Here is a 72,089-nt window from a genome sequence, read left to right as displayed (position 1 = left end):
TCAAAATTGAAGCTTTTGAGTAAGCAAAACTCTGTAAAAATGGCAATTTTCGTCACAGTGAGGGTTTAAAAAGAGGTTATTTAACATGAGGAACGATCCAATTGACATTTTTAATGATTTTTGGTACAGTCCAAAAAATCAATTTTCTGATGAAAAACGATGACCCCCGGACCAGTCGAACTTTCCTAAAATGGTCAATTTGGATGAAATTTTAACATTTAATCTTTTGACTGTAAATTACTGTTGGATGTGAATTAGTACTTTTTCCACTAAAATAATTGGGTTTAAAGTCATTTCTGTGCCTGAAATTGGTCAAAATTAAAGCTTCTGAGTAAGCAAATCTTTGTAAAAATGGCAATTTTGGTCACTGTGAGGGTTTAAAAAGTGGTTATTCAACATGAGGCACGATCCAAATAACATTTTGAATCATTTTAAGTACAATCCAAAAAATAAATTTTCTGATGAAAAACGATGACCCCCGGACCAGTCGAACTTTCCTAAAATGGTCAATTTGGATGAAATTTTAACATTTAATCTTTTGACTGTTAATTATTGTTGGATGTGAATTATTACTTTTTCAACTAAAATCAGTGTGTTTAAAGTCATTTCTGAGCCTGAAATTGGTCAAAATTGAAGCTTTTGAGTAAGCAAAACTCTGTAAAAATGGCAATTTCTGTCACTGTGAGAGTTTAAAAAGTGGTTATTTAACATGAGGCACGATCCAATTGACATTTTGAATCATTTTTGGTACTGTCCAAAAAATCAATTTTCTGATGAAAAACGATGACCCCAGACCAGTCGAACGTTCCTAAAATGGTCAATTTTGATGAGATTTTGACATTTAATCTTTTGACTGTTAATTACTGTTGGATGTGAATTATTACTTTTTCAACTAAAATCAGTGTGGTTAAAGTAATTTCTGTGCCTGAAATTGGTCAAATTGAAGCTTCTGAGTAAGCAAAACTCTGTAAAAATGGCAATTTTGGTCACTTTGAGGGTTTAAAAAGTGGTTATTCAACATGAGGCACGATCCAAATGACATTTTGAATCATTTTTGGTACAGTCCAAAAAATCAATTTTCTGATGAAAAACGATGACCAGTCGAACGTTCCTAAAATGGTAAATTTTGATGACATTTTAACATTTAATCTTTTGACTGTAAATTACTGTTGGATGTGAATTATTACTTTTTCAAATAAAATAATTGTGTTTAAAGTCATTTCTGTGCCTGAAATTGGTCAAAATTGAAGCTTCTGAGTAAGCAAAACTCTGTAAAAATGGCAATTTTGTTCACTGTGAGGGTTTAAAAAGTGGTTATTTAACATGAGGCACGATCCAATTGAAATTTTGAATCATTTTTGGTACAGTCCAAAAAATCAATTTTCTGATTAAAAACGATGATCCCGGACCAGTCGAACGTTCCTAAAATGGTCAATTTTGATGACATTTTAACATTGAATCTTTTGACTGTTAATTACTGTTGGATGTGAATTATTACTTTTTCAACTAAAATCAGTGTGTTTAAAGTCACTTCTGTGCCTGAAATTGGTCAAAATTGAAGCTTTTGAGTAAGCAAAACTCTGTAAAAATGGCAATTTTGGTCACTTTGAGGGTTTAAAAAGTGTTTATTCAACATGAGGCACGATCCAAATGACATTTTGAATCATTTTTGGTACAGTCCAAAAAATCAATTTTCTGATGAAAAACGATGAGCCTGGACCAGTCGAACGTTCCTAAAATGGTCAATTTTGATGACATTTTAACATTTAATCTTTTGACTGTAAATTACTGTTGGATGGGAATTATTACTTTTTCAACTAAAATAATTGTGTTTAGAGTCAATTCTGTGCCTGAAATTTGTCAAAATTGAAGCTTCTGAGTAAGCAAAACTCTGTAAAAATGGCAATTTTGGTCACTGTGAGGGTTTAAAAAGTGGTTATTCAACATGAAGCACGATCCAAATGACATTTTGAATCATTTTTGGTACAGTCCAAAAAATCAATTTTCTTATGAAAAACAATGACCCCGGACCAGTCGAACGTTCCTAAAATGGTCAATTTTGATGAAATTTTAAAATGTAATCTTTTGACTGTAAATTACTGTTGGATGGGAATTATTACTTTTTCAACTAAAATAATTGTGTTTAGAGTCATTTCTGTGCCTGAAATTGGTCAAAAATGAAGCTTCTGAGTAAGCAAAACTCTGTAAAAATGGCAATTTTGGTCACTGTGAGGGTTTAAAAAGTGGTTATTTAACATGAGGCACGATCCAATTGACATTTTGAATCATTTTTGGTACAGTTCAAAAAATCTATTTTCTGATTAAAAACGATGACCCCGGACCAGTCGAACGTTCCTAAAATGGTCAATTTTGATGACATTTTAACATTTAATCTTTTGACTGTTAATTACTGTTGGATGTGAATTATTACTTTTTCAACTAAAATCAGTGTGTTTAAAGTCACTTCTGTGCCTGAAATTGGTCAAAATTGAAGCTTTTGAGTTAGCAAAACTCTGCAAAAATGGCAATTTTCGTCACAGTGAGGGTTTAAAAAGAGGTTATTTAACATGAGGAACGATCCAATTGACATTTTGAATGATTTTTGGTACAGTCCAAAAAATCTATTTTTTGATTAAAAACGATGACCCCCGGACCAGTCGAACGTTCCTAAAATGGTCAATTTTGATGACATTTTAACATTTAATCTTTTGACTGTTAATTACTGTTGGATGTGAATTATTACTTTTTCAACTAAAATCAGTGTGTTTAAAGTCACTTCTGTGCCTGAAATTGGTCAAAATTGAAGCTTTTGAGTAAGCAAAACTCTGTAAAAATGGCAATTTTCGTCACAGTGAGGGTTTAAAAAGAGGTTATTTAACATGAGGAACGATCCAATTGACATTTTGAATGATTTTTGGTACAGTCCAAAAAATCAATTTTCTGATGAAAAACGATGACCCCCGGACCAGTCGAACTTTCCTAAAATGGTCAATTTGGATGAAATTTTAACATTTAATCTTTTGACTGTAAATTACTGTTGGATGTGAATTAGTACTTTTTCAACTAAAATAATTGTGTTTAAAGTCATTTCTGTGCCTGAAATTGGTCAAAATTAAAGCTTCTGAGTAAGCAAATCTTTGTAAAAATGGCAATTTTGGTCACTGTGAGGGTTTAAAAAGTGGTTATTCAACATGAGGCACGATCCAAATTACATTTTGAATCATTTTAAGTACAATCCAAAAAATAAATTTTCTGATGAAAAACGATGACCCCCGGACCAGTCGAACTTTCCTAAAATGGTCAATTTGGATGAAATTTTAACATTTAATCTTTTGACTGTTAATTATTGTTGGATGTGAATTATTACTTTTTCAACTAAAATCAGTGTGTTTAAAGTCATTTCTGAGCCTGAAATTGGTCAAAATTGAAGCTTTTGAGTAAGCAAAACTCTGTAAAAATGGCAATTTCTGTCACTGTGAGAGTTTAAAAAGTGGTTATTTAACATGAGGCACGATCCAATTTACATTTTGAATAATTTTTGGTACAGTCCAAAAAATCAATTTTCTGATGAAAAACGATGACCCCAGACCAGTCGAACGTTCCTAAAATGGTCAATTTTGATGAGATTTTGACATTTAATCTTTTGACTGTTAATTACTGTTGGATGTGAATTATTACTTTTTCAACTAAAATCAGTGTGGTTAAAGTCATTTCTGTGCCTGAAATTGGTCAAATTGAAGCTTCTGAGTAAGCAAAACTCTGTAAAAATGGCAATTTTGGTCACTTTGAGGGTTTAAAAAGTGGTTATTCAACATGAGGCACGATCCAAATGACATTTTGAATCATTTTTGGTACAGTCCAAAAAATCAATTTTCTGATGAAAAACGATGACCAGTCGAACGTTCCTAAAATGGTAAATTTTGATGACATTTTAACATTTAATCTTTTGACTGTAAATTACTGTTGGATGTGAATTATTACTTTTTCAAATAAAATAATTGTGTTTAGAGTCATTTCTGTGCCTGAAATTGGTCAAAAATGAAGCTTCTGAGTAAGCAAAACTCTGTAAAAATGGCAATTTTGGTCACTGTGAGGGTTTAAAAAGTGGTTATTTAACATGAGGCACGATCCAATTGACATTTTGAATCATTTTTGGTACAGTTCAAAAAATCTATTTTCTGATTAAAAACGATGACCCCGGACCAGTCGAACGTTCCTAAAATGGTCAATTTTGATGACATTTTAACATTTAATCTTTTGACTGTTAATTACTGTTGGATGTGAATTATTACTTTTTCAACTAAAATCAGTGTGTTTAAAGTCACTTCTGTGCCTGAAATTGGTCAACATTGAAGCTTTTGAGTTAGCAAAACTCTGCAAAAATGGCAATTTTCGTCACAGTGAGGGTTTAAAAAGAGGTTATTTAACATGAGGAACGATCCAATTGACATTTTGAATGATTTTTGGTACAGTCCAAAAAATCTATTTTCTGATTAAAAACGATGACCCCCGGACCAGTCGAACGTTCCTAAAATGGTCAATTTTGATGACATTTTAACATTTAATCTTTTGACTGTTAATTACTGTTGGATGTGAATTATTACTTTTTCAACTAAAATCAGTGTGTTTAAAGTCACTTCTGTGCCTGAAATTGGTCAAAATTGAAGCTTTTGAGTAAGCAAAACTCTGTAAAAATGGCAATTTTCGTCACAGTGAGGGTTTAAAAAGAGGTTATTTAACATGAGGAACGATCCAATTGACATTTTGAATGATTTTTGGTACAGTCCAAAAAATCAATTTTCTGATGAAAAACGATGACCCCCGGACCAGTCGAACTTTCCTAAAATGGTCAATTTGGATGAAATTTTAACATTTAATCTTTTGACTGTAAATTACTGTTGGATGTGAATTAGTACTTTTTCAACTAAAATAATTGTGTTTAAAGTCATTTCTGTGCCTGAAATTGGTCAAAATTAAAGCTTCTGAGTAAGCAAATCTTTGTAAAAATGGCAATTTTGGTCACTGTGAGGGTTTAAAAAGTGGTTATTCAACATGAGGCACGATCCAAATTACATTTTGAATCATTTTAAGTACAATCCAAAAAATAAATTTTCTGATGAAAAACGATGACCCCCGGACCAGTCGAACTTTCCTAAAATGGTCAATTTGGATGAAATTTTAACATTTAATCTTTTGACTGTTAATTATTGTTGGATGTGAATTATTACTTTTTCAACTAAAATCAGTGTGTTTAAAGTCATTTCTGAGCCTGAAATTGGTCAAAATTGAAGCTTTTGAGTAAGCAAAACTCTGTAAAAATGGCAATTTCTGTCACTGTGAGAGTTTAAAAAGTGGTTATTTAACATGAGGCACGATCCAATTTACATTTTGAATAATTTTTGGTACAGTCCAAAAAATCAATTTTCTGATGAAAAACGATGACCCCAGACCAGTCGAACGTTCCTAAAATGGTCAATTTTGATGACATTTTAACATTTAATCTTTTGACTGTTAATTATTGTTGGATGTGAATTATTACTTTTTCAACTAAAATCAGTGTGTTTAAAGTCATTTCTGTGCCTGAAATTGGTCAAATTGAAGCTTCTGAGTAAGCACAACTCTGTAAAAATGGCAATTTTGGTCACTTTGAGGGTTTAAAAAGTGGTTATTCAACATGAGGCACGATCCAAATGACATTTTGAATCATTTTTGGTACAGTCCAAAAAATCAATTTTCTGATGAAAAACGATGACCAGTCGAACGTTCCTAAAATGGTAAATTTTGATGACATTTTAACATTTAATCTTTTGACTGTAAATTACTGTTGGATGTGAATTATTACTTTTTCAAATAAAATAATTGTGTTTAAAGTCATTTCTGTGCCTGAAATTGGTCAAAATTGAAGCTTCTGAGTAAGCAAAACTCTGTAAAAATGGCAATTTTGGTCACTGTGAGGGTTTAAAAAGTGGTTATTTAACATGAGGCACGATCCAATTGAAATTTTGAATCATTTTTGGTACAGTCCAAAAAATCAATTTTCTGATTAAAAACGATGATCCCGGACCAGTCGAACGTTCCTAAAATGGTCAATTTTGATGACATTTTATACATTTAATCTTTTGACTGTTAATTACTGTTGGATGTGAATTATTACTTTTTCAACTAAAATCAGTGTGTTTAAAGTCACTTCTGTGCCTGAAATTGGTCAAAATTGAAGCTTTTGAGTAAGCAAAACTCTGTAAAAATGGCAATTTTGGTCACTTTGAGGGTTTAAAAAGTGTTTATTCAACATGAGGCACGATCCAAATGACATTTTGAATCATTTTTGGTACAGTCCAAAAAATCAATTTTCTGATGAAAAACGATGAGCCTGGACCAGTCGAACGTTCGTAAAATGGTCAATTTTGATTAGATTTTAACATTTAATCTTTTGACTGTAAATTACTGTTGGATGTGAATTATTACTTTTTCAACTAAAATAATTGTGTTTAAAGTAATTTCTGTGCCTGAAATTTGTCAAAATTGAAGCTTCTGAGCAAGCAAAACGCTGTAAAAATGTCAATTTTGGTCACTTTGAGGGTTTAAAAGTGTTTATTCAACATGAGGCACGAGCCAAATGACATTTTGAATAATTTTTGGTACACTCCAAAAAATCAATTTTCTGATGAAAACTGATGACCCCAGACCAGTCGAACGTTCCTAAAATTGTCAATTTTGATGAGATTTTGACATTTAATCTTTTGACTGTTAATTACTGTTGGATGTGAATTATTCCTTTTTCAACTAAAATCAGTGTGTTTAAAGTCATTTCTGTGCCTGAAATTGGTCAAATTGAAGCTTCTGAGTAAGCAAAACTCTGTAAAAATGGCAATTTTGGTCACTTTGAGGGTTTAAAAAGTGGTTATTCAACATGAGGCAGGACCAAAATGACATTTTGAATCCTTTTTGGTACAGTCCAAAAAATCAATTTTCTTATGAAAAACGATGTTTTTCATAAGAAAACGAACGTTCCTAAAATGGTCAATTTTGATGACATTTTAACATTTAATCTTTTGACTGTAAATTACTGTTGGATGGGAATTATTACTTTTTCAACTAAAATAATTGTGTTTAGAGTCAATTCTGTGCCTGAAATTGGTCAAAATTGAAGCTTCTGAGTAAGCAAAACTCTGTAAAAATGGCAATTTTGGTCACTGTGAGGGTTTAAAAAGTGGTTATTTAACATGAGGCACGATCCAATTGACATTTTGAATACTTTTTGGTACAGTTCAAAAAATCAATTTTCTGATTAAAAACGATGACCCCGGACCAGTCGAACGTTCCTAAAATGGTCAATTTTGATGACATTTTAACATTTAATCTTTTGACTGTTAATTACTGTTGGATGTGAATTATTACTTTTTCAACTAAAATCTGTGTGTTTAAAGTCACTTCTGTGCCTGAAATTGGTAAAAATTGAAGCTTTTGAGTAAGCAAAACTCTGTAAAAATTGCAATTTTCGTCACTGTGAGGGTTTAAAAAGAGGTTATTTAACATGAGGAACGATCCAATTGACATTTTGAATGATTTTTGGTACAGTCCAAAAAATCAATTTTCTGATGAAAAACGATGACCCCCGGACCAGTCGAACTTTCCTAAAATGGTCAATTTGGATGAAATTTTAACATTTAATCTTTTGACTGTAAATTACTGTTGGATGTGAATTATTACTTTTTCAACTAAAATAATTGTGTTTAAAGTCATTTCTGTGCCTGAAATTGGTCAAAATTAAAGCTTCTGAGTAAGCAAAACTTTGTAAAAATGGCAATTTTGGTCACTGTGAGGGTTTAAAAAGTGGTTATTCAACATGAGGCACGATCCAAATTACATTTTGAATCATTTTTGGTACAATCCAAAAAATAAATTTTCTGATGAAAAACGATGACCAGTCGAACGTTCCTAAAATGGTCAATTTTGATGACACTTTAAAATTTAATCTTTTGACTGTTAATTATTGTTGGATGTGAATTATTACTTTTTCAACTAAAATCAGTGTGTTTAAAGTCATTTCTGAGCCTGAAATTGGTCAAAATTGAAGCTTCTGAGCAAGCAAAACTCTGTAAAAATTGCAATTTTGGTCACTTTGAGGGTTTAAAAAGTGGTTATTCAACATGAGGCACGATCCAAATGACGTTTTGAATCATTTTTGGTACAGTCCAAAAAATCAATTTTCAGATGAAAAACGATGACCCCGGACCAGTCGAACTTTCCTAAAATGGTCAATTTGGATGAAATTTTAACATTTAATCTTTTGACTGTAAATTACTGTTGGATGGGAATTATTACTTTTTCAACTAAAATAATTGTGTTTAAAGTCATTTCTGTGCCTGAAATTGGTCAAAATTGAAGCTTTTGAGTAAGCAAAACTCTGTAAAAATGGCAATTTCTGTCACTGTGAGGGTTTAAAAAGTGGTTATTTAACATGAGGCACGATCCAATTGACATTTTGAATCATTTTTGGTACAGTCCAAAAAATCAATTTTCTGATGAAAAACGATGACCCCAGACCAGTCGAACGTTCCTAAAATGGTCAATTTTGATGAGATTTTGACATTTAATCTTTTGACTGTTAATTACTGTTGGATGTGAATTATTACTTTTTCAACTAAAATCAGTGTGGTTAAAGTCATTTCTGTGCCTGAAATTGGTCAAATTGAAGCTTCTGAGTAAGCAAAACTCTGTAAAAATGGCAATTTTGGTCACTTTGAGGGTTTAAAAAGTGGTTATTCAACATGAGGCACGATCCAAATGACATTTTGAATCATTTTTGGTACAGTCCAAAAAATCAATTTTCTGATGAAAAACGATGACCAGTCGAACGTTCCTAAAATGGTAAATTTTGATGACATTTTAACATTTAATCTTTTGACTGTAAATTACTGTTGGCTGTGAATTATTACTTTTTCAAATAAAATAATTGTGTTTAAAGTCATTTCTGTGCCTGAAATTGGTCAAAATTGAAGCTTCTGAGTAAGCAAAACTCTGTAAAAATGGCAATTTTGGTCACTGTGAGGGTTTAAAAAGTGGTTATTTAACATGAGGCACGATCCAATTGAAATTTTGAATCATTTTTGGTACAGTCCAAAAAATCAATTTTCTGATTAAAAACGATGATCCCGGACCAGTCGAACGTTCCTAAAATGGTCAATTTTGATGACATTTTAACATTTAATCTTTTGACTGTTAATTACTGTTGGATGTGAATTATTACTTTTTCAACTAAAATCAGTGTGTTTAAAGTCACTTCTGTGCCTGAAATTGGTCAAAATTGAAGCTTTTGAGTAAGCAAAACTCTGTAAAAATGGCAATTTTGGTCACTTTGAGGGTTTAAAAAGTGTTTATTCAACATGAGGCACGATCCAAATGACATTTTGAATCATTTTTGGTACAGTCCAAAAAATCAATTTTCTGATGAAAAACGATGAGCCTGGACCAGTCGAACGTTCGTAAAATGGTCAATTTTGATTAGATTTTAACATTTAATCTTTTGACTGTAAATTACTGTTGGATGTGAATTATTACTTTTTCAACTAAAATAATTGTGTTTAAAGTAATTTCTGTGCCTGAAATTTGTCAAAATTGAAGCTTCTGAGCAAGCAAAACGCTGTAAAAATGTCAATTTTGGTCACTTTGAGGGTTTAAAAGTGTTTATTCAACATGAGGCACGAGCCAAATGACATTTTGAATAATTTTTGGTACACTCCAAAAAATCAATTTTCTGATGAAAACTGATGACCCCAGACCAGTCGAACGTTCCTAAAATTGTCAATTTTGATGAGATTTTGACATTTAATCTTTTGACTGTTAATTACTGTTGGATGTGAATTATTACTTTTTCAACTAAAATCAGTGTGTTTAAAGTCATTTCTGTGCCTGAAATTGGTCAAATTGAAGCTTCTGAGTAAGCAAAACTCTGTAAAAATGGCAATTTTGGTCACTTTGAGGGTTTAAAAAGTGGTTATTCAACATGAGGCAGGACCAAAATGACATTTTGAATCCTTTTTGGTACAGTCCAAAAAATCAATTTTCTTATGAAAAACGATGTTTTTCATAAGAAAACGTACGTTCCTAAAATGGTCAATTTTGATGACATTTTAACATTTAATCTTTTGACTGTAAATTACTGTTGGATGGGAATTATTACTTTTTCAACTAAAATAATTGTGTTTAGAGTCAGTTCTGTGCCTGAAATTGGTCAAAATTAAAGCTTCTGAGTAAGCAAAACTCTGTAAAAATGGCAATTTTGGTCACTGTGAGGGTTTAAAAAGTGGTTATTTAACATGAGGCACGATCCAATTGACATTTTGAATACTTTTTGGTACAGTTCAAAAAATCAATTTTCTGATTAAAAACGATGACCCCGGACCAGTCGAACGTTCCTAAAATGGTCAATTTGGATGAAATTTTAACATTTAATCTTTTGACTGTAAATTACTGTTGGATGTGAATTATTACTTTTTCAACTAAAATAATTATGTTTAAAGTCATTTCTGTGCCTGAAATTGGTCAAAATTAAAGCTTCTGAGTAAGCAAAACTTTGTAAAAATGGCAATTTTGGTCACTGTGAGGGTTTAAAAAGTGGTTATTCAACATGAGGCACGATCCAAATTACATTTTGAATCATTTTTGGTACAATCCAAAAAATAAATTTTCTGATGAAAAACGATGACCAGTCGAACGTTCCTAAAATGGTCAATTTTGATGACACTTTAAAATTTCATCTTTTGACTGTTAATTATTGTTGGATGTGAATTATTACTTTTTCAACTAAAATCAGTGTGTTTAAAGTCATTTCTGAGCCTGAAATTGGTCAAAATTGAAGCTTCTGAGCAAGCAAAACTCTGTAAAAATTGCAATTTTGGTCACTTTGAGGGTTTAAAAAGTGGTTATTCAACATGAGGCACGATCCAAATGACGTTTTGAATCATTTTTGGTACAGTCCAAAAAATCAATTTTCTGATGAAAAACGATGACCCCGGACCAGTCGAACTTTCCTAAAATGGTCAATTTGGATGAAATTTTAACATTTAATCTTTTGACTGTAAATTACTGTTGGATGGGAATTATTACTTTTTCAACTAAAATAATTGTGTTTAAAGTCATTTCTGTGCCTGAAATTGGTCAAAATTGAAGCTTTTGAGTAAGCAAAACTCTGTAAAAATGGCAATTTCTGTCACTGTGAGGGTTTAAAAAGTGGTTATTTAACATGAGGCACGATCCAATTGACATTTTGAATCATTTTTGGTACAGTCCAAAAAATCAATTTTCTGATGAAAAACGATGACCCCAGTCCAGTCGAACGTTCCTAAAATGGTCAATTTTGATGAGATTTTGACATTTAATCTTTTGACTGTTAATTACTGTTGGATGTGAATTATTACTTTTTCAACTAAAATCAGTGTGGTTAAAGTCATTTCTGTGCCTGAAATTGGTCAAATTGAAGCTTCTGAGTAAGCAAAACTCTGTAAAAATGGCAATTTTGGTCACTTTGAGGGTTTAAAAAGTGGTTATTCAACATGAGGCACGATCCAAATGACATTTTGAATCATTTTTGGTACAGTCCAAAAAATCAATTTTCTGATGAAAAACGATGACCAGTCGAACGTTCCTAAAATGGTCAATTTTGATGACATTTTAACATTTAATCTTTTGACTGTAAATTACTGTTGGATGGGAATTATTACTTTTTCAACTAAAATAATTTGTTTAAAGTCATTTCTGTGCCTGAAATTGGTCAAAATTGAAGCTTCTGAGTAAGCAAAATTCTGTAAAAATGGCAATTTTGGTCACTGTGAGGGTTTAAAAAGTGGTTATTTAACATGAGGCACGATCCAATTGACATTTTGAATCATTTTTGGTACAGTCCAAAAAATAAATTTTCTGATTAAAAACGATGACCCCGGACCAGTCGAACGTTCCTAAAATGGTCAATTTTGATGACATTTTAACATTTAATCTTTTGACTGTTAATTACTGTTGGATGTGAATTATTACTTTTTCAACTAAAATAATTGTGTTTAAAGTCATTTCTGTGCCTGAAATTGGTCAAAATTGAAGCTTCTGAGTAAGCAAAATTCTGTAAAAATGGCAATTTTGGTCACAGTGAGGGTTTAAAAAGTGGTTATTTAACATGAGGCAAGATCCAATTGACATTTTGAATCATTTTTGGTACACTCCAAAAAATCAATTTTCTGATGAAAACTGATGACCCCAGACCAGTCGAACGTTCCTAAAATTGTCAATTTTGATGAGATTTTGACATTTAATCTTTTGACTGTTAATTACTGTTGGATGTGAATTATTACTTTTTCAACTAAAATCAGTGTGTTTAAAGTCATTTCTGTGCCTGAAATTGGTCAAATTGAAGCTTCTGAGTAAGCAAAACTCTGTAAAAATGGCAATTTTGGTCACTTTGAGGGTTTAAAAAGTGGTTATTCAACATGAGGCACGATCCAAATGACATTTTGAATCATTTTTGGTACAGTCCAAAAAATCAATTTTCTGATGAAAAACGATGACCAGTCGAACGTTCCTAAAATGGTCAATTTTGATGACACTTTAAAATTGAATCTTTTGACTGTTAATTATTGTTGGATGTGAATTATTACTTTTTCAACTAAAATCAGTGTGTTTAAAGTCATTTCTGAGCCTGAAATTAGTCAAAATTGAAGTTTCTGAGCAAGCAAAACTCTGTAAAAATGGCAATTTTGGTCACTTTGAGGGTTTAAAAAGTGGGTATTCAACATGAGGCACGATCCAAATGACATTTTGAATCATTTTTGGTACAGTCCAAAAAATCAATTTTCTTATGAAAAACGATGACCCCGGATCAGTCGAACGTTCCTAAAATGGTCAATTTTGATGACATTTTAAAATTTAATCTTTTGACTGTAAATTACTGTTGGATGGGAATTATTACTTTTTCAACTAAAATAATTGTGTTTAGAGTCATTTCTGTGCCTGAAATTGGTCATAATTGAAGCTTCTGAGTAAGCAAAACTCTGTAAAAATGGCAATTTTGGTCACTGTGAGGGTTTAAAAAGTGGTTATTTAACATGAGGCACGATCCAATTGACATTTTGAATCATTTTTGGTACAGTTCAAAAAATCAATTTTCTGATTAAAAACGATGACCCCGGACCAGTCGAACGTTCCTAAAATGGTCAATTTTGATGACATTTTAACATTTAATCTTTTGACTGTAAATTACTGTTGGATGTGAATTAGTACTTTTTCAACTAAAATAATTGTGTTTAAAGTCATTTCTGTGCCTGAAATTGGTCAAAATTAAAGCTTCTGAGTAAGCAAATCTTTGTAAAAATGGCAATTTTGGTCACTGTGAGGGTTTAAAAAGTGGTTATTCAACATGAGGCACGATCCAAATTACATTTTGAATCATTTTAAGTACAATCCAAAAAATAAATTTTCTGATGAAAAACGATGACCCCCGGACCAGTCGAACTTTCCTAAAATGGTCAATTTGGATGAAATTTTAACATTTAATCTTTTGACTGTTAAATATTGTTGGATGTGAATTATTACTTTTTCAACTAAAATCAGTGTGTTTAAAGTCATTTCTGAGCCTGAAATTGGTCAAAATTGAAGCTTCTGAGCAAGCAAAACTCTGTAAAAATTGCAATTTTGGTCACTTTGAGGGTTTAAAAAGTGGTTATTCAACATGAGGCACGATCCAAATGACGTTTTGAATAATTTTTGGTACAGTCCAAAAAATCAATTTTCTGATGAAAAACGATGACCCCGGACCAGTCGAACTTTCCTAAAATGGTCAATTTGGATGAAATTTTAACATTTAATCTTTTGACTGTAAATTACTGTTGGATGGAAATTATTACTTTTTCAACTAAAATAATTGTGTTTAAAGTCATTTCTGTGCCTGAAATTGGTCAAAATTGAAGCTTTTGAGTAAGCAAAACTCTGTAAAAATGGCAATTTCTGTCACTGTGAGAGTTTAAAAAGTGGTTATTTAACATGAGGCACGATCCAATTGACATTTTGAATCATTTTTGGTACAGTCCAAAAAATCAATTTTCTGATGAAAAACGATGACCCCAGACCAGTCGAACGTTCCTAAAATGGTCAATTTTGATGAGATTTTGACATTTAATCTTTTGACTGTTAATTACTGTTGGATGTGAATTATTACTTTTTCAACTAAAATCAGTGTGGTTAAAGTCATTTCTGTGCCTGAAATTGGTCAAATTGAAGCTTCTGAGTAAGCAAAACTCTGTAAAAATGGCAATTTTGGTCACTTTGAGGGTTTAAAAAGTGGTTATTCAACATGAGGCACGATCCAAATGACATTTTGAATCATTTTTGGTACAGTCCAAAAAATCAATTTTCTGATGAAAAACGATGACCAGTCGAACGTTCCTAAAATGGTAAATTTTGATGACATTTTAACATTTAATCTTTTGACTGTAAATTACTGTTGGATGTGAATTATTACTTTTTCAAATAAAATAATTGTGTTTAAAGTCATTTCTGTGCCTGAAATTGGTCAAAATTGAAGCTTCTGAGTAAGCAAAACTCTGTAAAAATGGCAATTTTGGTCACTGTGAGGGTTTAAAAAGTGGTTATTTAACATGAGGCACGATCCAATTGAAATTTTGAATCATTTTTGGTACAGTCCAAAAAATCAATTTTCTGATTAAAAACGATGATCCCGGACCAGTCGAACGTTCCTAAAATGGTCAATTTTGATGACATTTTAACATTTAATCTTTTGACTGTTAATTACTGTTGGATGTGAATTATTACTATTTCAACTAAAAGCAGTGTGTTTAAAGTCACTTCTGTGCCTGAAATTGGTCAAAATTGAAGCTTTTGAGTAAGCAAAACTCTGTAAAAATGGCAATTTTGGTCACTTTGAGGGTTTAAAAAGTGTTTATTCAACATGAGGCACGATCCAAATGACATTTTGAATTATTTTTGGTACAGTCCAAAAAATCAATTTTCTGATGAAAAACGATGAGCCTGGACCAGTCGAACGTTCGTAAAATGGTCAATTTTGATTAAATTTTAACATTTAATCTTTTGACTGTAAATTACTGTTGGATGTGAATTATTACTTTTTCAACTAAAATAATTGTGTTTAAAGTAATTTCTGTGCCTGAAATTTGTCAAAATTGAAGCTTCTGAGCAAGCAAAACGCTGTAAAAATGTCAATTTTGGTCACTTTGAGGGTTTAAAAGTGTTTATTCAACATGAGGCACGAGCCAAATGACATTTTGAATAATTTTTGGTACACTCCAAAAAATCAATTTTCTGATGAAAACTGATGACCCCAGACCAGTCGAACGTTCCTAAAATTGTCAATTTTGATGAGATTTTGACATTTAATCTTTTGACTGTTAATTACTGTTGGATGTGAATTATTACTTTTTCAACTAAAATCAGTGTGTTTAAAGTCATTTCTGTGCCTGAAATTGGTCAAATTGAAGCTTCTGAGTAAGCAAAACTCTGTAAAAATGGCAATTTTGGTCACTTTGAGGGTTTAAAAAGTGGTTATTCAACATGAGGCACGATCCAAATGACATTTTGAATCATTTTTGGTACAGTCCAAAAAATCAATTTTCTGATGAAAAACGATGACCAGTCGAACGTTCCTAAAATGGTAAATTTTGATGACATTTTAACATTTAATCTTTTGACTGTAAATTACTGTTGGATGTGAATTATTACTTTTTCAAATAAAATAATTGTGTTTAAAGTCATTTCTGTGCCTGAAATTGGTCAAAATTGAAGCTTCTGAGTAAGCAAAACTCTGTAAAAATGGCAATTTTGGTCACTGTGAGGGTTTAAAAAGTGGTTATTTAACATGAGGCACGATCCAATTGAAATTTTGAATCATTTTTGGTACAGTCCAAAAAATCAATTTTCTGATTAAAAACGATGATCCCGGACCAGTCGAACGTTCCTAAAATGGTCAATTTTGATGACATTTTATACATTTAATCTTTTGACTGTTAATTACTGTTGGATGTGAATTATTACTTTTTCAACTAAAATCAGTGTGTTTAAAGTCACTTCTGTGCCTGAAATTGGTCAAAATTGAAGCTTTTGAGTAAGCAAAACTCTGTAAAAATGGCAATTTTGGTCACTTTGAGGGTTTAAAAAGTGTTTATTCAACATGAGGCACGATCCAAATGACATTTTGAATCATTTTTGGTACAGTCCAAAAAATCAATTTTCTGATGAAAAACGATGAGCCTGGACCAGTCGAACGTTCGTAAAATGGTCAATTTTGATTAGATTTTAACATTTAATCTTTTGACTGTAAATTACTGTTGGATGTGAATTATTACTTTTTCAACTAAAATAATTGTGTTTAAAGTAATTTCTGTGCCTGAAATTTGTCAAAATTGAAGCTTCTGAGCAAGCAAAACGCTGTAAAAATGTCAATTTTGGTCACTTTGAGGGTTTAAAAGTGTTTATTCAACATGAGGCACGAGCCAAATGACATTTTGAATAATTTTTGGTACACTCCAAAAAATCAATTTTCTGATGAAAACTGATGACCCCAGACCAGTCGAACGTTCCTAAAATTGTCAATTTTGATGAGATTTTGACATTTAATCTTTTGACTGTTAATTACTGTTGGATGTGAATTATTCCTTTTTCAACTAAAATCAGTGTGTTTAAAGTCATTTCTGTGCCTGAAATTGGTCAAATTGAAGCTTCTGAGTAAGCAAAACTCTGTAAAAATGGCAATTTTGGTCACTTTGAGGGTTTAAAAAGTGGTTATTCAACATGAGGCAGGACCAAAATGACATTTTGAATCCTTTTTGGTACAGTCCAAAAAATCAATTTTCTTATGAAAAACGATGTTTTTCATAAGAAAACGAACGTTCCTAAAATGGTCAATTTTGATGACATTTTAACATTTAATCTTTTGACTGTAAATTACTGTTGGATGGGAATTATTACTTTTTCAACTAAAATAATTGTGTTTAGAGTCAATTCTGTGCCTGAAATTGGTCAAAATTGAAGCTTCTGAGTAAGCAAAACTCTGTAAAAATGGCAATTTTGGTCACTGTGAGGGTTTAAAAAGTGGTTATTTAACATGAGGCACGATCCAATTGACATTTTGAATACTTTTTGGTACAGTTCAAAAAATCAATTTTCTGATTAAAAACGATGACCCCGGACCAGTCGAACGTTCCTAAAATGGTCAATTTTGATGACATTTTAACATTTAATCTTTTGACTGTTAATTACTGTTGGATGTGAATTATTACTTTTTCAACTAAAATCAGTGTGTTTAAAGTCACTTCTGTGCCTGAAATTGGTAAAAATTGAAGCTTTTGAGTAAGCAAAACTCTGTAAAAATTGCAATTTTCGTCACTGTGAGGGTTTAAAAAGAGGTTATTTAACATGAGGAACGATCCAATTGACATTTTGAATGATTTTTGGTACAGTCCAAAAAATCAATTTTCTGATGAAAAACGATGACCCCCGGACCAGTCGAACTTTCCTAAAATGGTCAATTTGGATGAAATTTTAACATTTAATCTTTTGACTGTAAATTACTGTTGGATGTGAATTATTACTTTTTCAACTAAAATAATTGTGTTTAAAGTCATTTCTGTGCCTGAAATTGGTCAAAATTAAAGCTTCTGAGTAAGCAAAACTTTGTAAAAATGGCAATTTTGGTCACTGTGAGGGTTTAAAAAGTGGTTATTCAACATGAGGCACGATCCAAATTACATTTTGAATCATTTTTGGTACAATCCAAAAAATAAATTTTCTGATGAAAAACGATGACCAGTCGAACGTTCCTAAAATGGTCAATTTTGATGACACTTTAAAATTTAATCTTTTGACTGTTAATTATTGTTGGATGTGAATTATTACTTTTTCAACTAAAATCAGTGTGTTTAAAGTCATTTCTGAGCCTGAAATTGGTCAAAATTGAAGCTTCTGAGCAAGCAAAACTCTGTAAAAATTGCAATTTTGGTCACTTTGAGGGTTTAAAAAGTGGTTATTCAACATGAGGCACGATCCAAATGACGTTTTGAATCATTTTTGGTACAGTCCAAAAAATCAATTTTCAGATGAAAAACGATGACCCCGGACCAGTCGAACTTTCCTAAAATGGTCAATTTGGATGAAATTTTAACATTTAATCTTTTGACTGTAAATTACTGTTGGATGGGAATTATTACTTTTTCAACTAAAATAATTGTGTTTAAAGTCATTTCTGTGCCTGAAATTGGTCAAAATTGAAGCTTTTGAGTAAGCAAAACTCTGTAAAAATGGCAATTTCTGTCACTGTGAGGGTTTAAAAAGTGGTTATTTAACATGAGGCACGATCCAATTGACATTTTGAATCATTTTTGGTACAGTCCAAAAAATCAATTTTCTGATGAAAAACGATGACCCCAGACCAGTCGAACGTTCCTAAAATGGTCAATTTTGATGAGATTTTGACATTTAATCTTTTGACTGTTAATTACTGTTGGATGTGAATTATTACTTTTTCAACTAAAATCAGTGTGGTTAAAGTCATTTCTGTGCCTGAAATTGGTCAAATTGAAGCTTCTGAGTAAGCAAAACTCTGTAAAAATGGCAATTTTGGTCACTTTGAGGGTTTAAAAAGTGGTTATTCAACATGAGGCACGATCCAAATGACATTTTGAATCATTTTTGGTACAGTCCAAAAAATCAATTTTCTGATGAAAAACGATGACCAGTCGAACGTTCCTAAAATGGTAAATTTTGATGACATTTTAACATTTAATCTTTTGACTGTAAATTACTGTTGGATGTGAATTATTACTTTTTCAAATAAAATAATTGTGTTGAAAGTCATTTCTGTGCCTGAAATTGGTCAAAATTGAAGCTTCTGAGTAAGCAAAACTCTGTAAAAATGGCAATTTTGGTCACTGTGAGGGTTTAAAAAGTGGTTATTTAACATGAGGCACGATCCAATTGAAATTTTGAATCATTTTTGGTACAGTCCAAAAAATCAATTTTCTGATTAAAAACGATGATCCCGGACCAGTCGAACGTTCCTAAAATGGTCAATTTTGATGACATTTTAACATTTAATCTTTTGACTGTTAATTACTGTTGGATGTGAATTATTACTTTTTCAACTAAAATCAGTGTGTTTAAAGTCACTTCTGTGCCTGAAATTGGTCAAAATTGAAGCTTTTGAGTAAGCAAAACTCTGTAAAAATGGCAATTTTGGTCACTTTGAGGGTTTAAAAAGTGTTTATTCAACATGAGGCACGATCCAAATGACATTTTGAATCATTTTTGGTACAGTCCAAAAAATCAATTTTCTGATGAAAAACGATGAGCCTGGACCAGTCGAACGTTCGTAAAATGGTCAATTTTGATTAGATTTTAACATTTAATCTTTTGACTGTAAATTACTGTTGGATGTGAATTATTACTTTTTCAACTAAAATAATTGTGTTTAAAGTAATTTCTGTGCCTGAAATTTGTCAAAATTGAAGCTTCTGAGCAAGCAAAACGCTGTAAAAATTTCAATTTTGGTCACTTTGAGGGTTTAAAAGTTTTTATTCAACATGAGGCACGAGCCAAATGACATTTTGAATAATTTTTGGTACACTCCAAAAAATCAATTTTCTGATGAAAACTGATGACCCCAGACCAGTCGAACGTTCCTAAAATTGTCAATTTTGATGAGATTTTGACATTTAATCTTTTGACTGTTAATTACTGTTGGATGTGAATTATTACTTTTTCAACTAAAATCAGTGTGTTTAAAGTCATTTCTGTGCCTGAAATTGGTCAAATTGAAGCTTCTGAGTAAGCAAAACTCTGTAAAAATGGCAATTTTGGTCACTTTGAGGGTTTAAAAAGTGGTTATTCAACATGAGGCAGGACCAAAATGACATTTTGAATCCTTTTTGGTACAGTCCAAAAAATCAATTTTCTTATGAAAAACGATGTTTTTCATAAGAAAACGTACGTTCCTAAAATGGTCAATTTTGATGACATTTTAACATTTAATCTTTTGACTGTAAATTACTGTTGGATGGGAATTATTACTTTTTCAACTAAAATAATTGTGTTTAGAGTCAGTTCTGTGCCTGAAATTGGTCAAAATTAAAGCTTCTGAGTAAGCAAAACTCTGTAAAAATGGCAATTTTGGTCACTGTGAGGGTTTAAAAAGTGGTTATTTAACATGAGGCACGATCCAATTGACATTTTGAATACTTTTTGGTACAGTTCAAAAAATCAATTTTCTGATTAAAAACGATGACCCCGGACCAGTCGAACGTTCCTAAAATGGTCAATTTTGATGACATTTTAACATTTAATCTTTTGACTGTTAATTACTGTTGGATGTGAATTATTACTTTTTCAACTAAAATCAGTGTGTTTAAAGTCACTTCTGTGCCTGAAATTGGTAAAAATTGAAGCTTTTGAGTAAGCAAAACTCTGTAAAAATTGCAATTTTCGTCACTGTGAGGGTTTAAAAAGAGGTTATTTAACATGAGGAACGATCCAATTGACATTTTGAATGATTTTTGGTACAGTCCAAAAAATCAATTTTCTGATGAAAAACGATGACCCCCGGACCAGTCGAACTTTCCTAAAATGGTCAATTTGGATGAAATTTTAACATTTAATCTTTTGACTGTAAATTACTGTTGGATGTGAATTATTACTTTTTCAACTAAAATAATTGTGTTTAAAGTCATTTCTGTGCCTGAAATTGGTCAAAATTAAAGCTTCTGAGTAAGCAAAACTTTGTAAAAATGGCAATTTTGGTCACTGTGAGGGTTTAAAAAGTGGTTATTCAACATGAGGCACGATCCGAATTACATTTTGAATCATTTTTGGTACAATCCAAAAAATAAATTTTCTGATGAAAAACGATGACCAGTCGAACGTTCCTAAAATGGTCAATTTTGATGACACTTTAAAATTTAATCTTTTGACTGTTAATTATTGTTGGATGTGAATTATTACTTTTTCAACTAAAATCAGTGTGTTTAAAGTCATTTCTGAGCCTGAAATTGGTCAAAATTGAAGCTTCTGAGCAAGCAAAACTCTGTAAAAATTGCAATTTTGGTCACTTTGAGGGTTTAAAAAGTGGTTATTCAACATGAGGCACGATCCAAATGACGTTTTGAATCATTTTTGGTACAGTCCAAAAAATCAATTTTCTGATGAAAAACGATGACCCCGGACCAGTCGAACTTTCCTAAAATGGTCAATTTGGATGAAATTTTAACATTTAATCTTTTGACTGTAAATTACTGTTGGATGGGAATTATTACTTTTTCAACTAAAATAATTGTGTTTAAAGTCATTTCTGTGCCTGAAATTGGTCAAAATTGAAGCTTTTGAGTAAGCAAAACTCTGTAAAAATGGCAATTTCTGTCACTGTGAGGGTTTAAAAAGTGGTTATTTAACATGAGGCACGATCCAATTGACATTTTGAATCATTTTTGGTACAGTCCAAAAAATCAATTTTCTGATGAAAAACGATGACCCCAGACCAGTCGAACGTTCCTAAAATGGTCAATTTTGATGAGATTTTGACATTTAATCTTTTGACTGTTAATTACTGTTGGATGTGAATTATTACTTTTTCAACTAAAATCAGTGTGGTTAAAGTCATTTCTGTGCCTGAAATTGGTCAAATTGAAGCTTCTGAGTAAGCAAAACTCTGTAAAAATGGCAATTTTGGTCACTTTGAGGGTTTAAAAAGTGGTTATTCAACATGAGGCACGATCCAAATGACATTTTGAATCATTTTTGGTACAGTCCAAAAAATCAATTTTCTGATGAAAAACGATGACCAGTCGAACGTTCCTAAAATGGTCAATTTTGATGACATTTTAACATTTAATCTTTTGACTGTAAATTACTGTTGGATGGGAATTATTACTTTTTCAACTAAAATAATTGTGTTTAGAGTCATTTCTGTGCCTGAAATTGGTCATAATTGAAGCTTCTGAGTAAGCAAAACTCTGTAAAAATGGCAATTTTGGTCACTGTGAGGGTTTAAAAAGTGGTTATTTAACATGAGGCACGATCCAATTGACATTTTGAATCATTTTTGGTACAGTTCAAAAAATCAATTTTCTGATTAAAAACGATGACCCCGGACCAGTCGAACGTTCCTAAAATGGTCAATTTTGATGACATTTTAACATTTAATCTTTTGACTGTAAATTACTGTTGGATGTGAATTAGTACTTTTTCAACTAAAATAATTGTGTTTAAAGTCATTTCTGTGCCTGAAATTGGTCAAAATTAAAGCTTCTGAGTAAGCAAATCTTTGTAAAAATGGCAATTTTGGTCACTGTGAGGGTTTAAAAAGTGGTTATTCAACATGAGGCACGATCCAAATTACATTTTGAATCATTTTAAGTACAATCCAAAAAATAAATTTTCTGATGAAAAACGATGACCCCCGGACCAGTCGAACTTTCCTAAAATGGTCAATTTGGATGAAATTTTAACATTTAATATTTTGACTGTTAAATATTGTTGGATGTGAATTATTACTTTTTCAACTAAAATCAGTGTGTTTAAAGTCATTTCTGAGCCTGAAATTGGTCAAAATTGAAGCTTTTGAGTAAGCAAAACTCTGTAAAAATGGCAATTTCTGTCACTGTGAGAGTTTAAAAAGTGGTTATTTAACATGAGGCACGATCCAATTGACATTTTGAATCATTTTTGGTACAGTCCAAAAAATCAATTTTCTGATGAAAAACGATGACCCCAGACCAGTCGAACGTTCCTAAAATGGTCAATTTTGATGAGATTTTGACATTTAATCTTTTGACTGTTAATTACTGTTGGATGTGAATTATTACTTTTTCAACTAAAATCAGTGTGGTTAAAGTCATTTCTGTGCCTGAAATTGGTCAAATTGAAGCTTCTGAGTAAGCAAAACTCTGTAAAAATTGCAATTTTGGTCACTTTGAGGGTTTAAAAAGTGGTTATTCAACATGAGGCACGATCCAAATGACATTTTGAATCATTTTTGGTACAGTCCAAAAAATCAATTTTCTGATGAAAAACGATGACCAGTCGAACGTTCCTAAAATGGTAAATTTTGATGACATTTTAACATTTAATCTTTTGACTGTAAATTACTGTTGGATGTGAATTATTACTTTTTCAAATAAAATAATTGTGTTTAAAGTCATTTCTGTGCCTGAAATTGGTCAAAATTGAAGCTTCTGAGTAAGCAAAACTCTGTAAAAATGGCAATTTTGGTCACTGTGAGGGTTTAAAAAGTGGTTATTTAACATGAGGCACGATCCAATTGAAATTTTGAATCATTTTTGGTACAGTCCAAAAAATCAATTTTCTGTTTAAAAACGATGATCCCGGACCAGTCGAACGTTCCTAAAATGGTCAATTTTGATGACATTTTAACATTTAATCTTTTGACTGTTAATTACTGTTGGATGTGAATTATTACTATTTCAACTAAAAGCAGTGTGTTTAAAGTCACTTCTGTGCCTGAAATTGGTCAAAAGTGAAGCTTTTGAGTAAGCAAAACTCTGTAAAAATGGCAATTTTGGTCACTTTGAGGGTTTAAAAAGTGTTTATTCAACATGAGGCACGATCCAAATGACATTTTGAATTATTTTTGGTACAGTCCAAAAAATCAATTTTCTGATGAAAAACGATGAGCCTGGACCAGTCGAACGTTCGTAAAATGGTCAATTTTGATTAAATTTTAACATTTAATCTTTTGACTGTAAATTACTGTTGGATGTGAATTATTACTTTTTCAACTAAAATAATTGTGTTTAAAGTAATTTCTGTGCCTGAAATTTGTCAAAATTGAAGCTTCTGAGCAAGCAAAACGCTGTAAAAATGTCAATTTTGGTCACTTTGAGGGTTTAAAAGTGTTTATTCAACATGAGGCACGAGCCAAATGACATTTTGAATAATTTTTGGTACACTCCAAAAAATCAATTTTCTGATGAAAACTGATGACCCCAGACCAGTCGAACGTTCCTAAAATTGTCAATTTTGATGAGATTTTGACATTTAATCTTTTGACTGTTAATTACTGTTGGATGTGAATTATTACTTTTTCAACTAAAATCAGTGTGTTTAAAGTCATTTCTGTGCCTGAAATTGGTCAAATTGAAGCTTCTGAGTAAGCAAAACTCTGTAAAAATGGCAATTTTGGTCACTTTGAGGGTTTAAAAAGTGGTTATTCAACATGAGGCACGATCCAAATGACATTTTGAATCATTTTTGGTACAGTCCAAAAAATCAATTTTCTGATGAAAAACGATGACCAGTCGAACGTTCCTAAAATGGTAAATTTTGATGACATTTTAACATTTAATCTTTTTACTGTAAATTACTGTTGGATGTGAATTATTACTTTTTCAAATAAAATAATTGTGTTTAAAGTCACTTCTGTGCCTGAAATTGGTCAAAATTGAAGCTTTTGAGTAAGCAAAACTCTGTAAAAATGGCAATTTTGGTCACTTTGAGGGTTTAAAAAGTGTTTATTCAACATGAGGCACGATCCAAATGACATTTTGAATCATTTTTGGTACAGTCCAAAAAATCAATTTTCTGATGAAAAACGATGAGCCTGGACCAGTCGAACGTTCGTAAAATGGTCAATTTTGATTAGATTTTAACATTTAATCTTTTGACTGTAAATTACTGTTGGATGTGAATTATTACTTTTTCAACTAAAATAATTGTGTTTAAAGTAATTTCTGTGCCTGAAATTTGTCAAAATTGAAGCTTCTGAGTAAGCAAAACTCTGTAAAAATGGCAATTTTGGTCACTGTGAGGGTTTAAAAAGTGGTTATTTAACATGAGGCACGATCCAATTGACATTTTGAATCATTTTTGGTACAGTTCAAAAAATCAATTTTCTGATTAAAAACGATGACCCCGGACCAGTCGAACGTTCCTAAAATGGTCAATTTTGATGACATTTTAACATTTAATCTTTTGACTGTAAATTACTGTTGGATGTGAATTAGTACTTTTTCAACTAAAATAATTGTGTTTAAAGTCATTTCTGTGCCTGAAATTGGTCAAAATTAAAGCTTCTGAGTAAGCAAATCTTTGTAAAAATGGCAATTTTGGTCACTGTGAGGGTTTAAAAAGTGGTTATTCAACATGAGGCACGATCCAAATTACATTTTGAATCATTTTAAGTACAATCCAAAAAATAAATTTTCTGATGAAAAACGATGACCCCCGGACCAGTCGAACTTTCCTAAAATGGTCAATTTGGATGAAATTTTAACATTTAATATTTTGACTGTTAAATATTGTTGGATGTGAATTATTACTTTTTCAACTAAAATCAGTGTGTTTAAAGTCATTTCTGAGCCTGAAATTGGTCAAAATTGAAGCTTTTGAGTAAGCAAAACTCTGTAAAAATGGCAATTTCTGTCACTGTGAGAGTTTAAAAAGTGGTTATTTAACATGAGGCACGATCCAATTGACATTTTGAATCATTTTTGGTACAGTCCAAAAAATCAATTTTCTGATGAAAAACGATGACCCCAGACCAGTCGAACGTTCCTAAAATGGTCAATTTTGATGAGATTTTGACATTTAATCTTTTGACTGTTAATTACTGTTGGATGTGAATTATTACTTTTTCAACTAAAATCAGTGTGGTTAAAGTCATTTCTGTGCCTGAAATTGGTCAAATTGAAGCTTCTGAGTAAGCAAAACTCTGTAAAAATTGCAATTTTGGTCACTTTGAGGGTTTAAAAAGTGGTTATTCAACATGAGGCACGATCCAAATGACATTTTGAATCATTTTTGGTACAGTCCAAAAAATCAATTTTCTGATGAAAAACGATGACCAGTCGAACGTTCCTAAAATGGTAAATTTTGATGACATTTTAACATTTAATCTTTTGACTGTAAATTACTGTTGGATGTGAATTATTACTTTTTCAAATAAAATAATTGTGTTTAAAGTCATTTCTGTGCCTGAAATTGGTCAAAATTGAAGCTTCTGAGTAAGCAAAACTCTGTAAAAATGGCAATTTTGGTCACTGTGAGGGTTTAAAAAGTGGTTATTTAACATGAGGCACGATCCAATTGAAATTTTGAATCATTTTTGGTACAGTCCAAAAAATCAATTTTCTGTTTAAAAACGATGATCCCGGACCAGTCGAACGTTCCTAAAATGGTCAATTTTGATGACATTTTAACATTTAATCTTTTGACTGTTAATTACTGTTGGATGTGAATTATTACTATTTCAACTAAAAGCAGTGTGTTTAAAGTCACTTCTGTGCCTGAAATTGGTCAAAAGTGAAGCTTTTGAGTAAGCAAAACTCTGTAAAAATGGCAATTTTGGTCACTTTGAGGGTTTAAAAAGTGTTTATTCAACATGAGGCACGATCCAAATGACATTTTGAATTATTTTTGGTACAGTCCAAAAAATCAATTTTCTGATGAAAAACGATGAGCCTGGACCAGTCGAACGTTCGTAAAATGGTCAATTTTGATTAAATTTTAACATTTAATCTTTTGACTGTAAATTACTGTTGGATGTGAATTATTACTTTTTCAACTAAAATAATTGTGTTTAAAGTAATTTCTGTGCCTGAAATTTGTCAAAATTGAAGCTTCTGAGCAAGCAAAACGCTGTAAAAATGTCAATTTTGGTCACTTTGAGGGTTTAAAAGTGTTTATTCAACATGAGGCACGAGCCAAATGACATTTTGAATAATTTTTGGTACACTCCAAAAAATCAATTTTCTGATGAAAACTGATGACCCCAGACCAGTCGAACGTTCCTAAAATTGTCAATTTTGATGAGATTTTGACATTTAATCTTTTGACTGTTAATTACTGTTGGATGTGAATTATTACTTTTTCAACTAAAATCAGTGTGTTTAAAGTCATTTCTGTGCCTGAAATTGGTCAAATTGAAGCTTCTGAGTAAGCAAAACTCTGTAAAAATGGCAATTTTGGTCACTTTGAGGGTTTAAAAAGTGGTTATTCAACATGAGGCACGATCCAAATGACATTTTGAATCATTTTTGGTACAGTCCAAAAAATCAATTTTCTGATGAAAAACGATGACCAGTCGAACGTTCCTAAAATGGTAAATTTTGATGACATTTTAACATTTAATCTTTTTACTGTAAATTACTGTTGGATGTGAATTATTACTTTTTCAAATAAAATAATTGTGTTTAAAGTCACTTCTGTGCCTGAAATTGGTCAAAATTGAAGCTTTTGAGTAAGCAAAACTCTGTAAAAATGGCAATTTTGGTCACTTTGAGGGTTTAAAAAGTGTTTATTCAACATGAGGCACGATCCAAATGACATTTTGAATCATTTTTGGTACAGTCCAAAAAATCAATTTTCTGATGAAAAACGATGAGCCTGGACCAGTCGAACGTTCGTAAAATGGTCAATTTTGATTAGATTTTAACATTTAATCTTTTGACTGTAAATTACTGTTGGATGTGAATTATTACTTTTTCAACTAAAATAATTGTGTTTAAAGTAATTTCTGTGCCTGAAATTTGTCAAAATTGAAGCTTCTGAGCAAGCAAAACGCTGTAAAAATGTCAATTTTGGTCACTTTGAGGGTTTAAAAGTGTTTATTCAACATGAGGCACGAGCCAAATGACATTTTGAATAATTTTTGGTACACTCCAAAAAATCAATTTTCTGATGAAAACTGATGACCCCAGACCAGTCGAACGTTCCTAAAATTGTCAATTTTGATGAGATTTTGACATTTAATCTTTTGACTGTTAATTACTGTTGGATGTGAATTATTCCTTTTTCAACTAAAATCAGTGTGTTTAAAGTCATTTCTGTGCCTGAAATTGGTCAAATTGAAGCTTCTGAGTAAGCAAAACTCTGTAAAAATGGCAATTTTGGTCACTTTGAGGGTTTAAAAAGTGGTTATTCAACATGAGGCAGGACCAAAATGACATTTTGAATCCTTTTTGGTATAGTCCAAAAAATCAATTTTCTTATGAAAAACGATGTTTTTCATAAGAAAACGAACGTTCCTAAAATGGTCAATTTTGATGACATTTTAACATTTAATCTTTTGACTGTAAATTACTGTTGGATGGGAATTATTACTTTTTCAACTAAAATAATTGTGTTTAGAGTCAATTCTGTGCCTGAAATTGGTCAAAATTGAAGCTTCTGAGTAAGCAAAACTCTGTAAAAATGGCAATTTTGGTCACTGTGAGGGTTTAAAAAGTGGTTATTTAACATGAGGCACGATCCAATTGACATTTTGAATACTTTTTGGTACAGTTCAAAAAATCAATTTTCTGATTAAAAACGATGACCCCGGACCAGTCGAACGTTCCTAAAATGGTCAATTTTGATGACATTTTAACATTTAATCTTTTGACTGTTAATTACTGTTGGATGTGAATTATTACTTTTTCAACTAAAATCAGTGTGTTTAAAGTCACTTCTGTGCCTGAAATTGGTAAAAATTGAAGCTTTTGAGTAAGCAAAACTCTGTAAAAATTGCAATTTTCGTCACTGTGAGGGTTTAAAAAGAGGTTATTTAACATGAGGAACGATCCAATTGACATTTTGAATGATTTTTGGTACAGTCCAAAAAATCAATTTTCTGATGAAAAACGATGACCCCCGGACCAGTCGAACTTTCCTAAAATGGTCAATTTGGATGAAATTTTAACATTTAATCTTTTGACTGTAAATTACTGTTGGATGTGAATTATTACTTTTTCAACTAAAATAATTGTGTTTAAAGTCATTTCTGTGCCTGAAATTGGTCAAAATTAAAGCTTCTGAGTAAGCAAAACTTTGTAAAAATGGCAATTTTGGTCACTGTGAGGGTTTAAAAAGTGGTTATTCAACATGAGGCACGATCCAAATTACATTTTGAATCATTTTTGGTACAATCCAAAAAATAAATTTTCTGATGAAAAACGATGACCAGTCGAACGTTCCTAAAATGGTCAATTTTGATGACACTTTAAAATTTAATCTTTTGACTGTTAATTATTGTTGGATGTGAATTATTACTTTTTCAACTAAAATCAGTGTGTTTAAAGTCATTTCTGAGCCTGAAATTGGTCAAAATTGAAGCTTCTGAGCAAGCAAAACTCTGTAAAAATTGCAATTTTGGTCACTTTGAGGGTTTAAAAAGTGGTTATTCAACATGAGGCACGATCCAAATGACGTTTTGAATCATTTTTGGTACAGTCCAAAAAATCAATTTTCAGATGAAAAACGATGACCCCGGACCAGTCGAACTTTCCTAAAATGGTCAATTTGGATGAAATTTTAACATTTAATCTTTTGACTGTAAATTACTGTTGGATGGGAATTATTACTTTTTCAACTAAAATAATTGTGTTTAAAGTCATTTCTGTGCCTGAAATTGGTCAAAATTGAAGCTTTTGAGTAAGCAAAACTCTGTAAAAATGGCAATTTCTGTCACTGTGAGGGTTTAAAAAGTGGTTATTTAACATGAGGCACGATCCAATTGACATTTTGAATCATTTTTGGTACAGTCCAAAAAATCAATTTTCTGATGAAAAACGATGACCCCAGACCAGTCGAACGTTCCTAAAATGGTCAATTTTGATGAGATTTTGACATTTAATCTTTTGACTGTTAATTACTGTTGGATGTGAATTATTACTTTTTCAACTAAAATCAGTGTGGTTAAAGTCATTTCTGTGCCTGAAATTGGTCAAATTGAAGCTTCTGAGTAAGCAAAACTCTGTAAAAATGGCAATTTTGGTCACTTTGAGGGTTTAAAAAGTGGTTATTCAACATGAGGCACGATCCAAATGACATTTTGAATCATTTTTGGTACAGTCCAAAAAATCAATTTTCTGATGAAAAACGATGACCAGTCGAACGTTCCTAAAATGGTAAATTTTGATGACATTTTAACATTTAATCTTTTGACTGTAAATTACTGTTGGATGTGAATTATTACTTTTTCAAATAAAATAATTGTGTTGAAAGTCATTTCTGTGCCTGAAATTGGTCAAAATTGAAGCTTCTGAGTAAGCAAAACTCTGTAAAAATGGCAATTTTGGTCACTGTGAGGGTTTAAAAAGTGGTTATTTAACATGAGGCACGATCCAATTGAAATTTTGAATCATTTTTGGTACAGTCCAAAAAATCAATTTTCTGATTAAAAACGATGATCCCGGACCAGTCGAACGTTCCTAAAATGGTCAATTTTGATGACATTTTAACATTTAATCTTTTGACTGTTAATTACTGTTGGATGTGAATTATTACTTTTTCAACTAAAATCAGTGTGTTTAAAGTCACTTCTGTGCCTGAAATTGGTCAAAATTGAAGCTTTTGAGTAAGCAAAACTCTGTAAAAATGGCAATTTTGGTCACTTTGAGGGTTTAAAAAGTGTTTATTCAACATGAGGCACGATCCAAATGACATTTTGAATCATTTTTGGTACAGTCCAAAAAATCAATTTTCTGATGAAAAACGATGAGCCTGGACCAGTCGAACGTTCGTAAAATGGTCAATTTTGATTAGATTTTAACATTTAATCTTTTGACTGTAAATTACTGTTGGATGTGAATTATTACTTTTTCAACTAAAATAATTGTGTTTAAAGTAATTTCTGTGCCTGAAATTTGTCAAAATTGAAGCTTCTGAGCAAGCAAAACGCTGTAAAAATTTCAATTTTGGTCACTTTGAGGGTTTAAAAGTGTTTATTCAACATGAGGCACGAGCCAAATGACATTTTGAATAATTTTTGGTACACTCCAAAAAATCAATTTTCTGATGAAAACTGATGACCCCAGACCAGTCGAACGTTCCTAAAATTGTCAATTTTGATGAGATTTTGACATTTAATCTTTTGACTGTTAATTACTGTTGGATGTGAATTATTACTTTTTCAACTAAAATCAGTGTGTTTAAAGTCATTTCTGTGCCTGAAATTGGTCAAATTGAAGCTTCTGAGTAAGCAAAACTCTGTAAAAATGGCAATTTTGGTCACTTTGAGGGTTTAAAAAGTGGTTATTCAACATGAGGCAGGACCAAAATGACATTTTGAATCCTTTTTGGTACAGTCCAAAAAATCAATTTTCTTATGAAAAACGATGTTTTTCATAAGAAAACGTACGTTCCTAAAATGGTCAATTTTGATGACATTTTAACATTTAATCTTTTGACTGTAAATTACTGTTGGATGGGAATTATTACTTTTTCAACTAAAATAATTGTGTTTAGAGTCAGTTCTGTGCCTGAAATTGGTCAAAATTAAAGCTTCTGAGTAAGCAAAACTCTGTAAAAATGGCAATTTTGGTCACTGTGAGGGTTTAAAAAGTGGTTATTTAACATGAGGCACGATCCAATTGACATTTTGAATACTTTTTGGTACAGTTCAAAAAATCAATTTTCTTATTAAAAACGATGACCCCGGACCAGTCGAACGTTCCTAAAATGGTCAATTTTGATGACATTTTAACATTTAATCTTTTGACTGTTAATTACTGTTGGATGTGAATTATTACTTTTTCAACTAAAATCAGTGTGTTTAAAGTCACTTCTGTGCCTGAAATTGGTAAAAATTGAAGCTTTTGAGTAAGCAAAACTCTGTAAAAATTGCAATTTTCGTCACTGTGAGGGTTTAAAAAGAGGTTATTTAACATGAGGAACGATCCAATTGACATTTTGAATGATTTTTGGTACAGTCCAAAAAATCAATTTTCTGATGAAAAACGATGACCCCCGGACCAGTCGAACTTTCCTAAAATGGTCAATTTGGATGAAATTTTAACATTTAATCTTTTGACTGTAAATTACTGTTGGATGTGAATTATTACTTTTTCAACTAAAATAATTGTGTTTAAAGTCATTTCTGTGCCTGAAATTGGTCAAAATTAAAGCTTCTGAGTAAGCAAAACTTTGTAAAAATGGCAATTTTGGTCACTGTGAGGGTTTAAAAAGTGGTTATTCAACATGAGGCACGATCCAAATTACATTTTGAATCATTTTTGGTACAATCCAAAAAATAAATTTTCTGATGAAAAACGATGACCAGTCGAACGTTCCTAAAATGGTCAATTTTGATGACACTTTAAAATTTAATCTTTTGACTGTTAATTATTGTTGGATGTGAATTATTACTTTTTCAACTAAAATCAGTGTGTTTAAAGTCATTTCTGAGCCTGAAATTGGTCAAAATTGAAGCTTCTGAGCAAGCAAAACTCTGTAAAAATTGCAATTTTGGTCACTTTGAGGGTTTAAAAAGTGGTTATTCAACATGAGGCACGATCCAAATGACGTTTTGAATCATTTTTGGTACAGTCCAAAAAATCAATTTTCTGATGAAAAACGATGACCCCGGACCAGTCGAACTTTCCTAAAATGGTCAATTTGGATGAAATTTTAACATTTAATCTTTTGACTGTAAATTACTGTTGGATGGGAATTATTACTTTTTCAACTAAAATAATTGTGTTTAAAGTCATTTCTGTGCCTGAAATTGGTCAAAATTGAAGCTTTTGAGTAAGCAAAACTCTGTAAAAATGGCAATTTCTGTCACTGTGAGGGTTTAAAAAGTGGTTATTTAACATGAGGCACGATCCAATTGACATTTTGAATCATTTTTGGTACAGTCCAAAAAATCAATTTTCTGATGAAAAACGATGACCCCAGACCAGTCGAACGTTCCTAAAATGGTCAATTTTGATGAGATTTTGACATTTAATCTTTTGACTGTTAATTACTGTTGGATGTGAATTATTACTTTTTCAACTAAAATCAGTGTGGTTAAAGTCATTTCTGTGCCTGAAATTGGTCAAATTGAAGCTTCTGAGTAAGCAAAACTCTGTAAAAATGGCAATTTTGGTCACTTTGAGGGTTTAAAAAGTGGTTATTCAACATGAGGCACGATCCAAATGACATTTTGAATCATTTTTGGTACAGTCCAAAAAATCAATTTTCTGATGAAAAACGATGACCAGTCGAACGTTCCTAAAATGGTCAATTTTGATGACATTTTAACATTTAATCTTTTGACTGTAAATTACTGTTGGATGTGAATTATTACTTTTTCAAATAAAATAATTGTGTTGAAAGTCATTTCTGTGCCTGAAATTGGTCAAAATTGAAGCTTCTGAGTAAGCAAAACTCTGTAAAAATGGCAATTTTGGTCACTGTGAGGGTTTAAAAAGTGGTTATTTAACATGAGGCACGATCCAATTGACATTTTGAATCATTTTTGGTACAGTCCAAAAAATAAATTTTCTGATTAAAAACGATGACCCCGGACCAGTCGAACGTTCCTAAAATGGTCAATTTTGATGACATTTTAACATTTAATCTTTTGACTGTTAATTACTGTTGGATGTGAATTATTACTTTTTCAACTAAAATAATTGTGTTTAAAGTCATTTCTGTGCCTGAAATTGGTCAAAATTGAAGCTTCTGAGTAAGCAAAATTCTGTAAAAATGGCAATTTTGGTCACAGTGAGGGTTTAAAAAGTGGTTATTTAACATGAGGCACGATCCAATTGACATTTTGAATCATTTTTGGTACACTCCAAAAAATCAATTTTCTGATGAAAACTGATGACCCCAGACCAGTCGAACGTTCCTAAAATTGTCAATTTTGATGAGATTTTGACATTTAATCTTTTGACTGTTAATTACTGTTGGATGTGAATTATTACTTTTTCAACTAAAATCAGTGTGTTTAAAGTCATTTCTGTGCCTGAAATTGGTCAAATTGAAGCTTCTGAGTAAGCAAAACTCTGTAAAAATGGCAATTTTGGTCACTTTGAGGGTTTAAAAAGTGGTTATTCAACATGAGGCACGATCCAAATGACATTTTGAATCATTTTTGGTACAGTCCAAAAAATCAATTTTCTGATGAAAAACGATGACCAGTCGAACGTTCCTAAAATGGTCAATTTTGATGACACTTTAAAATTGAATCTTTTGACTGTTAATTATTGTTGGATGTGAATTATTACTTTTTCAACTAAAATCAGTGTGTTTAAAGTCATTTCTGAGCCTGAAATTAGTCAAAATTGAAGTTTCTGAGCAAGCAAAACTCTGTAAAAATTGCAATTTTGGTCACTTTGAGGGTTTAAAAAGTGGTTATTCAACATGAGGCACGATCCAAATGACATTTTGAATCATTTTTGGTACAGTCCAAAAAATCAATTTTCTTTTGAAAAACGATGACCCCGGACCAGTCGAACGTTCCTAAAATGGTCAATTTTGATGACATTTTAAAATTTAATCTTTTGACTGTAAATTACTGTTGGATGGGAATTATTACTTTTTCAACTAAAATAATTGTGTTTAGAGTCATTTCTGTGCCTGAAATTGGTCATAATTGAAGCTTCTGAGTAAGCAAAACTCTGTAAAAATGGCAATTTTGGTCACTGTGAGGGTTTAAAAAGTGGTTATTTAACATGAGGCACGATCCAATTGACATTTTGAATCATTTTTGGTACAGTTCAAAAAATCAATTTTCTGATTAAAAACGATGACCCCGGACCAGTCGAACGTTCCTAAAATGGTCAATTTTGATGACATTTTAACATTTAATCTTTTGACTGTAAATTACTGTTGGATGTGAATTAGTACTTTTTCAACTAAAATAATTGTGTTTAAAGTCATTTCTGTGCCTGAAATTGGTCAAAATTAAAGCTTCTGAGTAAGCAAATCTTTGTAAAAATGGCAATTTTGGTCACTGTGAGGGTTTAAAAAGTGGTTATTCAACATGAGGCACGATCCAAATTACATTTTGAATCATTTTAAGTACAATCCAAAAAATAAATTTTCTGATGAAAAACGATGACCCCCGGACCAGTCGAACTTTCCTAAAATGGTCAATTTGGATGAAATTTTAACATTTAATCTTTTGACTGTTAAATATTGTTGGATGTGAATTATTACTTTTTCAACTAAAATCAGTGTGTTTAAAGTCATTTCTGAGCCTGAAATTGGTCAAAATTGAAGCTTCTGAGCAAGCAAAACTCTGTAAAAATTGCAATTTTGGTCACTTTGAGGGTTTAAAAAGTGGTTATTCAACATGAGGCACGATCCAAATGACGTTTTGAATAATTTTTGGTACAGTCCAAAAAATCAATTTTCTGATGAAAAACGATGACCCCGGACCAGTCGAACTTTCCTAAAATGGTCAATTTGGATGAAATTTTAACATTTAATCTTTTGACTGTAAATTACTGTTGGATGGAAATTATTACTTTTTCAACTAAAATAATTGTGTTTAAAGTCATTTCTGTGCCTGAAATTGGTCAAAATTGAAGCTTTTGAGTAAGCAAAACTCTGTAAAAATGGCAATTTCTGTCACTGTGAGAGTTTAAAAAGTGGTTATTTAACATGAGGCACGATCCAATTGACATTTTGAATCATTTTTGGTACAGTCCAAAAAATCAATTTTCTGATGAAAAACGAAGACCCCAGACCAGTCGAACGTTCCTAAAATGGTCAATTTTGATGAGATTTTGACATTTAATCTTTTGACTGTTAATTACTGTTGGATGTGAATTATTACTTTTTCAACTAAAATCAGTGTGGTTAAAGTCATTTCTGTGCCTGAAATTGGTCAAATTGAAGCTTCTGAGTAAGCAAAACTCTGTAAAAATTGCAATTTTGGTCACTTTGAGGGTTTAAAAAGTGGTTATTCAACATGAGGCACGATCCAAATGACATTTTGAATCATTTTTGGTACAGTCCAAAAAATCAATTTTCTGATGAAAAACGATGACCAGTCGAACGTTCCTAAAATGGTAAATTTTGATGACATTTTAACATTTAATCTTTTGACTGTAAATTACTGTTGGATGTGAATTATTACTTTTTCAAATAAAATAATTGTGTTTAAAGTCATTTCTGTGCCTGAAATTGGTCAAAATTGAAGCTTCTGAGTAAGCAAAACTCTGTAAAAATGGCAATTTTGGTCACTGTGAGGGTTTAAAAAGTGGTTATTTAACATGAGGCACGATCCAATTGAAATTTTGAATCATTTTTGGTACAGTCCAAAAAATCAATTTTCTGTTTAAAAACGATGATCCCGGACCAGTCGAACGTTCCTAAAATGGTCAATTTTGATGACATTTTAACATTTAATCTTTTGACTGTTAATTACTGTTGGATGTGAATTATTACTATTTCAACTAAAAGCAGTGTGTTTAAAGTCACTTCTGTGCCTGAAATTGGTCAAAATTGAAGCTTTTGAGTAAGCAAAACTCTGTAAAAATGGCAATTTTGGTCACTTTGAGGGTTTAAAAAGTGTTTATTCAACATGAGGCACGATCCAAATGACATTTTGAATTATTTTTGGTACAGTCCAAAAAATCAATTTTCTGATGAAAAACGATGAGCCTGGACCAGTCGAACGTTCGTAAAATGGTCAATTTTGATTAAATTTTAACATTTAATCTTTTGACTGTAAATTACTGTTGGATGTGAATTATTACTTTTTCAACTAAAATAATTGTGTTTAAAGTAATTTCTGTGCCTGAAATTTGTCAAAATTGAAGCTTCTGAGCAAGCAAAACGCTGTAAAAATGTCAATTTTGGTCACTTTGAGGGTTTAAAAGTGTTTATTCAACATGAGGCACGAGCCAAATGACATTTTGAATAATTTTTGGTACACTCCAAAAAATCAATTTTCTGATGAAAACTGATGACCCCAGACCAGTCGAACGTTCCTAAAATTGTCAATTTTGATGAGATTTTGACATTTAATCTTTTGACTGTTAATTACTGTTGGATGTGAATTATTACTTTTTCAACTAAAATCAGTGTGTTTAAAGTCATTTCTGTGCCTGAAATTGGTCAAATTGAAGCTTCTGAGTAAGCAAAACTCTGTAAAAATGGCAATTTTGGTCACTTTGAGGGTTTAAAAAGTGGTTATTCAACATGAGGCAGGACCAAAATGACATTTTGAATCATTTTTGGTAAAGTCCAAAAAATCAATTTTCTTATGAAAAACGATGTTTTTCATAAGAAAACGAACGTTCCTAAAATGGTCAATTTTGATGACATTTTAACATTTAATCTTTTGACTGTAAATTACTGTTGGATGGGAATTATTACTTTTTCAACTAAAATAATTGTGTTTAGAGTCAATTCTGTGCCTGAAATTGGTCAAAATTGAAGCTTCTGAGTAAGCAAAACTCTGTAAAAATGGCAATTTTGGTCACTGTGAGGGTTTAAAAAGTGGTTATTTAACATGAGGCACAATCCAATTGACATTTTGAATACTTTTTGGTACAGTTCAAAAAATCAATTTTCTGATTAAAAACGATGACCCCGGACCAGTCGAACGTTCCTAAAATGGTCAATTTTGATGACATTTTAACATTTAATCTTTTGACTGTTAATTACTGTTGGATGTGAATAATTACTTTTTCAACTAAAATCAGTGTGTTTAAAGTCACTTCTGTGCCTGAAATTGGTCAAAATTGAAGCTTTTGAGTAAGCAAAACTCTGTAAAAATTGCAATTTTCGTCACTGTGAGGGTTTAAAAAGAGGTTATTTAACATGAGGAACGATCCAATTGACATTTTGAATGATTTTTGGTACAGTCCAAAAAATCAATTTTCTGATGAAAAACGATGGCCCCCGGACCAGTCGAACTTTCCTAAAATGGTCAATTTGGATGAAATTTTAACATTTAATCTTTTGACTGTAAATTACTGTTGGATGTGAATTATTACTTTTTCAACTAAAATAATTGTGTTTAAAGTCATTTCTGTGCCTGAAATTGGTCAAAAATAAAGCTTCTGAGTAGGCAAAACTTTGTAAAAATGGCAATTTTGGTCACTGTGAGGGTTTAAAAAGTGGTTATTCAACATGAGGCACGATCCAAATTACATTTTGAATCATTTTTGGTACAATCCAAAAAATAAATTTTCTGATGAAAAACGATGACCAGTCGAACGTTCCTAAAATGGTCAATTTTGATGACACTTTAAAATTTAATCTTTTGACTGTTAATTATTGTTGGATGTGAATTATTACTTTTTCAACTAAAATCAGTGTGTTTAAAGTCATTTCTGAGCCTGAAATTGGTCAAAATTGAAGCTTCTGAGCAAGCAAAACTCTGTAAAAATGGCAATTTTGGTCACTGTGAGGGTTTAAAAAGTGGTTATTTAACATGAGGCACGATCCAATTGACATTTTGAATACTTTTTGGTACAGTTCAAAAAATCAATTTTCTGATTAAAAACGATGACCCCGGACCAGTCGAACGTTCCTAAAATGGTCAATTTTGATGACATTTTAACATTTAATCTTTTGACTGTTAATTACTGATGGATGTGAATAATTACTTTTTCAACTAAAATCAGTGTGTTTAAAGTCACTTCTGTGCCTGAAATTGGTCAAAATTGAAGCTTTTGAGTAAGCAAAACTCTGTAAAAATTGCAATTTTCGTCACTGTGAGGGTTTAAAAAGAGGTTATTTAACATGAGGAACGATCCAATTGACATTTTGAATGATTTTTGGTACAGTCCAAAAAATCAATTTTCTGATGAAAAACGATGACCCCCGGACCAGTCGAACTTTCCTAAAATGGTCAATTTGGATGAAATTTTAACATTTAATCTTTTGACTGTAAATTACTGTTGGATGTGAATTATTACTTTTTCAACTAAAATAATTGTGTTTAAAGTCATTTCTGTGCCTGAAATTGGTCAAAATTAAAGCTTCTGAGTAGGCAAAACTTTGTAAAAATGGCAATTTTGGTCACTGTGAGGGTTTAAAAAGTGGTTATTCAACATGAGGCACGATCCAAATTACATTTTGAATCATTTTTGGTACAATCCAAAAAATAAATTTTCTGATGAAAAACGATGACCAGTCGAACGTTCCTAAAATGGTCAATTTTGATGACACTTTAAAATTTAATCTTTTGACTGTTAATTATTGTTGGATGTGAATTATTACTTTTTCAACTAAAATCAGTGTGTTTAAAGTCATTTCTGAGCCTGAAATTGGTCAAAATTGAAGCTTCTGAGCAAGCAAAACTCTGTAAAAATTGAAATTTTGGTCACTTTGAGGGTTTAAAAAGTAGTTATTCAACATGAGGCACGATCCAAATGACGTTTTGAATCATTTTTGGTACAGTCCAAAAAATCAATTTTCTGATGAAAAACGATGACCCCGGACCAGTCGAACTTTCCTAAAATTGTCAATTTGGATGAAATTTTAACATTTAATCTTTTGACTGTAAATTACTGTTGGATGGGAATTATTACTTTTTCAACTAAAATAATTGTGTTTAAAGTCATTTCTGTGCCTGAAATTGGTCAAAATTGAAGCTTTTGAGTAAGCAAAACTCTGTAAAAATGGCAATTTCTGTCACTGTGAGGGTTTAAAAAGTGGTTATTTAACATGAGGCACGATCCAATTGACATTTTGAATCATTTTTGGTACAGTCCAAAAAATCAATTTTCTGATGAAAAACGATGACCCCAGACCAGTCGAACGTTCCTAAAATGGTCAATTTTGATGAGATTTTGACATTTAATCTTTTGACTGTTAATTACTGTTGGATGTGAATTATTACTTTTTCAACTAAAATCAGTGTGGTTAAAGTCATTTCTGTGCCTGAAATTGGTCAAATTGAAGCTTCTGAGTAAGCAAAACTCTGTAAAAATTGCAATTTTGGTCACTTTGAGGGTTTAAAAAGTGGTTATTCAACATGAGGCACGATCCAAATGACATTTTGAATCATTTTTGGTACAGTCCAAAAAATCAATTTTCTGATGAAAAACGATGACCAGTCGAACGTTCCTAAAATGGTCAATTTTGATGACATTTTAACATTTAATCTTTTGACTGTAAATTACTGTTGGATGGGAATTATTACTTTTTCAACTAAAATAATTTGTTTAAAGTCATTTCTGTGCCTGAAATTGGTCAAAATTGAAGCTTCTGAGTAAGCAAAATTCTGTAAAAATGGCAATTTTGGTCACTGTGAGGGTTTAAAAAGTGGTTATTTAACATGAGGCACGATCCAATTGACATTTTGAATCATTTTTGGTACACTCCAAAAAATCAATTTTCTGATGAAAACTGATGACCCCAGACCAGTCGAACGTTCCTAAAATTGTCAATTTTGATGAGATTTTGACATTTAATCTTTTGACTGTTAATTACTGTTGGATGTGAATTATTACTTTTTCAACTAAAATCAGTGTGTTTAAAGTCATTTCTGTGCCTGAAATTGGTCAAATTGAAGCTTCTGAGTAAGCAAAACTCTGTAAAAATGGCAATTTTGGTCACTTTGAGGGTTTAAAAAGTGGTTATTCAACATGAGGCACGATCCAAATGACATTTTGAATCATTTTTGGTACAGTCCAAAAAATCAATTTTCTTATGAAAAACGATGACCCCGGACCAGTCGAACGTTCCTAAAATGGTCAATTTTGATGACATTTTAAAATTTAATCTTTTGACTGTAAATTACTGTTGGATGGGAATTATTACTTTTTCAACTAAAATAATTGTGTTTAGAGTCATTTCTGTGCCTGAAATTGCTCATAATTGAAGCTTCTGAGTAAGCAAAACTCTGTAAAAATGGCAATTTTGGTCACTGTGAGGGTTTAAAAAGTGGTTATTTAACATGAGGCACGATCCAATTGACATTTTGAATCATTTTTGGTACAGTTCAAAAAATCAATTTTCTGATTAAAAATGATGACCCCGGACCAGTCGAACGTTCCTAAAATGGTCAATTTTGATGACATTTTAACATTTAATCTTTTAACTGTAAATTACTGTTGGATGTGAATTAGCACTTTTTCAACTAAAATAATTGTGTTTAAAGTCATTTCTGTGCCTGAAATTGGTCAAAATTAAAGCTTCTGAGTAAGCAAATCTTTGTAAAAATGGCAATTTTGGTCACTGTGAGGGTTTAAAAAGTGGTTATTCAACATGAGGCACGATCCAAATTACATTTTGAATCATTTTAAGTACAATCCAAAAAATAAATTTTCTGATGAAAAACGATGACCCCGGACCAGTCGAACTTTCCTAAAATGGTCAATTTTGATTAAATTTTAACATTTAATCTTTTGACTGTAAATTACTGTTGGATGTGAATTATTACTTTTTCAACTAAAATAATTGTGTTTAAAGTAATTTCTGTGCCTGAAATTTGTCAAAATTGAAGCTTCTGAGCAAGCAAAATGCTGTAAAAATGTCAATTTTGGTCACTTTGAGGGTTTAAAAAGTGTTTATTCAACATGAGGCACGAGCCAAATGACATTTTGAATAATTTTTGGTACACTCCAAAAAATCAATTTTCTGATGAAAACTGATGACCCCAGACCAGTCGAACGTTCCTAAAATTGTCAATTTTGATGAGATTTTGACATTTAATCTTTTGACTGTTAATTACTGTTGGATGTGAATTATTACTTTTTCAACTAAAATCAGTGTGTTTAAAGTCATTTCTGTGCCTGAAATTGGTCAAATTGAAGCTTCTGAGTAAGCAAAACTCTGTAAAAATGGCAATTTTGGTCACTTTGAGGGTTTAAAAAGTGGTTATTCAACATGAGGCAGGACCAAAATGACATTTTGAATCATTTTTGGTACAGTCCAAAAAATCAATTTTCTTATGAAAAACGATGTTTTTCATAAGAAAACGAACGTTCCTAAAATGGTCAATTTTGATGACATTTTAACATTTAATCTTTTGACTGTAAATTACTGTTGGATGGGAATTATTACTTTTTCAACTAAAATAATTGTGTTTAGAGTCAATTCTGTGCCTGAAATTGGTCAAAATTGAAGCTTCTGAGTAAGCAAAACTCTGTAAAAATGGCAATTTTGGTCACTGTGAGGGTTTAAAAAGTGGTTATTCAACATGAGGCACGATCCAAATGACATTTTGAATCATTTTTGGTACAGTCCAAAAAATCAATTTTCTTATGAAAAACAATGACCCCGGACCAGTCGAACGTTCCTAAAATGGTCAATTTTGATGACATTTTAAAATTTAATCTTTTGACTGTAAATTACTGTTGGATGGGAATTATTACTTTTTCAACTAAAATAATTGTGTTTAGAGTCATTTCTGTGCCTGAAATTGGTCAAAAATGAAGCTTCTGAGTAAGCAAAACTCTGTAAAAATGGCAATTTTGGTCACTGTGAGGGTTTAAAAAGTGGTTATTTAACATGAGGCACGATCCAATTGACATTTTGAATCATTTTTGGTACAGTTCAAAAAATCTATTTTCTGATTAAAAACGATGACCCCGGACCAGTCGAACGTTCCTAAAATGGTCAATTTTGATGACATTTTAACATTTAATCTTTTGACTGTTAATTACTGTTGGATGTGAATTATTACTTTTTCAACTAAAATCAGTGTGTTTAAAGTCACTTCTGTGCCTGAAATTGGTCAAAATTGAAGCTTTTGAGTAAGCAAAACTCTGTAAAAATGGCAATTTTGGTCACTGTGAGGGTTTAAAAAGTGGTTATTTAACATGAGGCACGATCCAATTGACATTTTGAATCATTTTTGGTACAGTTCAAAAAATCTATTTTCTGATTAAAAACGATGACCCCGGACCAGTCGAACGTTCCTAAAATGGTCAATTTTGATGACATTTTAACATTTAATCTTTTGACTGTTAATTACTGTTGGATGTGAATTATTACTTTTTCAACTAAAATCAGTGTGTTTAAAGTCACTTCTGTGCCTGAAATTGGTCAAAATTGAAGCTTTTGAGTAAGCAAAACTCTGCAAAAATGGCAATTTTCGTCACAGTGAGGGTTTAAAAAGAGGTTATTTAACATGAGGAACGATCCAATTGACATTTTGAATGATTTTTGGTACAGTCCAAAAAATCTATTTTCTGATTAAAAACGATGACCCCCGGACCAGTCGAACGTTCCTAAAATGGTCAATTTTGATGACATTTTAACATTTAATCTTTTGACTGTTAATTACTGTTGGATGTGAATTATTACTTTTTCAACTAAAATCAGTGTGTTTAAAGTCATTTCTGTGCCTGAAATTGGTCAAAATTGAAGCTTTTGAGTAAGCAAAACTCTGTAAGAATGGCAATTTTCGTCACAGTGAGGGTTTAAAAAGAGGTTATTTAACATGAGGAACGATCCAATTGACATTTTGAATGATTTTTGGTACAGTCCAAAAAATCAATTTTCTGATGAAAAACGATGACCCCCGGACCAGTCGAACTTTCCTAAAATGGTCAATTTGGATGAAATTTTAACATTTAATCTTTTGACTGTAAATTACTGTTGGATGTGAATTAGTACTTTTTCAACTAAAATAATTGTGTTTAAAGTCATTTCTGTGCCTGAAATTGGTCAAAATTAAAGCTTCTGAGTAAGCAAATCTTTGTAAAAATGGCAATTTTGATCACTGTGAGGGTTTAAAAAGTGGTTATTCAACATGAGGCACGATCCAAATTACATTTTGAATCATTTTAAGTACAATCCAAAAAATAAATTTTCTGATGAAAAACGATGACCCCGGACCAGTCGAACTTTCCTAAAATGGTCAATTTGGATGAAATTTTAACATTTAATCTTTTGACTGTAAATTACTGTTGGATGGGAATTATTACTTTTTCAACTAAAATAATTGTGTTTAAAGTCATGTCTGTGCCTGAAATTGGTCAAAATTGAAGCTTTTGAGTAAGCAAAACTCTGTAAAAATGGCAATTTCTGTCACTGTGAGGGTTTAAAAAGTGGTTATTTAACATGAGGCACGATCCAATTGACATTTTGAATAATTTTTGGTACACTCCAAAAAATCAATTTTCTGATGAAAACTGATGACCCCAGACCAGTCGAACGTTCCTAAAATTGTCAATTTTGATGAGATTTTGACATTTAATCTTTTGACTGTTAATTACTGTTGGATGTGAATTATTACTTTTTCAACTAAAATCAGTGTGTTTAAAGTCATTTCTGTGCCTGAAATTGGTCAAATTGAAGCTTCTGAGTAAGCAAAACTCTGTAAAAATGGCAATTTTGGTCACTTTGAGGGTTTAAAAAGTGGTTATTCAACATGAGGCAGGACCAAAATGACATTTTGAATCATTTTTGGTACAGTCCAAAAAATCAATTTTCTTATGAAAAACGATGTTTTTCATAAGAAAACGAACGTTCCTAAAATGGTCAATTTTGATGACATTTTAACATTTAATCTTTTGACTGTAAATTACTGTTGGATGGGAATTATTACTTTTTCAACTAAAATAATTGTGTTTAGAGTCAATTCTGTGCCTGAAATTGGTCAAAATTGAAGCTTCTGAGTAAGCAAAACTCTGTAAAAATGGCAATTTTGGTCACTGTGAGGGTTTAAAAAGTGGTTATTCAACATGAGGCACGATCCAAATGACATTTTGAATCATTTTTGGTACAGTCCAAAAAATCAATTTTCTTATGAAAAACAATGACCCCGGACCAGTCGAACGTTCCTAAAATGGTCAATTTTGATGACATTTTAAAATTTAATCTTTTGACTGTAAATTACTGTTGGATGGGAATTATTACTTTTTCAACTAAAATAATTGTGTTTAGAGTCATTTCTGTGCCTGAAATTGGTCAAAAATGAAGCTTCTGAGTAAGCAAAACTCTGTAAAAATGGCAATTTTGGTCACTGTGAGGGTTTAAAAAGTGGTTATTTAACATGAGGCACGATCCAATTGACATTTTGAATCATTTTTGGTACAGTTCAAAAAATCTATTTTCTGATTAAAAACGATGACCCCGGACCAGTCGAACGTTCCTAAAATGGTCAATTTTGATGACATTTTAACATTTAATCTTTTGACTGTTAATTACTGTTGGATGTGAATTATTACTTTTTCAACTAAAATCAGTGTGTTTAAAGTCACTTCTGTGCCTGAAATTGGTCAAAATTGAAGCTTTTGAGTAAGCAAAACTCTGCAAAAATGGCAATTTTCGTCACAGTGAGGGTTTAAAAAGAGGTTATTTAACATGAGGAACGATCCAATTGACATTTTGAATGATTTTTGGTACAGTCCAAAAAATCTATTTTCTGATTAAAAACGATGACCCCCGGACCAGTCGAACGTTCCTAAAATGGTCAATTTTGATGACATTTTAACATTTAATCTTTTGACTGTTAATTACTGTTGGATGTGAATTATTACTTTTTCAACTAAAATCAGTGTGTTTAAAGTCATTTCTGTGCCTGAAATTGGTCAAAATTGAAGCTTTTGAGTAAGCAAAACTCTGTAAGAATGGCAATTTTCGTCACAGTGAGGGTTTAAAAAGAGGTTATTTAACATGAGGAACGATCCAATTGACATTTTGAATGATTTTTGGTACAGTCCAAAAAATCAATTTTCTGATGAAAAACGATGACCCCCGGACCAGTCGAACTTTCCTAAAATGGTCAATTTGGATGAAATTTTAACATTTAATCTTTTGACTGTAAATTACTGTTGGATGTGAATTAGTACTTTTTCAACTAAAATAATTGTGTTTAAAGTCATTTCTGTGCCTGAAATTGGTCAAAATTAAAGCTTCTGAGTAAGCAAATCTTTGTAAAAATGGCAATTTTGATCACTGTGAGGGTTTAAAAAGTGGTTATTCAACATGAGGCACGATCCAAATTACATTTTGAATCATTTTAAGTACAATCCAAAAAATAAATTTTCTGATGAAAAACGATGACCCCGGACCAGTCGAACTTTCCTAAAATGGTCAATTTGGATGAAATTTTAACATTTAATCTTTTGACTGTAAATTACTGTTGGATGGGAATTATTACTTTTTCAACTAAAATAATTGTGTTTAAAGTCATGTCTGTGCCTGAAATTGGTCAAAATTGAAGCTTTTGAGTAAGCAAAACTCTGTAAAAATGGCAATTTCTGTCACTGTGAGGGTTTAAAAAGTGGTTATTTAACATGAGGCACGATCCAATTGACATTTTGAATCATTTTTGGTACAGTCCAAAAAATCAATTTTCTGATCAAAAACGATGACCCCAGACCAGTCGAACGTTTCTAAAATGGTCAATTTTTATGAGATTTTTGACATTTAATCTTTTGACTGTTAATTACTGTTGGATGTGAATTATTACTTTTTCAACTAAAATAATTGAGTTTAAAGTCATTTCTGTGCCTGAAATTGGTCAAATTGAAGCTTCTGAGTAAGCAAAACTCTGCAAAAATGGCAATTTTGGTCACTTTGAGGGTTTAGAAAGTGGTTATTCAACATGAGGCACGATCCAAATGACATTTTGAATCATTTTTGGTACAGTCCAAAAAATCAATTTTCGGAGGAAAAACGATGACCAGTCGAACGTTCCTAAAATGGTCAATTTTGATGACACTTTAAAATTTAATCTTTTGACTGTTAATTATTGTTGGATGTGAATTATTACTTTTTCAACTAAAATCAGTTTGTTTAAAGTCATTTCTGTGCCTGAAATTGGTCAAATTGAAGCTTCTGAGTAAGCAAAACTCTGTAAAAATGGCAATTTTGGTCACTTTGAGGGTTTAAAAAGTGGTTATTCAACACGAGGCACGATCCAAATGACATTTTGAATAATTTTTGGTACAGTCCAAAAAATCAATTTTCTGATGAAAAACGATGACCCCGGACCAGTCGAACTTTCCTAAAATGGTCAATTTGGATGAAATTTTAACATTTAATCTTTTGACTGTAAATTACTGTTGGATGGGAATTATTACTTTTTCAACTAACATAATTGTGTTTAAAGTCATTTCTGTGCCTGAATTTGGTCAAAATTGAAGCTTCTGAGCAAGCAAAACTCTGTAAAAATGGCAATTTTGGTCACTGTGAGGGTTTAAACAGTGGTTATTCAATATGAGGCATGATCCAAATTACATTTTGAATCATTTTTGGTACAGTCCAAAAAATCAATTTTCTGATGAAAAACAATGACCAGTCGAACGTTCCTAAAATGGTCAATTTTGATGACACTTTAAAATTTAATCTTTTGACTGTTAATTATTGTTGGATGTGAATTATTACTTTTTCAACTAAAATCAGTGTGTTTAAAGTCACTTCTGTGCCTGAAATTGGTCAAAATTGAAGCTTTTGAGTAAGCAAAACTCTGTAAAAATTGCAATTTTCGTCACTGTGAGGGTTTAAAAAGAGGTTATTTAACATGAGGAACGATCCAATTGACATTTTGAATGATTTTTGGTACAGTCCAAAAAATCAATTTTCTGATGAAAAACGATGACCCCCGGACCAGTCGAACTTTCCTAAAATGGTCAATTTGGATGAAATTTTAACATTAAGGGGCCGATTAGGATGGCGGACGGACTTGCGTCCGTCCGCCACACCTGAGTAGGAGGGACCGTCCGCATGGGCAGCGGCGGTCCCTCCATGGCAATTAGGATGTGACCGCCAGGGTGGCGGTCACATCCTCTATTTTTAACATTGCGGTGGGTGCAGCTTCAAGCTGCACCCGCCGCAATGTTAAAAATGCATGTGTTGCATTTACATGCACAAAGCGGCAGGCACCGCACGGTGCCTGCTGCTTTGTGTACGCAAATGCAGGGGGGTACCATAGGTACCCCCCATGTGCACCCCCCACCCCCCATTCACCCAGGGGGCCCGCAACGGGCCCCCAAAGTGAATGTCCGTATGCTTTTCCATGGCGGAAAAGCCGCCGTGGAAAAGCATATTTACACCAACATCATAATATGGCGGACGGTGTCTCATTGACACTAAGCATGGGCGGATCTAGCGGATCTCGCGTACGCGAACTTGCGGATTTACGGATTCGCAATCCGCGAAGATCCGCGAACTCTAGCGGATTTGCGGATTTTCCCGTTTTTTGTGTTGGTGCGCCTTCGCGCCGATTTTGGGACAAGTTCGCAATTGCGAACTTACTTTTCGGCTCGCAACGGCCGCGACTATGTTGTTTCTACGTCTGGTTTATCATCACAGGTTCACAGCACCCTCTGTTTCACCACTGCCACCCTCTGGGACACCCATGCCACCCTCTGGTACATCCTCACTGCCACCCATTAGGTTTATTTATCACTGTAGATTATGGTGGTTGAAAAAAGCAAGCACACCTGCCCTTCTTCAACTGCCATCAATTAATTTGTGTTTCATTAATGTGTCAGTAATTTTGAAAGTTCCAGTCTGGCTGGCACGTGCTTCCTTCCTTATCTGTAATTTGCTTTTTGTTGCAGTGACATTTTTTTTCACAGGACCTTTATGGTGTACTTGTAGCTATTCTATGAGCCTGCTGTTTGGGTCATAGCAGTGTCATAGAATAGTTGCAAACTCTGGAGGGGCCCATCAGGAAGCACTACCTTGAATGTTACTAATGTTAAGTTTGAACTTTTGCACCTGCTCATTGCTTTCAGTTTAGCTAAAATCGTTTTTTTCTGCAATTTCGCACGTTTTTTGGGGCGCGAATCCGTGCGAGATCGATTTCGGAAGCCGCGAATACGTGCGAATACAAAATTGTTTTTTTTGCGACGTGTATGTTCGCGTGATCTTGCGCGTGTTCGCGAGGCGCTTCTAGCTATACGTTTGCCAAGTTACCCTATCGGTCGTACACGGGCGCGGCCATCTTGTTGGCGTAACGTAATTCCGTTTCCGCCCGCTATGTGTAATCTCGCAAAGTGTGCTGCTCGCTAGTACAATTTCGCGCGTACTCGCAAGGAAAATCTCGCGCGAACTTACCCACGCGGTCGTGAACGGGCGCGGCCATCTTGTTTCTCATTCATTGCTATGGTTCTGGGCATGCTTTCTCTATCCTCTCTCAATCTCTGCCATCCTTTGCTTGTTTGAAGTTTTTTTGATCTAATTTTACTTATTATCTATCCCTCTATTTTTCTAGCTCTATATTTTTGTGTTTTCTGCAGCTTTTAGTTACTTTTAAACTACTTTTTTAAACTCTTTTCTTTTCTTCTTCACTATTCTATTTCTTGTTCATCATTTAACTCTATTTCTGCCCAGACCATGGTAAAGGGAGCCGGGAAGCACCCTGAGAAGGGGAAGGGTCCCGCACCCCGTGCCCGGCTCCCGTGCGGGCGTTTAAGGGGGGAGCAAGTGGTCCCGAGGGAGATCTTCAGCGCGGAGGAAGTGGCGGCACTGATCTTCCACGTCCAGCGCCGCCTCCCCAAGACGATCCTGGGAGGCGGCAAGATCGCGACTGGCTATGGCATCCGGGAGCATCGCAAGCGGTGGGAGAAGGTGTGCCGGGCCATGTACAAGATCTCTGGGGTCCGGCACACATATAACCAGGCCACCCACCGCTGGACCGATGTCATGGACCGGGAGCGGGACTTGCTGGACGCGCTCGGCGTAGAGGTCCCCGGGCTTGGTGAGTAGTAGAAGTAGTACATTTACTACTCTGTTTTATCCTGCTCTGTTATTTGCAAATCTTTGTTCTTTACCAAGAGCAATAATGCTGCCGATTACATTGAGGTAAATTATATTTCAAAATCTTCTATGCATTTCAGGTGCACTGCTCTCCTTCTCAGTAGCCTTGCTTGCTACTATGCTTCTTTGTTTTGTATGTTGTGTTCAGAAGCATTTCATTGGCCTGAGAAATTATGTATGAGTGTAGTGTAAAGAAAAGAACTGCGTAATGCTAGACAGTAAGGGTCATATTTTCAATTACCGGCGCATCCCTGCAAAGTAGCAGGGATGCGGCAGTAATTGTGTGCCATGCCACCACCACCCATTGGCCCAAAACGTCACAGAAGCCTTACGGATCTGTGCCGTAAAGGCAGCGCATTGCTGGAGTTGCGTGCCAACGATGGCGCAGCTCCAGCAATGCTCTGGGGTACCCTATCTCCCCAATGCTGCATCAAGCTGTACGTCGGCTTCAAGCGCGCAGGGTTTGAGTCATGCATCATTGTCCTAAAAGTGACTGATTGACATCTTGTAGATTTCCCTCAGCCACTTTTAGGATTCGTTCCTGCGCAGGTACGCCCTCCCTTGCGCCGGAACGCCCCCTGATGGCGCAGGGCTTTACAACGTGATGCATCGCCCATATGCCCATATGTGGTTTTTTTAATATATACGCCGCACCAACACCATGGCGAGTCTTTTGTTCTGCCGCTGCGTCACAAAAGGCACGCAACAATGGAGGAAAATGAGCCGCAACTTCCGCAAGGGACTTCTAAATCAGCCCCAACAGACTGAAGTCCAGTCCTTCCTTTAGACACATGGCTATAAGAAGAAATAGTGGCGGTGGTGGCGGGTGGATTGATAGTTTGAGTATTCACTGATCTGCAAGCAGGATGCAGTGCCAGGCCTAGGCAAACCTCTTTAGTAGTCAGTTTATTGAGTTACATAGGAACTTTCTAAGTCAACGTTCCGCAAATCAGGCAATACGAATAACGTAGTATACCACATGAGATAGATCCCGTGGAATAGTGGTCTATCTATTTGCTATTTTTCCAAAATATTTTGTTATTGTTCTTTTGAAATGTTTGATTTGGTTGAAAAATCTCATCCATGTTTTCTGGTTTTTCTTTCTTTCATGTTGTACATCAGCTCCCCCCAAGGGCAAGAGGACACAGGAGGAGGGTGCTGAGGATGCAGGCCAGGATCGGGCAGGCGAGGGCTCCTTTGCTGGCCCCAGTAAGTTTACATTTTAATAAACAGTACCTATTTTTTCCTAGCGTTCCTCATTCGATTTTTTCTAAATCGTCTTTGATCTTCTTGTAGACTGGATATAAATTCTTATCCTGCCTCGAATATGACTCCCTGTGGTATTACTAGACTATTCTTATTAGTCTGTCTGTGTAGCTAACTAAGATTGGACATTTGGCAATTCCATTGGACTCCCATTATATTCAGCAATACCTCTATGCACTGTCTCCTTACTGACTAGATAGTGTGGCAGAGTCATTCAGCTCCCGAAGTCACCGATTATAGATCCCCAATGATCTCTAGATTATCGTACGCAGGACAAGAGAGTAGTACGGAGTCACAGCACAGTCAAGAAGTGTCAGAGGCACTCATGCTTGCAAAAATTCCAAAACCTTTAGCTCATCCACTCTAGTCTAGAGGAACAAAAACCACAGAGTCTATTTAAGTTTAAAAGCTTTATTAAAAGTAAACACATTTATTAAAATCTACTTTGTCATAAAACTATTTAACTGAAAACGGAAAAGTGGTTAGTGCTGACGATTAATTGGACACATTTCTTGTGGTCGAGCCAAGCTCTCACCTTGTTTGAACTTGATCCTGGTCGTGTTCTTAGGAGTCAAGCTTCTGTCTGTTAGGAGAAAAAGTGGTGCGTGTTAAAAATCAAAAGCAAGCATTCATCAGTTGTGCATAAAAGTGCAGCAAGACAACAGCCTTCCCTGGAAAATGGGACATTTTTACTATGGAGTAGACAGTCACAAATTATTACATTGTATTCTGTTTTTTTAACATTTCTCCTAGACCAAATATTATATAGTAGTGAGTGGTGTATTCTAACATTCTTAAATGTACTTTGTAGGTGTAACATCTGGTGACGGGGCCAGCGCGGAGGTGGCTGTGTTGGGCGAGGACTCGGAGGCCTCTGGGGAGGAGGCGGTGCAAGAGCCGGCGGACGGTCCTGTGGGGGATCAAACGGTGGTGGCGGAAACAGGTAAGCTATATATTCCTTACTTATTGAGATTGAAGACTGCATAGTGTGCTTTCTGCACGGGTGTATTACAAATCAACCAGGTAGTAGCCTCCTCGAAATGTACTCCGACTTAGCTGTGAAGTTTTTCGTGAGAAGAATCCCAATAAGTTCTTAGACGAACGTGATGGATGGGATGAACGAAAAGCGAAAGAAGGGTGTAAGTAAGTGGGACGCGAACTTGTATGATGGCTGGCAAAGAAGAACGATATGTGTTTGCTTGGCCCCCGAGGTGGCTGGGAAGGAAAGAATATGGTATGGTGCATGGCTGGGTCAATGATGAAGCAAGGATGGGTGGAAGGACAGCAGCCTGGGTGGGTGAAACAGAAACTGTATGTGTGCGTATACTTTGACTGAATGGATGCCTGGAGCATGGTATTCTCTGACTCTTAGATAGCACATGTGTATCTAGAGAGAGTAGATGGTCGCCAGGTGAAGTAAGTGTTACCTTGAAGAGCATGTACCACCGCACCCGCACGTCCGTTCCAGTGCAGGGAAGGCAAGGAAAAGAAATTGTAAATGTGTCCAATACTACCATGAATAGTAGCAGTACTTTGTATTGCGTTTGCAATCACAGCATATATCTGGTTATTACGGTGGACACTCCGTACCTCTCTTAATAACTTTAGTTTACTTGAAGTACGTCATTCATGTGTGGGTGTATCACTGTTCACTCAATATTAAGCAAGGCACCTAAAGTCATCTCATCTGTCATTAAATACGTCCCATGTGAAGTGATAGATAATCAAATTAGTTAGCTTCTTCATTTTCCTTTTCTAGTACTCATTTGCACTGTAGGGTGAAAGGTAAATTAATTAAGCAGTAGCCCTTGTAACAGAGTATTCTCAGTGCCACCCGTAATAGAAAAGTAATAGCTTCACCACCTGCATGTACTGGACCGGTACAGTAACGCAAGTCTGTCTCACTCATCATGGTGTGCAACTTTTTTTCTCGGGTGCAAGTTCACTGTGCTGTCCATGTCATTCTGCCGGCTTGCATAAGATAACGTACCAATTTCCCTAAACAAGAGAGAAGAAGAAGAATAAGACTGGTGTACTGTCATAGTTGACTGTAATGGAAGTCCATAGTGGTCGTAGAATTTGTTCATTAAACTACCACTAATGTTAGAGCAAGGATGCAGAAGTGGGAGGTTACATAGATACTGTCCTCAATAGTTATGTACTGTGCTTTCAATTTGCTACTTGTACTCTGTGACCCAACTTTCGGCTCAATCACTTTTTGTTATTAATAAGGAGCATTGGTTACAGACTATGTCTTTCTTTCTTCATATAGTTGCTCCTTCCAAATCAACAACAAGGAGGGAGCAGGCTAGATTGGCCCGGCAACGGAGGCTGAAGGCCACTGTCGCCGAATATCGGCGGCTGGTGGCCCTGGAGGAGGAGGAGGACACGCAGTCGAGCGGGGCAACAACGACATCCTCGACTGTGACCACTGCATCCTCCTCCGTGACTAAGCCAGCGGGACCGAGCCGGGCTAAGAAAGACGACCGCCACCGCCAAGCAACCGAAATACCAGCTGCCCCCCACAGGAGCTGCAAGGACCGCCAACGCCGCCTACGAGTCCGCATGTCCAACCTGGAGCAGGAGGTCCTGAGGTATAAGAACTTGGTTAAGGGCCTCCGCTCCGAGCTTGCCACCCTCCGCAAGGAGTATGATGCCCATGCCGCATCATGCACCAGCACCCTCCAGTAGTGGAGTGTCCCTTGCCCTTTTTTTATAGACTTTTGGGGGGTGGGATTTGGGAGTTGGGATCGTTTTGGGACGTTTCAAAGACAATCGTTGGGGTTAGGGTGGGTGAGGGAGATTATTTTGTTAGGGCTAAATAAATATATTTTTAAACTTTATCTGACCATACCTGTTTTTTACTGCTTTTCAGTCTGGTGGGTGGGGGGCGGGGGTGTAACAGTAACTTTGTTTTCCTGAACAGTCGTAGGACTTTAGTAGTACAACCGTCAATCTCTTGTCTACTCCGAAATAATACTCCATTATACTACCTCCCACCAAACGCTTATCTTACCTGTAATTTGTGTTAGAAATTAGGGCTAGGCCCAGGGCTGGCTCCAGGTGAAATGGGGATTAACGTTGTCAATCCTGGGCGGGTGACATTTCCTCATTGCGGTGGTACTAGTGGTGTGACACAGTGGCAGTTGCATGCCTATGGAAAAAAAGAAAACGAAACCTTGTTTGTCCTCCTTACTGTAGCATTACAACGGTTACGGTACGATCGAGAAAATAGCAGGTGACAGTACACTAGAACAGTGCCATAATGTAGCCTAACAAATGGTAAAGTATTTGCTTGCAAGTATAACTAGTACTTGCGTTGAATTTATTTGACATTGGCTACTACTACTAGAAGATATAGTACTGAAGCTGAGTAAGTCTAGAAGATATCCTCGTATTCCTTCACCAGCCTGTTGCTATGACCTTATCCTCCCCAGCAAGTGTGTGGAATTATTGATGTCATTTTAGTCAGACATCAAGCACAACAACACAGCCCGGGGGAAGAGGGTTAGGGTTTGTAAAATGGATGGGAATGGGGGTTTCTTTTTGGGTAGGTTTTGTTGAGAGAAGAAAAAAAAAGCAGAGCATGGACAAACAATAATTGAAGATACAGACAATCTTTGGTTACAAACTAAAGGTAAGCACATGCAGTCACACTCATAGAATAAAAGACAACAATGGATACTGTATCTGTATTGCGTATGTTGTTGGAGTTGTCCTGTTGAATTTGGTAAGTAAGTTGCATGCAGCAAACAATTCCTCTTATTGGCGGCACTCCTCCATTCCAGCTGACGCTTCGTCCATCAATGTGGTGACCACTGACAGAAGACACCCTGTCCACTGCCTGCCTGGCGGATGTTGACTGAAACCCGGCCTGTAATTATTGAACGGAAAACAGGAAGTGCTATTACAATACCACTGATAAATAAATAAAAGGTATGTACGCTGTGTGGTTCAAAAAGTGACACTTTGATTTCCCTAATAGACAGTACAATATTTTTGAAATTGCGTGCTCTGTCTGAGTCACCTTTTTAAGGATCAATAAGTATGGCCAAAATATTATAGCGGATCTTTCCCCTCAAGGTAGGTGTACTACTGTGTTTTAGAACAAAATTTGACCTTCCCAGCAATGCTCCCACCAAGACCCTTACTAAAGCCAGTCGCAAAAATGTAGAAGAACCCCAATCATATCTCCAAAAACGATGCCTAGCAGAAAAATGGTTACAAAACGTACTTTGAAAGTAACAGTAGGCCCAAATACAGACCGTGGATTGTATTCAAACCACTTGCAAGCAAGCAAAAGTATCCATAGCCAGCATCGCTCCAACAGTGCTCTACAACAACAGAACTGCGTTGCAATAGAACCCCCCGAAACACATGCAATCCTGCTGCTAGGGCTAACCCTAACGAACCCTAACTTACAAAACGTGCCAAAACTGGTGTTTCCTTATGGATTTTGTCCAACAAACTTCTAGCCGGTATTAGACCTTCCCAGGAATGCCCCAGGCAAGACCCGCCAACCCACCTGCAAAAAAACACCCGACACAACACCCCCAAACAGCGAAAAAGCTAAATCTCATACTTACAATGTCTCTCGGCCTTCGGTCCAAACGCGGCGCTGTGCAGCTAGGTCATCATCATCATCAATCATCATAACTCCTGTTTTCCACCACGGATTTCCTGAAAAGCAAATGCAATCAAGATTAGACTGTCGCAGCAGTGCTTCGACAGAGACCCCGGCCGCAACCCACCCACGAACAGCAGGAAGCCCCCCAAAACGCTACATTGAGCAAGATGTCAGAAGAAATAGCAAAAAAAAGGCTGTTCCTTATGGATTTTGTCCAAAACACTTCTATCCGGTATTAGACCTTCCCAGGAATGCCCCAGGCAAGACCCGCCAACCCACCCGCAAAAAAACACCCGACAACACCCCCAAACAGCGAAAAAGCTAAATCTCATACTTACAATGTCTCTCGGCCTTCGGTCCAAACGCGGCGCTGTGCAGCTAGGTCATCATCATCATCAATCATCATAACTCCTGTTTTCCACCACGGATTTCCTGAAAAGCAAATGCAATCAAGATTAGACTGTCGCAGCAGTGCTTCGACAGAGACCCCGGCCACAACCCACCCACGAACAGCAGGAAGCCCCCCAAAACGCTACATTGAGCAAGATGTCAGAAGAAATAGCAAAAAAAAGGCTGTTCCTTATGGATTTTGTCCAAAACACTTCTATCCGGTATTAGACCTTCCCAGGAATGCCCCAGGCAAGACCCGCCAACCCACCCGCAAAAAACGACCCGACAACACCCCCAAACAGCGAAAAAGCTAAATCTCATACTTACAATATCTCTCGGCCTTCGTTCCAAATGCTGCGCTGTTCAGCTAGGTCATCATCATCAATCATCATAACTCCTGTTTTCCACCACGGATTTCCTGAAAAGCAAATGCAATCAAGATTAGACTGTCGCAGCAGTGCTTCGACAGACACCAAAAATTACCCACAAACACCCGGAACCCCGCCAAAGAGCACCTCAAAGGCAAGCAAGTCAGCAAAAACGGCAAGAAATTTCCACCTCATATTTGGTCCAAAACACTTTTGTCCATTATTAGAGCTTCACAGCAATGGGCCCAAATCCGTCAACTCACCCGCAAAGAAGTACAACACCCCCACAAGTGCTGAGTCTTTCTTCATTGGGCGTAATCCAGCACTCTGCTTGGAGGGAAATCGCAGTCTGGAGGAGGAGGATAGAGGAGCATGTTCTTCAGAACTTGTGAACCTGAGGAATGTAGACTGCGGCACCTTCAAATCAATAAGCAAACAAGTGAAGACAGTTCTGATGATGGTCTTGTTTTTGGGATTAGGTGATTAAAGTTTGAATTAAATTAACTGTGCAAAACAAAGAAAGAGAGACACAAAGCACACAGGAATAAAAGTGAATAAGGACGAAAAAGAAAGTTCTTGATTGATTGTCTCATTTTCAGGGCTCGGTGTCAGGGAATAAGAACAAGATTTCGTCATCATACTCTGCGAATTCAGGCTGGATGAGGTCAGTGCCACCGAACAGAGAAAAAATCCCCTCATCTACGTTGCTGTCCTCCTCGTCTTCTTGCGGCGTGCTTTCTCGTACTTTGTAATCTGGTGGTATGAGGTGCTGATTCATCTTGATCATTGTCAGCCGCTCCACATTTTTGGGCGAGAGGCGGCTCCGTTTGGGAGTTACAATGCCACCAGCAGCACTGAAAACACGTTCAGAAGACACACTTGCGAGTGGGCAAGACAAATAGTTTATAGCCAGGTTGAAGAGCTGTGGCCACAATTGTTTTTTGCCATGCCAATACTGCAATGGCTCATCATTAAGGAAGACCTCTGTTGAGTCATTCAGATAGTCCTGCACCATCGACTCAAGGTCATCAACTGTTCCTCCACTTTGCTTACTTTTTGCTGTGCCTGTGACATTTTTTCGAGAACCATACCCCATCAAACTTAGCCAATCCTCCTCCGCAGCCACTGTTAGTGTTGTCATTGTGTGTGGTGCAGATGATCCAGTTGCCGGTGTCTTTAACGGCTGAGAGGTCACTTGTGCCCCAGCCACAGGTGCAGAAGTGGATTCTTGTGACTGCGGATGGCCTGCTGATGCTGGTGCTGATGTACTGGCTTCTCCTTCAATAACCTGCCGTTCTTTTTCAAACCTCTTGGCTGACCAGGCTAACCAATGTTTGTACTTTTGAACATCTGCATCAGCAAAAGGAAAGAATGCTTCGCCTGCCAGCGCCTTTTTGTAGCGTGGATCCAGAATAGTAGCACAAATGTAATGCTGATCTGACTTGATGTTTTGAAGACGTTCATCACCACGTAGGCGATCTAATAATTTCTCAGACAAAATGAAATGGTTTTTTTTTTTCATCTTTTTCAAACTCAGAAGACACCGCCATCAGTTGGTGCTCCAGCATGCACAACAATGGGATAGCTTTTCCCAAATTACAGTCCTCCTGGCTGACTGCACGCGTGAAGAACTCAAAAGGACGAAGCATGTCTGTCAGGCTTTTAACTATGTCCCATTGCGCCGCACTCATCCGCAGGTCCTCCTTCTGAGATGTAGCCTCTGTGAAGAAATAGTGATCGAGTACCGTATACTGCTCATACAGACGCTCAAGCATGTAGAAGGTTGAGTTCCAACGTGTTGCCACCTCCTGGATGAGTGCTTTCACTGGCATTCTACGTTGAAGTAGCAGTCTCCGCAGATGCTTTCGGGCCTTAAAAGAATGGCTGAAATGGTTGCACATTTTGCGGCAGGTGGCCATTACCTCGAACGCTGGACTCTGTTTATCACTCAAGAATTTTTGAACTACCAGGTTGATACAGTGCGCCAAACACGGCACTCTAACATGGTCACCCATGAACATGGCCTTAACTACATTGGCGCCATTATCCGTGGAAACATAACCAATCTTGCGTTTTAGGGGGGATAGCATTGTCAAGACCTTTTTGTTAAACTCTTCCAAAAGGTTTTCTGCTGTGTGACTTTTCCCCAAGCCAAACATGGCTAGTGTTGCATGTTTCCGAGCAGCTTTGAAAACTTGGTCCGGGTCAACACCTGCGTTTAGCTTTGCTTTAACACCTGAAAAAGAGACCCAGTGTGCAGTGATGCACATGTAATCATCGCCTGGGCCACTGGTCCACATGTCTGTTGTCAGATGTATTGTGTGAACAGCACTCTTCTGCAAAGCTGCCCCAATCGCCTGCAGCACATCTTCAAGTAGTGCTGGAACCGCAACTCTGGCAAAATAGAACCGGCTCGGAACCTTCCATTTAGGGCAGAGCGTTGCCACTAATTCAAGAAAACCTACCGCTTCTACAAAAGAAAAAGGTAGAAGGTCCACAGCTAGCATTTTAGCCAGCTTAGTGTTATACAGACGCGTCAGTGGGTGGTTGCGTTCATATGGCACGTCTGAAGTAAGCATTGTTCTAATGTTGCCCTGGACCAAGCATTTACGGGCTGATAATGACTTCGTTGACCCAATTTTGCTCGCTGGTGAACTTTTGTGCGTTGGTGTCTCACTCGCTCCAACACTCTTAGTGTGCCTCACATTGGGTGTGCTGCTGACAGGGGTACTGGGTGTAAGGGAAGTCTTTGACACGTCTTCTTCCTCCTCGTCATCATCAGATGAAACATCAACGTTTCCTTGAATTTGCCCTTTCTTGATCGCATCTAGGTGCGCAAACCATCTGACAGTGTGCTTTCTCTCAAGATGACCTCTCTGGCCGCCGGTACCATAGTTGGTACCTGACTTACCACGACTAACTGCAAGCTTACAAAGGGTACAAATGGCAAACTTTGGATTTTTTGGACAAACAGTAAAGAAGTCCCAAACTGGGGACTTGAAGTGTCTGTGGGACCTGGAGGAGGCGGCGATACTGGTGGTGGTGGTCATGAAGCTAATGCCAGATGAAGTGGAGGATCTGGATTGCCCAACTTTTGTACGTTTTGCACTTTCACCGCCACTAATTAAGGTCGAGGTTGACGGAGGTCTCTTCTTGCCAGAAAGAAATATGGAAGCGGGACGAGTTGGTGTACTACTTAACTCCAATGATTGTGGTGTTTCCACTGCCTCCTCATCGACAACATCATCATCATCATCACGCTGAGCAGCTCTTCGGGCTAGGGTCAAAATGTCTGTTTGCTGCATGCCCGCTGGGGCTGCAGTGACCTTTATGATGACTGGGTCGTCGTTGGCAGAGTCTTCATCAGCAGCAGTATCCGCCACTTCTTGTTGAGCCTCATCACACTCCATAACTCTGAGACTTTGGACGAGCTTCCTTTTACGCTTAACTACCTTTGTTGGATAATGGTGTGCCTCACTCTCAGACGGCTGTGGTGCTGGTTCCCAAGTTTGATCCGTATCATCAGAAGGAGGTGTGCTTGAAGAGGATGTAGACACCACCCTTGATCTCTTCCTTGCTAGGGGTGCGGAAGACAATGAAGGATCATCAGGAGGAGTGGCTTCCTCAAATGATACCTCGCCTTGATTGTCGATTTCCTGATGTGCCCCTACTTCGGGAGGAACAACTATTGTGGGCACTTGTGACCCTCCATGCACCTCTGCTTGCGCATCTCCTTGCGCTGCCTCTCCTTCCACATGTACTTGGGCTTGTACTTGCACATGTGATTGTTGTTGCGGCTGTGGTTGTTCAACACTCGTCAGATGAGCTACAACAACCTGTGTTGATTGAGGGACATTGCTGCTGCTTTCTTGCGATGAGCCAACATCACTGGTCGATGGTGATTGAAGAACTATACCGGCTGCCTCTGCAGCACTCAAGGGCTTGGACTTCAGTTGGCATGGTGGTGGTGGTGGTGGCACTGAGCCCAATGGAGCGGGGGTGCTGCTGCCAGCTTGGTCCCCAGCAGATCCCGCTGCTGCTGCTGCAGGCATACTTTTTTTTTTACTCCCAAAAAAAGGGGCGGGCGGCACACCAGTGTCCTTGGTAACTTGCTTCTTCTGCTCCTTACTGGCACCTTTCTTGCTAGAGGAGCTACGGGTTACTTTTTTTGGGGCCATCTTCTTCAGAGCAGGTCAGCAGGCAGCAGTTGCACGAGTTGCAGAGGGTTCTGTGTCCAGACGTGACGTCGCGTGACGTTATGCTGCACACACCGCTGCAGGACTTCTTCCTGGCACTGGTGGTTCTCTTGAGTCTTCTTGTGCACCTAAAAGCAATGGAAGACAGAGGAACATCAGTTCAGTTATACACCCCAAAAAATCGACAAAACACAGAAAAATGAGCACAATCCCATGCCATCCATGATGTTTACATTGAAGACACCCCACAGAAAGACTAGGGACATGCAAGTATGCAACACTCACTACCCCTGGGCATAATGGATGAAAAGTAGGCAAAATAAGTGCAGGGCTCAGACACTGCCTCTCCTCAAAATGGCCCCTTACACCCCAAGCACATGTTGCCTGTTCCAGCCAGCACTCAAGATGGCCACCACCACCACCCACATGGCCAGTCCACATCAACAGTACACCCCCAAAAAACAGAAAAACAGCCAGAAATCACCACAATCCAATGCCATCCATGATGTTTACATTAAAGAGAGTGAGACCACACCACAGGCACACTCAGTCCATGCACCACCACCCCTGGGCAAAAGGCCACACCAGCAGCCCCCCAAAAACGACAAAAAACAATACAATAAGCACAATCCCAGCCCATCCATGGCCTCAATTATGTTTAAATTCAAGAAGACACCCCACAGAAAGACTAGGCCCATGCAACACTCACCACCCCTGGGCAAAGGGCCCCACCAGCAGGCCCAAAAAAACGACAAAAAACAATAAAATCAGCACAATCCCAGGCCATCCATGGCCTCAATGGTGTTTAAATTCAAGAAGACACCCCTCAGAAACACTAGGCCCATGCAACACTCACTACCCCTGGGCATAATGGATGAAAAGTAGGCAAAATAAGTGCAGGCCTCAGACACTGCCTCTCCTCAAAATGGCCCCTTACACCCCAAGCACATGTTGCCTGTACCAGCCAGCACTCAAGATGGCCACCACCACCACCCACATGGCCAGTCCACATCAACAGAACACCCCCAAAAAACAGAAAAACAGCCAGAAATCACCACAATCCAATGCCATCCATGATGTTTACATCAAAGAGAGTGAGACCACACCACAGGCACACTCAGTCCATGCACCACCACCACCCCTGGGCAAGCAAAAGGCCACACCAGCAGCCCCCCAAAAACGACAAAAAACAATAAAATAAGCACAATCCCAGCCCATCCATGGCCTCAATTATGTTTAAATTCAAGAAGACACCCCACAGAAAGACTAGGCCCATGCAACACTCACCACCCCTGGGCAAAGGGCCACACCAGCAGGCCCAAAAAAACGACAAAGAACAATAAAATCTGCACAATCCCAGCCCATCCATGGCCTCAATGGTGTTTAAATTCAAGAAGACACCCCTCAGAAACACTAGGCCCATGCAACACTCACTACCCCTGGGCATAAGGGATGAAAAGTAGGCAAAATAAGTGCAGGCCTCAGACACTGCCTCTCCTCAAAATGGCCCCCTTACACCCCAAGCACATGTTGCCTGTACCAGCCAGCACTCAAGATGGCCACCACCACCATCCACATGGCCAGTCCACATCAACAGTACACCCCCAAAAAACAGAAAAACAGCCAGAAATCACCACAATCCAATGCCATCCATGATGTTTACATCAAAGAGAGTGAGACCACACCACAGGCACACTCAGTCCATGCACCACCACCACCCCTGGGCAAGCAAAAGGCCACACCAGCAGCCCCCAAAAACGACAAAAAACAATAAAATAAGCACAATCCCAGCCCATCCATGGCCTCAATTATGTTTAAATTCAAGAAGACACCCCACAGAAAGACTAGGCCCATGCAACACTCACCACCCCTGGGCAAAGGGCCACACCAGCAGGCCCAAAAAACCGACAAAAAACAATAAAATCTGCACAATCCCAGCCCATCCATGGCCTCAATGGTGTTTAAATTCAAGAAGACACCCCTCAGAAACACTAGGCCCATGCAACACTCACTACCCCTGGGCATAAGGGATGAAAAGTAGGCAAAATAAGTGCAGGCCTCAGACACTGCCTCTCCTCAAAATGGCCCCCTTACACCCCAAGCACATGTTGCCTGTACCAGCCAGCACTCAAGATGGCCACCACCACCACCCACATGGCCAGTCCACATCAACAGTACACCCCCAAAAAACAGAAAAACAGCCAGAAATCACCACAATCCAATGCCATCCATGATGTTTACATCAAAGAGAGTGAGACCACACCACAGGCACACTCAGTCCATGCACCACCACCACCCCTGGGCAAGCAAAAGGCCACACCAGCAGCCCCCCAAAAACGACAAAAAACAATAAAATAAGCACAATCCCAGCCCATCCATGGCCTCAATTATGTTTAAATTCAAGAAGACACCCCACAGAAAGACTAGGCCCATGCAACACTCACCACCCCTGGGCAAAGGGCCACACCAGCAGGCCCAAAAAAACGACAAAAAACAATAAAATCTGCACAATCCCAGCCCATCCATGGCCTCAATGGTGTTTAAATTCAACAAAACAGTTGTATCATGCACCCATAACCAACCCTGGTCCTACTGGATACTGTGGCTACCCACAATATAATTTATTTAATTTTCTGAAAAAGTTCTAAAATTGTACTTGCAGCAACTGTAATGCCCCAAACAAACTTACTTGTGAAAGTTGATTTCTAATCCAAAAGTGATCCAAAGACAGTCAAAAAGGCCTCAAATCCAAATATCCAGCAGCACCCACAAAAAGTAATCCTTCCAGCTCCAGATCCAAATGAAAGTGACCAGGAGATGGACAAAGCACTGGGAGGAGCCTGCTGGACAGGAACAGGAAGTTGGAGACTGTGGGGCACTTCCTTCCTCCCCCACCCAAAATGGACTCCTTGCAAAAAAAAAGGCCATGCAAATGTCAACCTGAGGAGTGATTCTGATAAAAATCATAATTTTCTGAAGGTTTATCCTGTTTGCTGGTGATTTTCTTGTGCGAAATTGCAAAATCTCTATTTCGCAAGTGCGAGATTGTTCCTTTCCGCCGCAACTACGTGTTCGCAATTGCGAACTCTCGCGAGGTGTGCTGTGCAAGGTGGCAAGCCGCGAGTACGTATTCGCGGGCGACAAACTCCCGCGGGAACACGCAGCAAGATCTAAAATGGCGCGTCACTCGCAAAGAAAAACAACTCGGCAAACGCTAAAATGACGGAAAGTGAACGCCGTGCACCACGCCGCGCGCCGCAACCAAGCAAAAAATCCGCCGCGAGCGGATTCACGGATTTTCGACAAATTCGCGAGCGTTCGCGGATTGCGAATTTGCCGAAAATCCGAAAAATCCGCGAGCGGAGCGGATTTTACGCCCATGCTTAATTGACACCGCCTGCCATGTTATAGCTTTTCCGCCGCGGTCGGAAGCCGACCGCGGCGGAAAAGCGGCGGACGGAATTCCAGACCCACCAGCCATCCTAATTTGGCGGTGGGTCTTTCGAGTCTCCGCCGCGGTTTTTCCGCATCCTCCAGGCCGGCGGACACTTCCGCCGGACCGGAGGATGCGGAAAAACCGCCATCCTAATCGGCCCCTTAATCTTTTGACTGTAAATTACTGTTGGATGTGAATTATTACTTTTTCAACTAAAATAATTGTGTTTAAAGTCATTTCTGTGCCTGAAATTGGTCAAAATTAAAGCTTCTGAGTAAGCAAAACTTTGTAAAAATGGCAATTTTGGTCACTGTGAGGGCTTAAAATGTGGTTATTCAACATGAGGCACGATCCAAATTACATTTTGAATCATTTTTGGTACAATCCAAAAAATAAATTTTCTGATGAAAAACGATGACCAGTCGAACGTTCCTAAAATGGTCAATTTTGATGACACTTTAAAATTTAATCTTTTGACTGTTAATTATTGTTGGATGTGAATTATTAGTTTTTCAACTAAAATCAGTGTGTTTAAAGTCATTTCTGAGCCTGAAATTGGTCAAAATTGAAGCTTCTGAGCAAGCAAAACTCTGTAAAAATGGCAATTTTGGTCACTTTGAGGGTTTAAAAAGTGGTTATTCAACATGAGGCACGATCCAAATGACCTTTTGAATAATATTTGGTACAGTCCAAAAAATCAATTTTCTGATGAAAAACGATGACCCCGGACCAGTCGAACTTTCCTAAAATGGTCAATTTGGATGAAATTTTAACATTTAATCTTTGGACTGTAAATTACTGTTGGATGGAAATTATTACTTTTTCAACTAAAATAATTGTGTTTAAAGTCATTTCTGTGCCTGAAATTGGTCAAAATTGAAGCTTTTGAGTAAGCAAAACTCTGTAAAAATGGCAATTTCTGTCACTGTGAGAGTTTAAAAAGTGGTTATTTAACATGAGGCACGATCCAATTGACATTTTGAATCATTTTTGGTACAGTCCAAAAAATCAATTTTCTGATGAAAAACGATGACCCCAGACCAGTCGAACGTTCCTAAAATGGTCAATTTTGATGAGATTTTGACATTTAATCTATTGACTGTTAATTACTGTTGGATGTGAATTATTACTTTTTCAACTAAAATCAGTGTGGTTAAAGTCATTTCTGTGCCTGAAATTGGTCAAATTGAAGCTTCTGAGTAAGCAAAACTCTGTAAAAATGGCAATTTTGGTCACTTTGAGGGTTTAAAAAGTGGTTATTCAACATGAGGCAGGACCAAAATGACATTTTGAATCATTTTTGGTACAGTCCAAAAAATCAATTTTCTTATGAAAAACGATGTTTTTCATAAGAAAACGAACGTTCCTAAAATGGTCAATTTTGATGACATTTTAACATTTAATCTTTTGACTGTAAATTACTGTTGGATGGGAATTATTACTTTTTCAACTAAAATAATTGTGTTTAGAGTCAATTCTGTGCCTGAAATTGGTCAAAATTGAAGCTTCTGAGTAAGCAAAACTCTGTAAAAATGGCAATTTTGGTCACTGTGAGGGTTTAAAAAGTGGTTATTTAACATGAGGCACGATCCAATTGACATTTTGAATCATTTTTGGTACAGTTCAAAAAATCAATTTTCTGATTAAAAACGATGACCCCGGACCAGTCGAACGTTCCTAAAATGGTCAATTTTGATGACATTTTAACATTTAATCTTTTGACTGTCAATTACTGTTGGATGTGAATTATTACTTTTTCAACTAAAATCAGTGTGTTTAAAGTCACTTCTGTGCCTGAAATTGGTCAAAATTGAAGCTTTTGAGTAAGCAAAACTTTGTAAAAATGGCAATTTTGGTCACTGTGAGGGTTTAAAAAGTGGTTATTCAACATGAGGCACGATCCAAATTACATTTTGAATCATTTTTGGTACAATCCAAAAAATAAATTTTCTGATGAAAAACGATGACCAGTCGAACGTTCCTAAAATGGTCAATTTTGATGACACTTTAAAATTTAATCTTTTGACTGTTAATTATTGTTGGATGTGAATTATTACTTTTTCAACTAAAATCAGTATGTTTAAACTCATTTCTGAGCCTGAAATTGGTCAAAATTGAAGCTTCTGAGCAAGCAAAACTCTGTAAAAATTGCAATTTTGGTCACTTTGAGGGTTTAAAAAGTGGTTATTCAACATGAGGCACGATCCAAATGACGTTTTGAATCATTTTTGGTTCAGTCCAAAAAATCAATTTTCTGATGAAAAACGATGACCCCGGACCAGTCGAACTTTCCTAAAATGGTCAATTTGGATGAAATTTTAACATTTAATCTTTTGACTGTAAATTTCTGTTGGATGGGAATTATTACTTTTTCAACTAAAATAATTGTGTTTAAAGTCATTTCTGTGCCTGAAATTGGTCAAAATTGAAGCTTTTGAGTAAGCAAAACTCTGTAAAAATGGCAATTTCTGTCACTGTGAGGGTTTAAAAAGTGGTTATTTAACATGAGGCACGATCCAATTGACATTTTGAATCATTTTTGGTACAGTCCAAAAAATCAATTTTCTGATGAAAAACGATGACCCCAGACCAGTCGAACGTTCCTAAAATGGTCAATTTTGATGAGATTTTGACATTTAATCTTTTGACTGTTAATTACTGTTGGATGTGAATTATTACTTTTTCAACTAAAATCAGTGTGGTTAAAGTCATTTCTGTGCCTGAAATTGGTCAAATTGAAGCTTCTGAGTAAGCAAAACTCTGTAAAAATGGCAATTTTGGTCACTTTGAGGGTTTAAAAAGTGGTTATTCAACATGAGGCACGATCCAAATGACATTTTGAATAATTTTTGGTACAGTCCAAAAAATCAATTTTCTGATGAAAAACGATGACCAGTCGAACGTTCCTAAAATGGTCAATTTTGATGACATTTTAACATTTAATCTTTTGACTGTAAATTACTGTTGGATGTGAATTATTACTTTTTCAACTAAAATAATTGTGTTTAGAGTCAATTCTGTGCCTGAAATTGTTCAAAATTGAAGCTTCTGAGTAAGCAAAACTCTGTAAAAATGGCAATTTTGGTCACTGTGAGGGTTTAAAAAGTGGTTATTTAACATGAGGCACGATCCAATTGACATTTTGAATCATTTTTGGTACAGTTCAAAAAATCAATTTTCTGATTAAAAACGATGACCCCGGACCAGTCGAACGTTCCTAAAATGGTCAATTTTGATGACATTTTAACATTTAATCTTTTGACTGTTAATTACTGTTGGATGTGAATTATTACTTTTTCAACTAAAATCAGTGTGTTTAAAGTCACTTCTGTGCCTGAAATTGGTCAAAATTGAAGCTTTTGAGTAAGCAAAACTCTGTAAAAATGGCAATTTTCGTCACAGTGACGGTTTAAAAAGAGGTTATTTAACACGAGGAACGATCCAATTGACATTTTGAATGATTTTTGGTACAGTCCAAAAAATCAATTTTCTGATGAAAAACGATGACCCCCGGACCAGTCGAACTTTCCTAAAATGGTCAATTTGGATGAAATTTTAACATTTAATCTTTTGACTGTAAATTACTGTTGGATGTGAATTATTACTTTTTCAACTAAAATAATTGTGTTTAAAGTCATTTCCGTGCCTGAAATTGGTCAAAATTAAAGCTTCTGAGTAAGCAAAACTATGTAAAAATGGCAATTTTGGTCACTGTGAGGGTTTAAAAAGTGGTTATTCAACATGAGGCACGATCCAAATTACATTTTGAATCATTTTTGGTACAATCCAAAAAATAAATTTTCTGATGAAAAACGATGACCAGTCTGTGGTAAATAAATAAATAATACCTCTATTTTTGACTGGATATAACAATAACAGATAGCTCAATAAAATAAGAGTCAAGATTCGAGGTAGTAGGAGTTTGCAGGTTTAATACAGCATAAAGGACAGGAACAGGACAACCTGCACGGGCAAGATCTGGGATGGCTAGCCAACAGGGGGGCCCCGACAGCTGTCGGGCAGGATCTGGAATGAGCGCGCTAGCTTTTAATAACAATACACAAGTATATATACTAAAACAATTGCATTACAGTACATACAGTAGGTGTGACAGTGGGTGGAGTTAGCAACAGTCGCGAAAGATAAGGATGAAAGTGGGTGTAACAGGAGGCGTGAACATAGACATGTGATGTAAACGTAACAGAATATGTCATAAATGGGGCGGAAACATGGAGGGGGCTACCGAAGGAGCCGGGACCTCTAACCTAGTGGTGCGCGCAAGCTGGCAATGACGTGTAACTAGGGAGAAGCTGGGGGCTATGACTTCTGAGCTAGAAGGAGAGACGAAAGTCTGGAGAGTCAGAGCGACATGTACCTAAACACTATCTAGTATCTGATGTTTAGAGAACATGTTGATGGAATCCAAAAGTTATCAGGGTAAAGGCTAACAGACACTAAGACTGGTGCATGCATTATTCTACATGTAGTGTGTGTTGAGGAATATTAAATGACCATAAATACAGTATTTCTCTTACATGGAGACGTAAAGGCTAGACGATGACTGAAACTATTGATGCGATTCAGTAGCTTAGGAATGCAGAGAAGGAGAGCTGGACTGATAACTGGAATCATAACATACTCTTGGCAGACTGGCAGGCAGAGCCAGGACGAGCCGGGCACTGTGAGGCAGGAAGTAAGTGAAGGGTCAGGGATACAGGTGGGGGCTGTATCGCTCCTCAGCGAGGGTTCAGGAGACAGGAGCTGAATCTGAGTCCGGGCCCTTTTGAGGCCTAGACACGGGGATTTTACAATGAAATAACGTGCACACTGAGAAACGTGGCAACATAACTTTACATAGGCCTGATGCTCGTTGTATTCACGAAAACTAGGAACTGGCATACTAGAGATGGACACAACTGTAATTGCGTCTTTAATCGATCATGGGGAATACATATGCATATTAATCATGCACATACAGCATAGGATGGGGAACACGTAGGGACACAGAACATGGCAAAATTTACTTTTCCACATTCCCTCCTTGTCACTACGTTTCCATCAGGAAACATCAATATTCATGATACCATCTATCATTTCATACAGTATCATTTGCTCGTCTCGAATTTTCTTGGAACGGGATCTAGGACGGGACTTGGGACTAGGAATACAAGAGGTAGCACAAATGCCGCAAATCGCAGGGCCACATTGTATACAGAGGCAGCAACTGAATATGATCGCTACTGCAATACCTAGAAGTGACAATACTTTCCATCCCCAGGCAGAAATTATACTCCAAAACCAACCGGACCATGTCCAGGTGCCTGGATTCTGGTGTAACTGATGGGCAATTTTATGAAGTCTGGTTATAGCTGAATAAACAGACGGCGCGTTATTAGGAATGAAAATGCAGCAACTAGATCCGATGACTCTACATGCTCCTCCTCTATCGGCCAGTATGACGTCAAGAACGAGACGATTTTGGAGCACGTCAAATCTCATAGCAGATTGTTCTTCCGTTAAGTTACCTAGGGCAGAAGCAGTCTCATTAACTACTGCTTCAAGGGTTCTGGTTAATCTACGTATTAACTTCCTATTCTGGATAGGTCCTATAAAGAAAAAGAATCCTCTATTGAAATCTGTATACTGTTCTAGAGCAGTTTCAGTTTGGTCGACAATCGGGGACTCGATCTCCCTTCTATGTCTAATGTGTACTAGATGTGTGTTTCTGTGATAATCAGATGGGGCTAGGAAAACTGGTGGCAGTAGGAAGGCAATGTAACAGGTTCCCTCCCAATCGAGGGGCAGACGAACATATGCGGTCTGACCACAAACAAAATAAGAATGACGTGAAGCTTTGAAAATAAATTTCCCACTGTCACTATACTTGACAATAGTAGTACAATCACTATGTCCTACATGTACGGAACCATTATTTCTGACACATAATTCGCCTTTGACTGGTAGTACTGAAATAGCAGGTAAGTCTGGAGTAGGATCAGACTGAACATTCAGGACCATAAAATTCGAAGAATAATTACCCAAATTATAAACTTCATTTTCTAGATCTAACCCTGTTCTGTGGGGAAGACCTTGCTTGTCTGGAAAACATGTACTGTTCAGAAGGGACATATCATTTGAGGATGACGTTAACATGGACCAGGCTCCACATGAGCCATTATGTGAGAACGGATAAGGAAACAGTGGCAGAACTCCCTTCGGTGTCTGGAAAGGGGGGAGTCGACCACACACCCAACAATTAGTGGCATTGCTGGTCTGGTGTGAATAATGTAACATACGGATAAATGAATTGTTGCGCATAGCAAGACGATAGGATAGTTCATGAGGAGGTAGATCACTAAACGTGTGCTCTACTGTAGCATTAGAAGACTTATTTACATGAGAAATTGGAAAACATAAATGAAATGCATAACTCGTGCAGGTAATCATCAGGCTGAGAAACAATATAAAACTTAGAAAAACGATACATCGGATTGAGTTTTGACTAACTCTCTCACTATGGGGGTCTATTTCATACATGTCAGATACCTGTCTAACCGTTTCACCTAGGGGAGGACTTAGACAATTAAACTGGCTGACTTATTTTACTAGACCGTAACTTCTTTTTATACTCCTGCTGCGGAGTTTCCTCTAACAGGGGAGGCTTGGTATCAATGTAATTTGCGGGACAGTCCTTGAGAATAGTATTTTGGCAGTCTTTAGGTAAAATGCAATCCTTGGCAAAGTTCTTGGAAACAGTTTGTAGTCGGGATCCGTGAAATTTCTTAACATGAGACAAATGGACCCACCCCTTCCTGCCTTCCAACTTGACGGCAGTACGGGTGGTTAGAAGGACCAACTTCGGCTCCTTCCAGCGAGGCTCCAGCGGACTTGAACAATCAAAATTGCGGACGAGGACCAAGCTTCCTGGAACGATTTCATGCGGTTTCACCTCGGTATTGTCTGGAAATGCGGCGGCAACCTGTGAACGACAAGAGTGTAGGGCAGACATCAAGGAAGCTAGGTAATCTGTCAGCATATTACTGGAAACATCTGTAATACTTCGGGGTCTGGGTGTACCCCACACGTTCGGGGGACGGCCGAATACGACCTCATAAGGGGACAGACCTGATCTGGAATGTGCGACCATGCGCATATAAAACAGAGCGACTGGCAAGGCAACTAACCAGTCTACACCTTTTTCTTGACAGATTTTGGCAATGCGGATTTTCAGGGTTTGATTATGTCTCTCTACGAGACCCGCTGCTTCTGGATGGCGTACACAATGGAACTTCCACTGGTACCCTAACAAAAGGGAAACGTGCTTCATCAATTCAGATGAGAATGGCTGGCCGTTATCAGAATATATGACCCTAGGGAGTCCATAACGGGGGAAGAACTCACGAACCAACTGCTTGGCAGTTGTCGCGGCTGTGTAATCTGGGACTGGATATGCTTCTGTCCACCTGGACAAAGCGCATACAACTACAAGGACATACTTGAAACCTCGACATCGCTCCATCTGAATATAATCCATCTGGAGGACTTCAAAAGGGTGGTCAGGGGGCTGGAATCCACCTTGTTCCACCGGGACACTTTTACCTGGATTGAACTGGCAACATATCATACAAGTACGGACTTTCTGCTTGGCTGCAGCTCGTAAATGCTTGTTAAACCAAATGTTCTGGATACTGTCTAACATGGCTTTTTCTCCTAAGTGTGCTGGACTATGTGCGGTATTGATAATGACTTGAACCATTGAGTCGGGGAGAAACCATGTGGCTTTTCCCTTCGTCAACCATCCCTGATCTGTCTGGGCCCCTCCTTGTTCGGACCATTTCTTGATTTCTTCGGGAGTAGCATGTAACTGGATATCTATGACATCTTGTGTAGGGTCCTTAACTGTCATACAAGTAGTCTGTTCTAGAGTGGATGTCGGTGTCTTGTTAACTGGTATGTCTGGTGTCTGTGCTGTAAGCTTGGCTGTTCGATCTGCTAGATCATTACCTTGGGAAATAATGTCAGTAACTTTCGTATGTGCTTTGCACTTCATGATAGCAATAGATGTCGGTAAATGTATGGCATCTAACAGAGCTTGAATAAGGAGACCATGCTGAATCTTGGTTCCATGAGAAGTCATGAAACCTCTCTCCTGCCAGAGCACTCCGAAGTCGTGTACAACTCCGAATGCATAGCGTGAATCTGTGTAAATATTAACTTTCAGGTTCTTGGCATGTATGCAGACTTGTGTCAGAGCAACTAGCTCTGCTGCTTGAGCAGACAGGGTGTCAATACGGTGTGTTTCAATAACTTCAGTGTCAGTAGTCACTGCATACGCGGCTACTAGTTCTCCTGTACTTGTTCTCATACATGAACCATCCACATAAAGTGTCAGGTCTGGATCTGGTAAT

This window comes from Lissotriton helveticus, chromosome 10, assembly GCF_964261635.1.
Source record: "Lissotriton helveticus chromosome 10, aLisHel1.1, whole genome shotgun sequence".
Classification (NCBI taxonomy): Eukaryota; Metazoa; Chordata; class Amphibia; order Caudata; family Salamandridae; genus Lissotriton; species Lissotriton helveticus.
This window is presented reverse-complemented; position numbering follows the sequence as displayed.